The sequence below is a fragment of the Alosa pseudoharengus genome, unplaced genomic scaffold, assembly GCF_046254945.1.
Source record: "Alosa pseudoharengus isolate Yale_2024_CS ecotype anadromous, Long Island Sound unplaced genomic scaffold, YU_APseudo_1.1 YU_APseudo_1.1_scf_23, whole genome shotgun sequence".
Taxonomy (NCBI): Eukaryota; Metazoa; Chordata; class Actinopteri; order Clupeiformes; family Clupeidae; genus Alosa; species Alosa pseudoharengus.
The window spans coordinates 8,614,180-8,685,059 of record NW_027468685.1 but is presented as its reverse complement, the minus strand read 5'-3'; the positions used below and the strand labels follow the sequence as shown (position 1 = coordinate 8,685,059).

The 70,880-nt window shown below is 42.5% G+C and overlaps 6 protein-coding genes and 1 long non-coding RNA gene across 15 annotated transcripts in view; 3 read left to right on the top strand and 4 right to left on the bottom strand.

The window, feature by feature from the left end:
- Positions 1-6,805: 6,805 nt before the first annotated feature.
- LOC143140082 (uncharacterized) lies at positions 6,806-8,443 on the bottom strand. Its single transcript, XM_076300906.1, has 4 exons — positions 8,401-8,443; positions 8,211-8,266; positions 7,921-8,071; positions 6,806-7,719 (listed from the first exon to the last, which is right to left on the bottom strand). Exons 2-4 carry the CDS (start codon positions 8,248-8,250, stop codon positions 7,140-7,142), a joined length of 771 nt encoding a protein of 256 aa, XP_076157021.1. The 5' UTR covers positions 8,251-8,266; positions 8,401-8,443; the 3' UTR covers positions 6,806-7,139.
- A 4,587-nt stretch (positions 8,444-13,030) lies between these two features.
- On the top strand, positions 13,031-14,247 carry LOC143140081 (uncharacterized). The gene is made up of 3 exons (XM_076300905.1): positions 13,031-13,079; positions 13,237-13,387; positions 13,668-14,247. The coding sequence occupies exons 1-3, from the start codon at positions 13,040-13,042 to the stop codon at positions 14,245-14,247; spliced, it is 771 nt and encodes a 256-aa protein (XP_076157020.1). The 5' UTR covers positions 13,031-13,039.
- Positions 14,248-21,945: 7,698 nt separating this feature from the next.
- Positions 21,946-24,076, top strand: LOC143140410 (uncharacterized). The gene is made up of 4 exons (XM_076301286.1): positions 21,946-22,005; positions 22,148-22,298; positions 22,899-23,186; positions 23,588-24,076. The coding sequence occupies exons 1-4, from the start codon at positions 21,963-21,965 to the stop codon at positions 23,904-23,906; spliced, it is 801 nt and encodes a 266-aa protein (XP_076157401.1). The 5' UTR covers positions 21,946-21,962; the 3' UTR covers positions 23,907-24,076.
- Positions 24,077-25,331: 1,255 nt separating this feature from the next.
- On the top strand, positions 25,332-38,144 carry LOC143140411 (uncharacterized). The gene is made up of 4 exons (XR_012990652.1): positions 25,332-25,473; positions 26,723-26,943; positions 27,257-27,646; positions 27,815-38,144. It is a non-coding gene; the product is annotated as an uncharacterized LOC143140411 (long non-coding RNA).
- A 1,753-nt stretch (positions 38,145-39,897) lies between these two features.
- psmd4a (proteasome 26S subunit ubiquitin receptor, non-ATPase 4a) lies at positions 39,898-44,755 on the bottom strand. Its single transcript, XM_076301285.1, has 10 exons — positions 44,683-44,755; positions 43,639-43,779; positions 43,329-43,443; positions 42,899-42,985; positions 42,705-42,773; positions 42,181-42,396; positions 41,737-41,845; positions 41,354-41,479; positions 41,041-41,099; positions 39,898-40,515 (listed from the first exon to the last, which is right to left on the bottom strand). Exons 1-10 carry the CDS (start codon positions 44,706-44,708, stop codon positions 40,342-40,344), a joined length of 1,122 nt encoding a protein of 373 aa, XP_076157400.1. The 5' UTR covers positions 44,709-44,755; the 3' UTR covers positions 39,898-40,341.
- A 243-nt stretch (positions 44,756-44,998) lies between these two features.
- Positions 44,999-58,845, bottom strand: LOC143140407 (phosphatidylinositol 4-phosphate 5-kinase type-1 alpha-like). 9 transcript variants are annotated; one of them, XM_076301278.1, is made up of 15 exons: positions 58,557-58,845; positions 57,986-58,257; positions 56,648-56,670; positions 56,347-56,400; positions 54,710-54,840; positions 54,195-54,312; positions 52,479-52,631; positions 50,376-50,675; positions 49,616-49,794; positions 49,054-49,134; positions 48,839-48,887; positions 48,603-48,693; positions 48,099-48,341; positions 47,032-47,152; positions 45,000-46,338 (listed from the first exon to the last, which is right to left on the bottom strand). In XM_076301278.1, the coding sequence occupies exons 2-15, from the start codon at positions 58,044-58,046 to the stop codon at positions 46,161-46,163; spliced, it is 1,782 nt and encodes a 593-aa protein (XP_076157393.1). In that variant the 5' UTR covers positions 58,047-58,257; positions 58,557-58,845; the 3' UTR covers positions 45,000-46,160. The 9 variants fall into 9 exon arrangements, with proteins under 9 accessions (XP_076157395.1, XP_076157393.1, XP_076157396.1 ...); XM_076301280.1 differs by lacking the exon at positions 58,557-58,845 and having other exon boundaries at positions 44,999-46,338; positions 58,001-58,549; XM_076301281.1 differs by lacking the exon at positions 57,986-58,257.
- Positions 58,846-67,245: 8,400 nt separating this feature from the next.
- Positions 67,246-70,880, bottom strand: part of LOC143140406 (ceramide synthase 2-like) — a 17,108-nt gene continuing 13,473 nt past the window's right edge. The window contains exons 10-11 of the mRNA XM_076301275.1: positions 70,159-70,312; positions 67,246-69,918 (exon numbers count right to left, since the gene is read on the bottom strand). Of these exons, the coding sequence (XP_076157390.1) occupies positions 69,775-69,918; positions 70,159-70,312 (298 nt within the window). The 3' untranslated portion in view covers positions 67,246-69,774. The remainder of the gene's footprint in view (positions 69,919-70,158; positions 70,313-70,880) is intronic.

Sequence of the window (70,880 nt, the reverse complement as noted above, 5' to 3'; positions counted from 1 at the left end):
TAACCATGGGTCTTTGTCCAAGCATGTTTATCACATTTCTAGTTGATTAGAACAAAGTACCTAGTTTGTATAGACCATTTCAAGAGAGTTCCATTATCAGCATCATAGTTGGCCCCACAAGGCTTCCGTTTTAACATTCCATATGTTATCTTAAAGGTCCAGTATGTAGGAAATAATGGAAAATAAACTGTAACCATTCCAAAAATGATCACCATATGTTGTCAGAGAGTGAGGAAACACGATGAATTGAAGTAATGGCTTATTTGACAACATTACTCTAACCTGTGAAATCCCGTAAAACCCATGAAAAAAAATCAGTTACGGGGCGGAATCTCTTGGAATGTTCGTTTATGTTTTGAACGATTAATTCTAGAATAGCGTATTAATAATGGGATAGCACGTCCTCCTATTTGGGTTGCCAAATTAGCAAAGGCCAACTGTCAACAGCTGTCAGTTGTAGTCATGAACGCCTACAAGAGGCAGGCAAATTTCCAAAATTAAAACAAGAAACAAATTAAGTGGATGCGCATCGGAGGAGCTTCCTGAGATGGTGACGTCTTCGTCAAACTAAGAATATCAAGTCTGACACAGAGCTGGCCATATTTCTCCACAACAGTTAGCCTATGCTAAACTTCATCTGCATCGCTAACTTCAGCTAAATATGTTACGTTGGTTAGAGAGGTATTTTTTGTTTTCACTGTTTCCGTAATGTGTAGCTGGGTCATGGTTGGAGAAACGTTAAAGCAGCTGCAGGTCAACTAACGTTAGCTAAGTCTTCATTACATCTGGCAACCCAGAAGAGGCTCGCGTCTGGTAGTCTTGAGAACGTTCACCAGTGTTTTGATTTTGTCCTACAGAACGTTCGTTAACAATCCTACTAATCGCACCTTTAACGCAGAGGAAGTAGATTGGGAGCCAAATAGAACGTTCAAGCATTGTTTTTGTTTTTATTGTTAAAAGGGTCTATAGCCATTCCCTGACTTACAAATAGCAACACACTTTCTTTTCAATTACATTTATTGTATTCTCATGTCTTTCCAATGTTGAAAAATGACTAGGGGATTTAGCCTCTGTGTCACTTTATTTTCATACCTTTGTAAAAAAGAAAGTCATGAATTACTTCTGAAAGTTCACAGACAATCTGATTAACTTAAAGAAGTTGCAATTAGATAGGAAAATGCTTCTGTTACATTTTGTATATGAGATTTTTCTTGGGGTGCCAATAATTGTGAGCAACGTGTTTTTGTTAGAAAATATATATTTCTTTATGAGATTTTCATTTTTCTCAAAATAAATTTGGTTTCCTCCAAGGGTGGATTTTCCCTCTTTGTTTTCATCGTGAGATTATAATGAATTGGCAAAAGATTATTTTTTATACCTGTTTTTAGTCAACTTTGTTTCTCACACACACTGTACTCCTATACTTAGTTTAGAGGCCTCACTGCTAATTTGGGTTTGGCTGCTGCTAAATCACCACCTTACCCTGGAGCCAAACACCATTAGGCCTATGATGGCTTGTTTTTTAAGGGCTGCTAAGAAAGAGGGTTTTTACATCATCTCCTTGAATTAAAATAGAGAGAACAATGCAATTAAAAAAAATTTAAAATATAGTTTGTCATTATTTTAAAATTTTTAGAAATGGAAGCCTATATGACAATTAAATAAGTATAACTAAAAGATTCAACAGGGTAAGCTTCATAATTTCAGTACATATGAGCTACTCTGAGCTGTGACACATCATCAAATCTCATCTAAATATTATTCCCTCTGTATTTTACATGCTGGCATCCAATAAAAAAACATTCTCCTCCAAATCAGGAATGAGTGATAATTTGCTGTTAATGTTAAAACAGAGGCCACAGTGAAGTCTTTTGAACTAAAATGTAAATGTTTTTAAAATATATACAGTATATTGGGGCCTTTTAGCCTTTGTTTGACAGGGTAGCCAAGAAGATGGTGAGTAGATGAGTGAGTAGTCTAGTTCCAAATGATGACGTCATAACTATTCTAGTTCCAAATGCCACAGTGACTGGGCATAGTGAGAACGGTCAGAGGATCCACATTAAGCAAGGTGTGCAATCTTTCTTAACATTCAGTAACCCATTCAGTAATTGAGAAATCCAAGCAGCAAAGAAATGCTTAAAAAATAGATACATTGATGTAGTGTTACGGAGTAGGCCCAATGACAAGACTCAAACTCAAACTTAATTCTGTGTAAATATCTATTTAATGAGCAAGCCTTTGCATAGAGAGCTTTAAGGAATATTTGTTCTCATCAGCCAGGCTTGATACTGGATGAGTTTTCCTGTTTTCCTATTAGTTGTAGCCTACATAACGAAATGAATCAACTCCACCACACAAATGACAAAATACAGGTTGTCTCTTTTCCTACATTAACCATTCTACAAACAGGCCCAGTCTGCAAACAGGTTGGAGATCATAGTCAATAGGATTCAGGTCCAAAGTGTCTGAACAACAGAGAAAGTAAAATGTTGTAAGAGAGACCAGACTATTTCCCTTTGGCTGCAGGATTAAGAATCAGTACAATAAAAATATATAAAAAAAACTGTTTTTTTTTATTAATGCTGTAGCTAGTCTATGCTTCCATTTATTTATCTTATTTTATTTTATTTTTATTTAGTATTTCAGGAGATGTCTGATAACTTTCAGTGGACTGGAAAAGAGACATAATTTAATTCCCTTTCAACAGAGACTCCCAGAATGCGGAGACCTGGGTCTGCATGGACTGCGCAACCGACTCGATGAATGACTCGGACTTCTTCCGTATTGTCTCAGTGCTCTGCGTGAGCTGCCCATGGAAGTCCTGGACAAGTACTATTGCTTTCTTCTGGATGTCCTCAAAAGTGGCGTTAACTTGTTTCTGCACGTCTGTAGCGAAGGTTTCAGCCTGGGTGCCCAGTCCTTGGACCTTCTTCTCTACGTGCCTCTCCACCTGGGATGCGAAACGGCCACCCTCACGTTCGACTTTACGACCAAGGTCATGAAACACAGGGCCTGCCTTCTCCCCAAGGTCAGTGAAATATCGATCGATGGCATTCGCACTCTCTGAGACCTTGTCACTGAATAGAAGGAGATGGGAAAATGATTTAAGGTGGAGCAAGAATCATGGACACCTGTATGATGTGTTATAATTGCTTTATTTATAATTTGCTTTATTTTATTATTTAAAGTGTATTATTACTGACCTGTTTTATATCTTTACAGTTCCGACAGTTTAAATGATATGCATTTTTATATATGTAATATATATATATATATGTAACAGAGGTCGTAATTCGTCTGCTGCTCACGGCCCTCGAACCCGCCACCTCAAAACACACTGGCATGGGAGTCGAACGCTCTAACCACTGAGCTAAAAGCCCAGGCTTCCAACTCAGCGGTTAGAAGCATTCTTAGGGGTGTGAGGATCTACACGTGCAACTAGCATCTTATATATATATATAATTCACCACTGACCATGCATTTCAGATCGCCAAGATAGGGAAGTGTTTTAGGCGAATGACATCAGTATTTTTCAGAACAAACCCCACATAGCCTTTCAGTTACTAAACAATCACAATCTACTTTTCATATTAATTCATGTTGTTAAGATGTGGCCTGCTTGGGGTTGAGTGTTGTAATTTGCATGATGTCTGGATTATATTACTTACAAATGTATTGTCATAAGGACACATAGAGTGAAATTGAAACCTGGCAGTTTTCTTGTAGACAAAAACAAAATCAGTTTGCAGTGAGCCTTACCTGATTGCCTTGCCCAATGCAGTCTGTTGGATCAGTTCCAAGACGCCAGGGCCTTCAGTCACGTAATCATAATCTACCATATATTCTTCCCATACCGGCCCTAAACCTAGAGATTTGCTTTGACAAATGCCTTCAGCAAAAAATAAATAAATGTATTATCATCATGAGGAGTAGGTGTTGATTTAGCATTTGCAACAGAGAGTGGGTTACGTTGTCATAGAGCAATAGTCTGAGGATGAATTCTGATGGAATATTCGGTAACACTTTACGGAAAGGGTACATGAATTATCATGAATTCATGCATTAATTAATTCATGATTTATGTATTACTAATTCCTTAATATCTCATGAATCATCAGAAATTTACATGAGTTCATATTCTGTCATTTGTGACCTCATACATGAACAACACATCAACTAAAGCATTAAGTATGGTGGGCACATCATTATGATTTATGATTTATAAAGAATCATTTATTTTTCTGCCAAAAATGTGGTCATCACTACTCAAATTCTGATTTGAGCACACCTTGTGCAGTTCTCTATACACAAGCCATTGTTAACACTTTAGTTGAGGAGCCACAAACATGATGAACTCATGACCTATTAACCTTACATTCATGTAATCATGATGATCATGCTTAATAAACCATAAATTAAAATGACCCATCGTACCTAATGCTTTAGTTGATGTGTTGTTCATGCATGAGGTCATGAATGAGAGACTATAAACTTATGTCAATTCCTGATGATTCATAAGATATTAAGGAATGAAGTAATGCATAACTCATTAATTAATTCATGCATGAATTCATGATATTTCATGTACCCTTACCGTAAAGTGTTACCGAATATTCTAATTCTGCAGTAGCAGGAATTAAGAATAGTATGTTGACTAGCCGTACATGCTGAATGCAAAACTGAGCAGAATTAGGTCAGGTTTTGTGTGGGTCTGCGTACTGTGTTTTGCAAAGAACAAATAAAATGTCCTAAAAAGTCAATTCTATTTATTTATTTCAAGTCCGGTAGCAAGAATGTATAATCCAAACATGGAAGAAATGTATAGTCTAACAATGTGTAAAAGGTTTGTTTCCAATAGACCACTGGGTTATATAGGAGAAAGGAAATAATACATTCACAAACATTCTTCAATGTCCATAGAATTACTTTCTTACCTACAAAAAGGGTTAAGGCCAGGTAAGCCAACAGTCTCATGATTGCAATATCTGTAAAGGGGGTAAAGTAATCAGGACAAAGCCAATACTTTCTGCACAAATTTAGTAAAAAAAAATAAATGCACTGATACACTTACCAATGTTATATTAGTCCAAGATGAGTTTATGAGTGCACCAGTGAAGGGAAGTGAAATGGGGGAGGTTCTCTTCAGAAGGGGCTTTTGTAGCAGATAAAGCCAGGTCAAAGGTTTACCTTAGTGCAAGAGGATTTTTTTAAACTGTGTTGTTATGATCAAGTTAATCTGGTTAAATACACTTTTTTCTATCACTCAGATCTGAAAAAGGTATATTGTGTGTGTGTGTGTGTGGGGGGGGGGTTAAAACTGAGCAGATCAAGCATCAATCATCACATCCATATATAAAATTCATCAAGACAATACAGTAGTAAAAAAATAGCATCTATGCCATTTTTTCAGTGCCTGCTTAAAACCTCCTAAACTTCTGACCATCTTTAGATTTCTTGGCTTGTTGTATACAAAAAGGACTCCTTACCTAAATTGCTCTTAACTCTAGGGGGTATAAAAATCAGTACAGCTGCCCCTGGTGGAGTAGCTGTGAACATCCAATGTTAAAATAATTGATTAAATATTTGGGGACAGCCCTATGCACAGTCCTATGTACCATGCACAGGTGAATCTGAGAGACTCAGTCTTCTACTTTTAACCACCCAATAGTCTCAAAATGAGAAGTGTCAAGATGACATCTCATGGGGAGGTTCAAAATAATCCTTATAACCTTATTTTGAGCAGTCTGAAGCCTAGTTTCAGTTGCGTTAAGACACCATTGTACCATGAGCAGCATGGATAGTCAAAATAAGGCAGAATTACAGCGTTAGCATCGCTTTCTTGTCCAGAAACCTTGAGATTCTGGCCAAGAAATGTACTCTTTTATTTACCTTGCCAAGTGCCACTCCAGACAGGTGACCAGCACACAACCAAGGTAACTAACTGAGTCCTTTACAATAATCTCATTATCTCCAACTAAAACCTAAAAACCAGGGGATCTTTGCCGTTTTATCTTTTTTTTTTTTTTTTTTTTGTTAAATCCGTTTTATCTTTGACCCAAACAGTATGGCTTCCGTTTTCCCAAGATGAAGCAATAGCCTATTGTCTGACATCCACCTGCTGACATTCAATTGTTCTACACTGAGAGTTATTTCAACTATTTTCTTATCTTTATGTGAAACCAATAATGCATAATCATCTGCATATAAAAAAAAAGTTCACATGAATATACAGACTTAAGGTCATTTATATATAGAAGGAAAAAAGTGGACCCAAGACACACCCTTGAGGGGCCCCACAGTCTATGCATTGTGGTTGAGACATTGTTCCCTCAATATCCACCACCTGCTTCCTATCCTTCAGATAAGAACTCACCCATCTGACTGCTAAGTCATTAAAACCAATGGCTTTTAATTTGCCATGGTCAACGGTATCAAAGGCCTTCTGTAGGTCTAGCATGACCATACCACAAAAATGACCTTTCTTTACTTCCCTCCTGATGTAGTCGGTTAGATACAGTAAACGGATGTCAGTGGAGTGTGATTTACGAAAGCCAGACTGGAATTCATATAGATTGTGTGATACTAGATACTTAATCTGTGCGAAAATGATCCTTTCAATTTTCTTTGACAGACTACACAGAATAGAAACAGGTCTATAGTTTCCATGGTCTAGTTTACTCCCTTTCTTGTAAAGTGGAATCACTCTGGCAATCTTGAGATCATTGGGGAAATGTCCTTGTTCTATAAACATATCACCTTGCTCTTTAGAATATTAAGCAAGTATGAGAAAACAAAACTAGGGTATGATATAAATATTGTTTATTTAATTTAGTTTACATCAAACAACAATATGAAAAATAAATACTCTCAGTGAGTGCCATGTATCACAAATGGATAATGCACATACATATTTTCCTGTTTATAGCACATACACCCATTTAATTATGTCTTGAATTCTCATTATCCAAATCACTGACTTCCACAGTGAGAAAACATTTTATTCCATTCCATTCCAAGTTTGAGTGGACGAGCAATAAAGACATCTGATAGGTATAGTTGGTCAAATTTGAGCCAGTGAATCTCTTTTAGAATAAATTAACTGTTCATTGACAATGGTCAGATCTGGGAGACTGTTCTTACTGGCGGTTCTTGGTGAAGGATTCCCACAGAGTGCTGAGCTGGCTCTTCAGGTCCTGCGCTAAGGGATCCAGCTTCCCCTTCAGCTCCTCTGCGTAGGGAGCCACACTCTGCTGGAGCTCCTGGCTCTTCTGAACCAGCTGCATTTGGATGCTGTGGGCCAGGGGAGCGACGCTCTTCTGGAAGTCCTGCAGGTGCTGGTCCACCCTTTTCTTCAGCTCATCAGTATGGGGGCCCAGCTGGGACTGCAACTCAGCCAGGCTCTTCTCCAGGCTCCCCCTCAGCTCCTCAGTCTTCTGCTGCAGGGTGGCCTTCAGGGCCTCAGAGTCCAGGGCCTCAGCGTAGGGGGTCACATCCCTCTTCAGGTCCTCCACCTGCTGATGGAGGTCCAGTCTCAGCTCCTCAGTGTAGGGCTCCAGATGGGTCTTCATGGCGCTCAGGTCCTTCTCCACACGGGCCCTCAGCTGCTCGGCCTCATGGGATAGCTTCGCCAGCAGGTCCTGAGTCAGAGGTGTCACCTGACTGCTAATAGCTACAGTGTACTGGTCAACAGCACCAGCACTTTCAGCAATTCTGGCACTGCAGAGAGAAAGACACAACGTTTAAAGTAGCTCTTGAAAACAACATACTTTTGCTGAAACTCATTTGAATTAAGTGGATGTGATTGTGAACTTGCATTTGAACTGCATAGTGTAGACAAATGAAGTACACAGCTAAAAGTGCAATGTATTTAAAACAAACTAGGCCTAAGAGATAAAAGACATGACAGGTGTCACTCACTTTATTTCTTGGCCCAGTTCAGACTGCCTGATCTTCTGCAAGGCTTCCTCAGTAGTGAGTGTCGCCTTGGCAACATAATCCCAGAATGCATTTTTCACCATGTCCATATTGGGCATGGGTTGGTCCTGCCACATAAGGTTGGCATGGCAACCTGTAGAACAATATGGTTATGGTTATGGATATGCTTTTGTCCAATAAGCAATAGATTCATTATCTCATTTTAAGCTCACGAAAACACATATCAGTTGGTGTTATTTTATGTTTAAAAAACCTTAGAAAATCTACCTTACCAGAAACAACAGCAAATGCAACAATCAGGAAAGCCTTCATGATTCCTCCTTAGCTTCTAAAATGGTACCAAATGATATGTTCTGTTAGTAAAACAATTGCAGATGATTACATCATACACAGCAAAAGGCGTGCTAAAATGAAACAAATATTGTTGATTAGGCTAATATAACAGTGCATCTGGTCCCTTACCTGTAACAGTGAGCTTGTTCCCTAGGTTCTTTCTCAGAGTGAGCTGGAGTGAGTGCCCAGTAGCTGATACTAACGCAGTATATATGCATATCAGAGTACTATGATGAAGGCTGCAAAGTCCACGGTTGGATGCCCTTCTGTCAATGCATGTGGTGACACTGCTGTGTTATCAGAGCACAGTCCCCTTCTTTTATGGTCTGTCTAGTCACACATTCCACATCACAGGCATGTTTGCACTCTGGAGACAAAGGTGTCAGAGAATATTCAGGGGACAGTGACCTTCAAAAACCAGATGAATTAGCAGCCCATTGACAGCATTGTTATGATCTGAAGTAAAAGGCAAAAATGTAAGAAATGCCGTTAGTAGAGCTTCACATAGCCTATATGGGCCAGGCTGTGGTAGCGTAGCGGCTAAGGAGCTGCGCTAGCATGCAGTCAGAGAGGGTTGAAGCGGAGGTAATCAAGGATCTTTGATGCAGTAGCCTGAAAAATTGTGGGTTTGATACCCGGCTTCCGCTGTTGTGCCCTTGAGCAAGGCATTTACTGTAACCGCGAGTCACTTCAGGGACAATGGCCCTTGTAAAGTAATTGACATAGGCCTAATGTATGTAAGTCGCTTTGAACAAAAGTGTCTGCTAAATGAATGAATGTAATATACATGACATGAAATGAATGTATGTAATATGAGACAATATCTCTACATCATCCATCCATCATGGTTAAAGAACAAAAACACTGCTTGTGTGTTATACATTGTAAGATATTTCAGGGATTATCTGTCCATATTGGCATTGTAGCCCTCAACAATAATCTCATGGTAAACACAGGATTGAAATGATAAATGTAAGAATTATCTTTTATTGGGTCTTTTTTTGCAGTGATGTGATTATTAACTTTTGAGCTTTTTTTTATTCCTGAGAGCCAAAGTTTTGCAGTCTAACTTACCTTTCAGGAAACAGTGGACTGAGTTTTGCTATCGGTTATTCATGCTAAAACAAACAGCATATGATTCTATCGCTGAGTCTGTTAGGCGCAGCGCACTCATTCATTTTCATTATCTACGCAGTTTGCTTATCACAAACACAAAAGTCCACACTCATACAGGCATTTCATTCACTGAAAATGTCGGATATACAGTAGACTAGAGGGGAAGGGTCACATAGACATTCCTGCCCAGGTCATCAAACAGATAATCTATGGATTCTTTATGTGAGCAATGCTGTCTCACAACCACAGTAGGTGAAAGAGCAGCTGATAAGGAGAGGTATATTAAGTTCAGCATATGTGGCATATATGCTGTACTTTGCTATGCATTCAGCATATGCACATAATCACCCATAGCAGTGATCACATAGCAGTCATAAAAATACCTGTGCATTGACGTGGACATGTAAATGTGACACGTTGTGTGAATCACTCAACATATTGGCCTCTTTGGCTATGATGAGCTGTTTGCTATTGAGTAAATATGGGATGCTGTGATGTTGCGCTTTGGCCTGATAAAGCCTTAGAATTGAGATGCATTTCATCAGGTATATGTGTCGGACTACCCGAGGGCATAGAAATGATGGAAAGCAGCCCATCTCTAGCTGATAGGGTTAAAGGATGAACCCAAGAAAAGGATGAGCATTAGTCCCCTAAAATCACTGAAATAAAATCTGGTCCTCCTACCACTGGATGTTTAACTGATTAACTGGTCTGCACCACTCTGGACAGATACACCTCTCTCTCTGCATCACATCCAAATGCACATTTCTGCTAAGGTCCTTCAAATCCAAGGTCAGATCACCCCGTCAAAGCCTAGTCACATAACTGTGGATTCAGGTGAACTAGAAAGAAAACCTTGTCTGCAGCAACAGTTGACTGCTTTTAATTCCTTTGGGCACTGGGGTTAATAAACGGGTGCACTCATGGACAGATTTTGAGCCACTGTGAAAAAAACAGTGTGGTTCTTAAACACACTCCTTTGGGAGAAGGAATACATTTACAACCTATGCAACCCCTTCCTTGAGAACTTGATCTTCTATTGTCGCTACATTGATCATGTGTTTTTTTGCTTTAAAGGTACTGAACCCAGCCTTCTGGAGTTTCAAAAATATGTAAACTCTATTAATCCTAACATACGAATGACATTAGAATACAGTCAAAGAGAAATCTCATTTTTGGATTTATTAATTAGTAAAGAGGTAAATGGAGATTTGCACTCATCTATCTTCAGAAAAAACACAGATCGCAACACTGTCCTGAGAGCTGACAGCTTTCATTCACCACATCTGATAAATAACATTCCCTATGGCCAGTTCCTTCGTCTCAAGAGGATCTGTGACACACAAGATGACTTTCCATCTAAATCTGTGGAGATGACTAAACGTTTGGAGGAAAGGGGGTACAAGACAGAGGTTGTTCAACAGGCCCAAAGGAGGGCCAACCAATGTAATAGGAGTGACCTACTCATTAAAAGACGGAAACCCAAGACAGTTGTTTTAAAGTTGAAAAGAAAAAACATTGGCTACGTAAACTGAAAGGGAATCACAGATGTGAGAACTGCAACCATTGTGGTAATGTAGTAAACTTTTGTGCTACTTTTGTGGATGTGTTTTCCAGTAAAAGCTTTACTGTTAATGCCTTTGCCAACTGTAACACTACCTTTGTAGTCTATAGACTCGAGTGTGAGTGTGGCTGCTTCTACATCGGCAGGACGAAAAGAAGGCTGAAGGACAGAGTTGCAGAACATAAGTACGCCATAAGGACAAGAAATCCTGCTTACCCCATGGCGGTCCATTACCAGCAGGCAGGTCATCCCTCTGCGTCTTCCCTCAAAGTGATGGTGATCGAGGTTGTCCCCAAACCCGTGAGAGGTGGAGATCATCTAAGGACCCTTCTAAAAAGAGAAACTTTCTGGATCAGTAAACTTAAGGCAACCTCTTTCCCTGGCCTTAATGAGGAATGTGACTTTTCCCCCTTTTTATGAAGCATGGACATTTATTTGTGTACTTTTATTACTTTCTCAACTGAAAAGTAAAGAAAAATCCGCACACTCAAGTCTTTGCAAACAGGTTTTTACTCTTTGTACAAGCTTGCACAAAGAATAAAAACCTGTTTGCAAAGACTTGAGTGTGCGGATTTTTCTTTACTTTTCATTGAATTACTTGCTAATCCAGCACCTCAAACAGATGAGCGGTGATTTTTTTGACTTTTTTATTACTTTCTCAACTGAAATCTATTTCTCTCTCTCTCTCTCTCACACTTAGTGAGATGTCTCTTTGTTATTATTTTGTTAATTGTTTTTTTTGTTTTTTCAACCTACTTGTTGTTAGTCACATGGTGTGTGACAAATGGGAAGGCTCCACCCACTGAACACCTAAGGGTGTCCATTTTAAGCTTTGTTGTACTTCCTGTTTCCATGCCCTGATGAAGGCCAATATGGCCGCAACGCGTAGGCCCATGTGCTTTTAACCAGTTCTTGCCATGATGAATTAAAGGCTTTTTATACTTTTTCAACCTCAGAGTGCCTCTGCAAATTCTTTTTTCTTTGGATTCTCACTTCACCCGTCGCAGAAGAGCACCTGAGCAAGTAATTATCTGAAGTCTCCTGAGCGCCCTAAGCCCTTTGTGTCTCTTGAGCGCCCTAAGCCCTTTTGTGTCTTCACAGATGACACACAGTAGACATAACAAACAAATGAACAATTAATACAAAAAAAATAAGTACATGGAGTGGTCACTTAGCATTTAACATACAGCAGGATGTATTGCACACATTGAAGGCCATTGTCCAGTCCATGGTTCAGAGCAGGAGTGCCATCCACTGTAGTGATGTTGCGTCTCCGGCAGATTATCCCTGCAGCGCACATGCATAATAAACACAGTCCTCACGGGTTCATCTCAAGTCAGGCATCTTCAACATCTTGTGTTGCTCTAGTGTAATACTCTGCTATGGGCCCACAGGACTTGGGCTACATTTCCCACAGTCTACAGTTGTGTTGTTACAACTAACAGTCTATAGTTGTGCTGTTTCAGCTAACAAATCTTTTGCAAATAATCACCATAACAGTGTATTTTCTGACCCTACATGATGGTAATGATTCCACATTCAGAGGTACTAGAGAGTGTATTCCATTGCTGTAGCTAGCTCGGTAGCCTAAATGTTTTTCTATTGCTGTAAGATGCTCTGGATAGAAGTGTCTGCCAAATGAATGAACGTAAATGTAAGTGTAGTAAACTGAGGTTCTATCTGGGTGATTCAGAGGGCACTCGGGCGTGCTATGCCAGCTAAGGTAATGACAGCACTTGGGCGTGCTATGCCAGCTAAGGTAATGACAGCAGGGCATTTGGGCGTGCTATGCCAGCTAAGGTAATGATAGCAGAGCAACTCTGCACTGGACTTTGTCTTCCTCATCACGGCATGATGATCAGCTTATCATATATATACACAACCCTGAATTTCAGTCCAGACAGACGCTCATAAATTCCAACAGAGGCAAAAATCAAGCAGACTGACAAGGTATAGTATAGATGATCTACATGCACTTTCCTTTTCTATTTAATGTCCTTATTCTAATCAATTGTGGTATACATATTAGATAATTAATGAATAGATGTTTCTTGTTTTTTTGTTGTTGTTAGACGTGAAACAAGAGTCATGAAGGTCTTTCTGGTTCTTGCACTTGCTGTTTTCACAGGTAAGGGGGGGAAATCATTAAAGTAAAAAACACATTTGGGTAGATTCTTTAAAGACATGACAGTCTTTTTACATCTAAACCTGTTAACCCGTGAAATCTTTCTCCAAATTGTTACTTTTTAAACCACTTCACTCATAACTGCTACATTCTCCTTTAGGTTGCCATGCCAACCTCATGCAGCAAGACCAGCCACTGCCCACCATGGACAAGGTAAAAGATGCATTCTGGGAGTATGTTCTCAAGATGACATTCACCACTGAGGAAGTCTTGCAGAAGATCCGGCAGTCTGAACTAGGCCAGGAATTCAGGTGAGAGATCAAATTAAAGGTGGAATATGACATTTTGCATCTGATCTCAGAGTTCTGCAGTTATCATTAACATCTACTTCACGATTATGGTTTTGGTTATGGTAATTGACAGACGCTTTCGTCCAAAGCAATGTTAATTATTGGCGTTATTATTATTACACTTTAAATACAATACCTTATTTACAGTATGTTTTAAATGCTGTGTGATCTAGATCATTTAATTTTTTATTTTATCTTCTTCTTGCAACATACATTGAAATATTCTCCTCTCTCTCTGCAGTGCCAGAATTGCTGAAAGTGCTGGTGCTGTTGACCAGTACACTACAGCTGTTGGCGGTCAGGTGACACCTCTGACTCAGGACCTGCTGGCCAAGCTATCCCATGAGGCCGAGCAGCTGAGGGCCCGTGTGGAGAAGGACCTGAGCGCCATGAAGACCCATCTGGAGCCCTACACTGAGGAGCTGAGACTGGACCTCCATCAGCAGGTGGAGGACCTGAAGAGGGATGTGACCCCCTACGCTGAGGCCCTGGACTCTGAGGCCCTGAAGGCCACCCTGCAGCAGAAGACTGAGGAGCTGAGGGGGAGCCTGGAGAAGAGCCTGGCTGAGTTGCAGTCCCAGCTGGGCCCCCGTACTGATGAGCTGAAGAAAAGGGTGGACCAGCACCTGCAGGACTTCCAGAAGAGCGTCGCTCCCCTGGCCCACAGCATCCAAATGCAGCTGGTTCAGAAGAGCCAGGAGCTCCAGCAGAATGTGGCTCCCTACGCAGAGGAGCTGAAGGGGAAGCTGGATCCCTTAGCGCAGGACCTGAAGAGCCAGCTCAGCACTCTGTGGGAATCCTTCACCAAGAACCGCCAGTAGGAACAGTCTCCCAGAACTGACCACTGTCAGTGGATAAGAAAAGACAAGACATATTATTGAATGAATGTATATGGCAAAAAAGTGTGCAAAATATTTATATGCCTTATTCATCTGTGATAAAAGGTACTTATTCAGAGTATTTATTGTTCATATTTCTTCATAACATGAGCTAAAGTAAATAAACTGTATTTAATATTCATGTTGTTTTCTCATAAGAAACATTGATCAAACTAATTTATTATCTCACATCACATCAGACAACACAAGGTGTTATGCTATCCCCTGCAATCTGACTGTGGTGAAACATTGCAGTCAAAAGTTGTTAACGTCACAAAATCATGGCTTATCATTTAATAGCAATATCTTAAATCAAGTCCTGAACTAACTAGGAATAAGCTCCAGGCACTGCTTATATTAGATGTGCAAGATGTAACTAGATATTGGTGTTGGGGAAACAGAAATCTGATGGAGTAAGACCCCCCCCCCTTCATTTATTTTTTCCACCTATCTACTTCAAAATAAGTTACAAGTTTTTTGTTTGTTTTTTGTAGTTGTTGCAGTTCCCCACTGCATTACTGCCTGTGACTCTCACATGTCTTTAAAGTCATTGCCTTTTTACTGTAAGGGCCACTTGAAATGACCACTATTCTGCAAAGACTAGAATGAATGGCTATACATTTGTTATGGCTTATGTGTTCCTTACTTTTACTATGAGGTAACCTTCAATGTTTTAGTGACACTTGAATTTCCCCTGGGGATCAATAAAGTATCTATCTATCTATATATCTATCTACATGTTCATGTTTATTGATACCTATAGTATATATGTATGATGCTTTGCAGTAGAATGTGAACACAGGCAGTTGGAATTCTGCTCGCAGGAATTTGCTGACTCAGTAGTATAGACGAAGCAATGATCAACAGAAATATCAATAATACAAACAGAGAACCACCCAGCAAACACGGGCAGATGTACATTTCACAACTAAAAGGGCCCTAGAAAGGTCTGTGCACCTAAATGTAAGTCCACTGTCAAACATCCAAATCTTCTCCAAAAACAGCCAATTACATGGGGAAACTTTTTGAGCAATGCTGCTGGGCAACCGCATAGCCTGCTCACTGTGTTCTGATTGGACGATCATGATAATTTGCCTCCTGTTGATTACAACTGAAGTTCTTCAGAAGAAACATCTGTTCGAAAGGTTGCCTTGTAGGGGTGTAAAGGTAAACGTATTCGTAATGAAAGGTTGCCTTGTAGGGGTGTAAAGGTACACGTATTCGTAATGAAAGGTTGCCTTGTAGGGGTGTAAAGGTACACGTATTCGTAATGAATTGTTTAGGTACAGGACATTAAGTTCAATACAGATGTGTACCAGATGTACCAAATGCAGTATTTAACAGTACAGTAGACTTTTTTGCTTTTTTATGTTTAAAATTCGAGTTCCCACACAAACATATTAATTAGCGGACCCAATGTCAGTTTAGTTAATTAACATTAAAAAAAAAAAACATTTGACCCCTTTAAAAAAATACTATTCCCATTGATCATCAACAATGTTGTCAATGAATTTTAGGTTAGCAGTACCTACATGCATACAGTACTGAAAATTAACCAAATCGTTGTTTATTGAAATAGAGACCTTTAGCTCTAGACCCTCAGACCCACACATAAATGTGTAACCCCCAAGTGAGTGAGTGAGCGTGAAAGAATACCCTGAATGCAATACTCATCACCTTGGAGTGCTCTGGTGTATTAGGTCTTAGACTCTTAAGGTGTTACAATAAATGTGTTCCTCTGATCAATATCACTCACCCATTCCACACTGACTTGATCATAAATGCTCTTACGCAAAAGTGAACATTTGACCAGATGTAGTAGTATAGCTAGCTGAGCAGCTTTCCTATCTTCCAAGGAGACTTCTGGACTTTGTTTGCCACAAAAGCTCCTTATAAAGAGAACCTCCCTTGTTGCACTTTTCAGAGACTCTTCTTGGACATCACACTGAGTAAGTGTATCAAATGCACATTTTGGGTATTTGTGCAAAATGTGTTTTATTGTCCTGTTTGCTTAACTATTAATCCCTTTTTGCAGACTGAAGCTATGAAACAGTTGGCTCTTCTGGCCTTAACCCTGTTTGTGGGTAAGAATTGCATCATTGTTTGCTAAAAATATAAATGTAAATGTGAAATTCACCAACTTCATTGGGCTAGAATAGGGAAATGAAAACCGTTGTGATGATGGGATTCAGTAGCCTGGCGAGCCAGACCCACATTAAAATGTAGGGTCTGGGCACTCACCGTTCGCAGTGCTCAGTCCGAGGGGCGGGATAATCAGTTGTCTTTCAAATTCCCTCTGCACGCAATAGGACACAATAGGATATTTGTTTTCAAGTAGCAGGGAATTCAAGCCAAACCGTTGCAACTCTGCCATCAATCATTATGTTAAGCCCACCAAACGACTCTATACACGATTTCAATGTCCTGATTAAGTTTCGATTTCTGGAGCTTACAAGCCAACGGAGAGTTGCTAGACTAGCCCTGGCAGCAAATGTAATTTGCTAGGGGCGCGTCTAGATTTCTAGGCTAGGGATTCAGAGTCGTACATTGAAACAATCCTTTCACATGTTCCTGTGTATTATGTTGATATTCCCAATGTTTGCATTGTAGGCTACATCTCCACCAACCATCAAAAGTAAATGTTCCTAAAGTAACTGGTTGTGTTATTATCTGGAATAGCAGCCTACGGCGTAAGCACAAAACTGAGTTTTTAGTTTTTTTTAGAGTTTTTAGTATTATATCCTGCACTCAACTCAACAGCTCTGTTGAAAACACTTATGTCTCTACAACGGTCTTCATCTCTCTTCCCTACCACTGCATATACATGATCATTCTCTTCCAAGCGTTTCACTAAATGTGTCGGCTCTTTGACCTTCTCAGGGTGCCACTGCGAAAGCGACGCACTGAACAGGAAACCTCTCAAGATCCAACCTGAGCTCAGAAAAGACAATTTCTTGGATTACATCAGAAAGTCAGTGAATATCCATGAATCGACTCTCGAGAATCTTGGAAAAATAGACCTTGGACAAGAGATCAAGTAAGTCCAAATGACACTGACCAGCTTTCTATGAAATGGCTCTTGGAATCTCTTACATACAATTTTTTATTTACGTAGGGTAGTAATGGCAGGTAATAAAGTAAGCAAATTAAAGGTATTAGATATCCATAAACTTCTTTGAAGGTAGTCAAAATAGAAGCCAATAAGTGCCCAAAGATGTAGGCCTACTCCCTGTTGAATTTGTGCTGTTCAAAAACTGAATGACATAGATGAGTAATTCAGTAATGCTTTAATCAATTGTTGGCCAATCTACAGTCTACAATGTACAGCTATCTGTTAATTCCACAAACAAAAGATGAGTTCAGGTTATCCAGTAGTAGCTTGGATGTTTTAGAAAAGCAATAAGCCCCGAGAGGTCGTAGGTTACAATGATTTTGGAACAGCTAAGGGCGTTGTTTGGCACGACTCGCCTAAAACGCCTCTTAGCTGTTCTAAAATCAGTGTAACCTACAGACTCGAGTGGCTTATTGCTTTTCTAAAATGGTTACTACATACAGTATATCTGGCAAGATTTCATAAAATAAAGGCACAGTATGAGAAATGTAACAATCTATTCATAGATAATCATTCTTCTGCCAATAAATATATTTCCTCTATCTGAATGGTTGCCAAGCAACGTCGAGATGCAGCTACTTTAATTTTTGTATCAAGTTATGGTAGCGCAATATGTTACAACAGCATCGAATGTGATTCAGCCAATCATAATCAAGGACCAGAACTATCAATTTTGATACCCTTTTGAACACTTATTTTACACTCTGATCACAACATGGCACTGAGGTACAGATTGATTTGTTCATTTCTCTCTTTTTCTCTCTCCATCTCCCTCTCCAGCACAAAGGTGTCTCATACCGCTGGCGCAATCAATCAATACATTGAGACTCTGCACAGCCAGGTGACTCCTCTGACTCAGGACTTGCTGGCCAAGCTGTCCCAGGAGGCCGAGCAGCTGAGGGCCCGTGTGGAGAAGGACCTGGACGCCATGAAGACCCATCTGGGGCCGTACGCTGAGGAGATCAGGCTGGAGATGGAGCGGCAGATGGAGGAGATAAGGAGGGACACCAGACCCCACCGGGAGACGCTCCAGTCGGGGACGGTGAGGAGCACGCTGCTCGAGACGGCCGAGGAGATGAGGGGCGGACTGGAGAAGAGTGTCGCCGAGCTGCAGGCCCAGCTGGAGGCTGAGGCCGACGTCATGAAGCGTACGATGGACCGCTACCTGCAGGGCCTGAAGGAGAGCACCGTGCCTGTGGTGGAGAAGCTCAAAAGCCAGATGACCGAGGCAGGACAGACCCTCCAGCAGACCTTTGTTAGCTTTGGAACAGAGCTGGGAGAGAACCTGAAGAACCAATTCATTTCCTTCTGGCAGTCTCTCAACAAAAGTAGTTAATTCAGACTTCTGTAAAAGGGGGGCAGAGGTCCAAGTCAGTCAGGTCATATAAATGGCAAGAATAAAAGGTCATTCAAACGGTCTTTATACTAATTTGTGAAGTTCAATGGTTATGTGCAATGGTTCAATGGTTCGGTGCTTATGAACAAAATTAGCTTCAACATGTGATGCATTTGGCCTTGTAATTTCAGTTGATAAACTGTAGGTTTGTGGGGCGTCCTCTAGTGTTGAAAAGTAGTCTGTGTCAACTGTTTTAACATCATGTCATACAATGGGTACACAATAAATTACAGTTTTGAACTGTTTACACACATTTTCAAAACTCTGTGTCTATTTTTCAAAACACTACACACAAAACCCAAAATGGCAAATGCCTCAAATCTCCAGCAAAATTACACACAACATTCAAAATGTCATAAACACATCCCTAAAGCAAACATTTGCCTCACATTATAAACACTTGTGTCATAATATGACATTTTGGATACATCATGTACACTGTTACTCAAAATCTAAAGCTCCTCTGTCTTTCATGGGCTTTTGTATATTTCCTTAAGAGTGAAAGTCATCTACAGAGAGAAGTTGAAATACACAGTATATATGTAAGCAATATAGAAAACAAAAACAGTGATTTTTCCCAAATAATTTGCTGTTGTGAATTAAGTATTTTGTGTGCTGTTGTGAATACAGTATTTTACAGCCAACAAGAGAAAAAAAATGAAGCAAAATACAACCATGACCACCAGATGTACATGGACTGCTGAAAAAGCTGATTTTGCCAAAGACAGAAATTACTGTATTTCAAAAGAAAGTAAATTATTTTCCAAATAAAATGTATTACTGTGTGTGTGTGTGTATGTGTGTGTTGGGGGGGGGGGTCTTGTATGTAGAGGCCTATAGACCAATATCATTTTTATTTCAGTATCTGCATTGGTTCTGAACATTTCAACTGGAAATCCTCTAGGAACAGATTAAAAGGGTCTATATCTACAGTATTCATAGGACTAAGGAATGATTGGATGGTGTTCAGTAAAGTAATGAGTGTGAATAAGTGGCAAATGGCATTTTGATTTGTTGTGTTTGAAAAATGAAATCAAGTTACTGTTAGATTTTTGTGTGTGTTACTGTACTGTAGGTAGAGAATTGTTTTGCAAGATGTGTTTCAGGAAATTTAAAACTGAGTCACTGAGAATTACTGTATGGTTTTACAGATTTGGTGTGGGGTTATGGCGTTTGAAATACATGTTTAGAAAATTGTGTGACAAGCAAAGGTTTAGTGTGTAAGCAGCTGAAAATTGTTTTAATACAAATGCAAATTCAGTGGAAGAATAGTACACGCTAAAACAGAATGATGGAATACCTTACACGTTTTCTTACAAGTAAATTATATATTATGATGGAAGTAGTTATCTATTTTGTATTGTCTAGTTATAACCAGGTATACTGGTGGAGTCAAGATTTACGTAAGATGCAACTCCCATGGCTTTCACACACACACACACACACACACACACACACAGACACACACACACACACACACAGACACACATGCGCACGCATGCACACACACACACACAAAAATGATGTGATGGCCACACACACACACAGGCAGCGATGGTGGTGATGATGATGGTGATAATAATAATGCCTACATTACAAGAGGGGAACTAGTTCATGCTACGAAAACATCAACAATCAATAAAAAATTACGGACACATGATAAGACTACCAGACCAAACTCATTGTACTAGGTCAAAGTGCTCTTGCACATTAATACCAAAGAGCCATAACCTTGTCCTTCTGAACTTCCTGGTGCGCTGCTACTATGCCTATAAAGAGTGTTAGTGACAAAGAGTTTTATAAATGAAATACATTTACTGACATTTAATAGGGGGTATTTTGAAGGAGAAAAGGCACCAGATATGGAGAGTACTGTACATTTTTTAACAGTGTTTCCATTGTAGCCTGTGATATCGGTCTTTAACCCAAATAAGCATATACCCTCATGACATTTCCTATATCAAACACTGATAAATTGTGGATGTGTTATGCTCGTCAGCTCATGTGATAGAAATGTATTAGCCTGGGTGGACCAAGACGAACCGCAAATTTGACTTTGCATTGCAGGTTGGTCTGGAAAAGACCCCATTGAGGTCCTTATCCGAATCAAAACACAAGAATTTGTCTTGAATTTCCCCTTGGGGATCAATAAAGTATCTATCTATCTATTTGTATTTTCTCTGGTATTGAGTAAATAACTGCATTAAAAACCTTGGTTTACAAGAAAGATATGTTTGCTGCACTTCCGAAGCAATTTGGGAAAAATTTAAGCCACAAATGTAAAGTTTCATTTATCTGCTGGTCATGCCTGTGGAAGTAGTAGAACAGCAAGTTTCGGAAATGGGCATCACTGGGCTTCTGTCCAGATGGATCTGCAGCCGTGGCCTACAGGGGTCAGCCATGGCCTACTGGTTAGTGCTTCAGACTTGTAACCGGAGGGTTGCCACTTCGACACCCGACCAGTAGGCACGGCTGAAGTGCCCTTGAGCAAGGCACCTAACCCCTCACTGCTCCCCGAGCGCCGCTGTTGTTGCAGGCAGCTCACTGCGCCGGGATTAGTGTGTGCTTCACCTCACTGTGTGCTGAGTGTGTTTCACTAATTCACGATTGGAATAAATGCAGAGACCAAATTTCCCTCACGGGATTAAAAGAGTATATTTATACTTATACTTACTTATCTGCAGAGCAAATTCAAATTTTCTGAACAGTTTCGTCTGGGTCAACCCAGGCTAGAAGTGTATTCCACTTTAATCTAATAAACCAACACAAAGTCTTCCAAGTCAACCTCTGATTGGCACCATGTCCTTTTGGCACCAATATGATACAACGTGGAATCCAATGGAATGATTACGCTGCAATAAAGAAAACAAATGGGCTTCTTTTATGAGGACCTTCGGACAGAGGTCGTCATTCCATAGAGTGTTATTGGGACATATATGTGAGTTTCACTAGCTATAAATACCTCACGCCTTGACTCACTCTGCGCACCTCACGGCCAAAGACACCAAAGCAGGTACATCTCCACGCAGTTAACCTGTTTGAATTTCTACTATTCTAATTAAATAATATTACAATTTGTGATATTACGGAAATATGTAGTATTTCATGAAATTGTAAGCTCTCTCTCTCTCTCTCTCTCTGTAGATCACCATGAAGGTTGTAGCAGTGATTGTTGCTCTAACAGTCCTCTCCGGTAAGTTCAAATTCCTAGCATGACAGAAGTAGCTTACTACCTTTTCTACCTATCTTTTAACCTTCTCACATCTAGAGGTGTTTCACAAATCCACATAGCAGTTAGTTTCCTGTGATGCTGAGCTGAATGTGTTCCCTTGCAGGCTGCAATGGCTGGTACTTGGTACAGGACCAGCCAAAGGAGCCATGGGAGCTGGCTGTCGACCGCTTCTGGGAGTATGTGGCGGACATCAATACTAGAGCCGAGGAGTTGAAGAAGACCATCGAGAGCTCTCAGCTCAGCGACGACATGGAGTGAGTTTGATCTCTCTTATTGGTTCATCATTGGTGGTGGTTAGCGAGGTTCTGCCTTTACTGTAAACTAAAACATACTGTAAAGCAATTCTATATAAGCAATTCTATATAAATGCAATTTGTTGTTGTTATTACTTACTTATTTTTTATTTCCTTATTCATTTGACTGACACTTGTATCCATAGCGACTTACATATCAATTATTACAAGGGCGGGGTCAGCCCTATGTTCGCACATTTCTAGGTTAGGGTCAGGGTTAGGGTTAGGGAACATAGGCAGGCTCCCACAAGGGCCACTCTCCCCAGAGCAACTCGGGGTTAAGTGCCTTGCTCATGGGCACAACAGTGGCAGTTGGAAAATGAACCCACAGCCTTTCTGGCTACTGTAGACTAGCGCAGCTCCTCAGCCACGACACTACCACCGTCTACCTGTTGTGGGGCATGACGAACTATCTCTCCTTATATGAGTTACTATAGGAAACAGTCCTCTCTCTTTTCCGTATTACAAAAGTTTGTTATGTATTTGTTATGCTGTCAAAGACTCATCTTAATGAAGTTGTAAATGTGAATGTGGTGTGTGTGTGTGTGTTCTTGTGTCCAGCAAAATCATCAAGGACGTCATGGGAGACCTGAATATGTACCGAGATGACCTCCAAAACAAGCTGGGGCCCTTTGCCCAGGATGCGGCTGAAAAGCTGGGTCAAGACATGACACTGCTGGGCAACAAACTGCGCGACCACCTGAACGAGGCCAAAGGCAGGGCAGCAGAGTACACTGAGGAGCTGCAGAGCATGGCAGAGCAGAACGCCGACGAGGTGGCCAGCCGGATGAGGATCTACCTCCGCAAGCTGAAGAAACGCTTGGGCAAAGACACAGAGGAGATCCGCAAGTAAGCTTTTCTCTGGTGTCCTTGGCTTTGTACTGCAGTGCGGAATTCATCACATAAAATGGGAGATCTCGGAGTTTCCCCTCCGTTGGACTTTAACACTTTTGAACCTACCGGTGTTTTATGTTTTTATGGGAAGGAATTTGCCATTTAATATCCCATTCAATTAGTAACATTTTCTCTTCTTTATTTTTGTCTGTCTGTCTTTCTTTCTTTCTTCCTTTCAAAGCGCACAAGCCTTATGTTATGTACTTTTAGCCACACTAAAGCAATGTTTATTTCTGAAATCACTAAATCAGACAACTAAAACGCCTAATGCTTACAATTTATTATTACTATTTATTTATTAATCCTTAGCCTATTATTAACGGCTTACGCTTACTTTTTTTTTTTTTTCATTAAAGCAAAATGGACACCTATTTTGGTGAGCTGCAGTCTCGCACCAACGAGCATGTTGAATCTATGCGTGAGCGCCTGGAGCCCTACCTGAACGACCTTCTCCAGCGTGGACAGCAGAAGGCCGAATCTATCGGCCAGATGGTGAAGACCCAGGCTGAGGATTTGAGAGAGAAGCTGGAGGTCGTAGCCATCGACCTCAAGCAGCAGCTGGAGAAGACCTCCGAGAACCTGCGCTCCACCCTAGAGGCCAAGTGGGGCGAGCTGAGCACATGGTTCCAGCCATTTGCCACCGAGATTCAGGTCAACCTGAAATCCTTCATGTAGACGGAGAGGACACTTGACTCCCTTGATTGTCCTACTTGATTGGCTGACTGTGTGTGATTCTTCTTCATTAAAAAGCACTTTCCACACAGTGAAATTGTTATGAGGCTTGTTATTTCACATCCAAATGGTCATAAATAAAAATGTATAAGCCCAACACTGTGACAACCTCTCTGAAATAGTATTATAATACTGTAGGCTATATGCTTTTCCTGTTGGTTGTTTATCATGGCCCTGTGAATTTATATGTAGCCTACTGTCTGTGTATGAGGACTATCTTAGCCAGAGCACTGAAAGTTATAAGTGTCAAAGTTATTTTCAAAATAAAATAAATTATGGATAAACTAAACCAGTTTCTTCTCTTGACTGTTAAATTGTCCAGATTTGGCTTTTCAGAGGTTTATTGAATTAAACTGCAGGTAGGCTATAGGCCACCTGCCTTGTCACAGAATAATTGGCCTACATGAGCAGTCTTAATTATAAATTCAGTCAGTCTTCAAGTAGCCTACTTTTTGTTTTTACTTTAAGTTTTACTTTAGGACTAACAGGATACAAGGATACAAGGAAGTTTATTGTCACATGCATATAGTTACTGGAAGTAAGAAATGCAGTGAAATTATGTCTGGTGTCAGCCTATTTGTGCATTTATGGGGGGGGGGGGGGGGTAAAAAGTGCAGTAGAAGAGGGGTTTAGTAGATTAAGTGGCAAGGGCTGCATAAGAAAGGTGGGGGAGGATTGGGATTGGGGGGGGGGGCACCAACTAGGAGCACCCAAGAGCAACAGGGGCAAGGAAAAACTCCCTTACCAAGGAAGAAACCTTGGGCAGATCCACGGCTCAAGGGGCTAACCCAACTGCCAGGGGTCTTGGTGTGTGTGTTGGGGGGATGACAGGGGAGATGGGATAGTGTGCTGTGTAGCCTGTGGGGAGAAGGCAGTGTGCAATATGTGTGTTGGAGAAGCTTCCTCATGAGACAATGTGCTGTGTATTGGGGGGGGGGGGGGGGGGTTCTTCGCGGAAGCAACCGTCCTCCGCTTCGAGGTCCGCTTCGCGTCGGACAGTTCACGCCTCCGCGTCGTCCATTTATTTCTGATAATGGACACCTCGTCGGGCATTATCCCTTACATATATTGGCTAATAATATATAACGTAGGCATACGTGTGTGTGTGTGTGTGTGGTGGGGGGAGTGTTGTTGTTTTAAATGGAATGTGTAAGCCTTACAAAAACACAATATAGGCTACAGTTACAGCTTGAATGTGACTAGGATGACATACTCAAAACCATTTAATAAGGCAACAAACTGTTATTAGACACCAAAATATATCAATTGCAGCCCCCCCCCCCAGCACCAGCCTACTGCGTAAAAATACCTCATTTCCGGGTCTTCCGGATGTTGTGTTCGGATGTGTCTTCGAACGAGTTGTGTTAGTAGATACATTTATAATCACACGCGCTGTTTGTCATTCACAGTTGCAAACAGACAGGCAAGCTCTGCTTAATCTGTATATGAGAGCTCTCATCCTGGGAGGTTAGTATGTGACTCTCATGAGCCGTCCATCCCGTCTCGCATGGTGAGTAGCCTACACGAGTTGAGCAAGCAAGCAAGGGGGCGACCTGCAGAGTGCTTTAGCTTGGAAGCTGGCAAGTTTCTAAAGGGTTTCACCAGAAACGTTCAAGGGGGCAATTTGGTTGCATACTATAAAGCTTTAAGTTGGATGCAATTTCATACATGGTGCACCAACACTTCCGCTAAACAGCAGCTGCATTTTAAGATGATCAAACACATTTGTCTAATGATAATTTGGGTGGTGGTGGGCGACCCCGTGGGGACGAAACTAGAGTTCATTAGCCTACAACTGATCTGGGAACGGCTAAATGAAGGCTTAAAATGACTTGTCTAGGCTACGGACCTCACGAACCTCTCAAGAAACACCCTAACAGCGTGTGGCAATATATATATATTTGTCATTCGCGCAACTTTGTTGCAAAGATAACGGACATTGTTGCAGTACAGCAGCAAGTGTGATGCTCAAAGCAAGAGTAAGATTCTAAACGAGTCAAATTCAAGCTACTTTCCATCGAACCTGTCGCATATAGCCGTGAAAAGTAGCCTACTAGTACTCCACCCTGCTCCCTGTAGCTTAATGCTTCAATGTACTTAGAGGGAATGAGCCATAGTAATCACTGATTGTTTATTAATCTATGCCAGTGTTTCTCAAACGTTTTCATACCAAGGCCCACTTAACCAATTTAAAAAAATCACTGACCACCTACCAAAAAAAAAAAAGCAGACCTACTTCAACAGTATGTTACACAATATGCCTACTCACTGAACCATCTTGGTTATTGTCTTTGCACCTTGCTTATTGTATCATGAGGATTCATATGATTAAAACGCTTACATAGGCAGTGTTGCAGAACTGTTTGGATTTACATACAAGTTGGTTCAATATTGCAAACGACTCATCTATATTATATTTTACCACGTCTGCTCGCGGACCACTTGGGATAGCTTGCAGACCACCAGTGGTCCCCAGACCACACTTTGAGAAACACTGATCTATGCAAAGGTTACATGTTACATTTATAAATTCAGCAGTTTCCTAGGTATGTTCAATAACAATAAATTATTAAGTAGTCACAATCGTGACAAACTAGTTTTGTTATAAAAATGCATGACATTTTTGTATAATAGCTTATTTGTGAACATATCCATATTTTAATTCACACTTCACTACTCATTAAACATATCTTTCTACTTCTGATTTAATTGTAAAAGCTGTCAAATAGTTCAAACCTGTATAATTTCTTGGTTTACAGGTTACAGGTGTAAAGGAACCATGTCTGATGAAGGAGGGACCTGGAGCAGTGATGGAGGTCAAAGGTGGGATTCCGGTTTTACAGTCCTGGGGGAGGACGACTTGAAAAAGGACCTTCATAGAAGAGAAGAGTGGTCAGACATCTCTGATGATGAAAGTCCTGCTGTTTATGCCGATATCTCGCACTCAACAGCATACCATTACAATGCCATCCAGCCAAAGGTCTGACAACAATAATACTAATTTATCATTTTATTTATTTTCATAGGCAGTAGCCTAGGAGATGCCATTCTTAAATGTAGCTTTTTTTCCAGTGATCTGTTCATTGAGTTCATTCACTGTTCATTGAGTTCATTCACTGTTCATTCTGTACTCAGAGCTGTCTAAATGCACACCAAAGCTTGTGTTGGCTGTCACATCAGAAAATTCTGGGCATGGAAATCAAGCTCTGCACATTAAACTGTTAATAATTGTTATGATTTATAACCTTGATTAACAATTTACTGTTGTTGTTTTTACTGTTTTTGTGGTTTAGGGGACGGTGTGGGACAGCAGTTATTTGTCCCATGAATCATCTGTTGCTGTGCATGGAACACCAGCAGCTTTCAGTTTCCCATTTCATCAAGACGGTGTATTTTGGGGTCAGCAGCAGCAAGTGGTCTTACCTGAAGTTGCTTCAGGAAGCACTGAGTACCCAGTTGCGCCATATCCATCAGTATCATACCCATCGGCATTATATCCATCAGCCATTTACCAGATGATGGAAGAAAAGACTATGGCTTGTTCTTTGGATGAAGGAAGAAAGATAGAGGAAGAGGACAAGAAGAAAAGCAGAAACCTGTCCTTTATTGAACAGACAGTCGCTGCTGAAAGACACAAGGAGGACCCACCCAAGGACAGTTGTCATCTAGGCTCTGAACTCGAGGTAGGTCTCTTATAAATGGGTTATGACAGTGTTGTGCTCTGTTAGAATCTGAAAATAGACATTTACATTCTATTTACATTTATTGTGACAGTTTTACCCAAAGCGACCTAAAAGTGAGACAAGTGGAAGAAATGAAACAGTTGCTAATTGTGTACCTCTGTTCTGTAGGGAAAGGAACCAGTAATCAGCAGCTTGGCCAGTGGACCGTCATCAAACATCGAATCACTTGAAACAACTCCGAGTGGTCATTTGTCACTGGAAGAACCTCATGCACCACACTCATGCTCTTCAGGACAAAAACACAATTATTTAGATCCTGTGATGTTGCCAGAGTCTAAGGCTTCCATGTTTCATAGAGAGAGACAATGTGAGAGCACAGTAGAATCTGGGCATAGTGGTTCCACGACCTCAAGGGAACGAGGTGAGTCAGCTGTTACTGTTTTTGCCTCCACCTCGGAGTTCTCATTGGACAGCTGTCATAAAGGTGGAACCACAATTCCATCAGAATCCATTGCCTCACAGCAGTGTGAGGCAAACCCAGTGTGTAAAAACTCCAGTGAGCCATTAGCAAAAGAAATAGGAATATCTTCGCCTCTTGAATCACCTTCTAATGAATGTGACGAAAAGAGGGCGATCATGGCTGATCAGCACAGAGGAACATTAGAGGAACTAAGTCTTGATATATCTGATCAGGACGCCACTAATATTAACACCTCAGAGGTCATACAGCACCCGGCTTTGGCCGAAATTGACAACGTGAAGGATGGAGGTAGTACACAATTAGGTATGGGGCTCACTAGAATACTGAAAAAACAAAAACGGAAAGCAGGTCGGCCATTTAAGAAAAAGACCCTGTTAAAGATGTCAAAACTTCTAGAACTAGTTAAAGAATGTGAGAAAGACGCTAAAGATCCGCACGTAAACGAGGCTGCTGATGTTCCTCTAAAGCATTTGGTAAAGAGTGACATGCAAAGACCGAATGCCCCCCTCAACTCCCCAAATGATAAAAGCCTTCCATGTACTAGTTCTATTCCAAGTGAAGTGAAAGAATATATTCACAGCCTTAGTATATCTCCATTACCTAAAAGGCCCATTCAAGTCCCAAAAGCTCCTTCACTGATGTCTTTGATAGCTCTATCAGGAAATTCCAACCAATATGAAGATTGTATGGAACGTCCCAAAAAATGTGTACAGGCTACACAATGCAAAGGAAAATCACACAAGAAAGCATTGCGCAAACTGCAAAGAACTCAAGGGACGTCCGTTTTTAGTGTTCCCCAAGATCCCAAGTCGGTACCAGAAACTGTGCTGGCCCGGAAGACTCATCAGTCAGCATCTTACCGCCTAAAGAGCATCAGAAAAACACGAAAGAAAAAAATAGATATGAGTACAGAGAAGTGGTCCACCAGTAGCCAAAGCAACAGTGTTACATCACCACATAAACCAGTAAACCTGCCAATAGTAGGTGATGTTTCTGCCATAAAACAGTCATCAAAGCTATCGTCAAAAGCTGTCGTCAAAGCTAGTACACGTAGCAGCGCTAAGAAAAGCTCTAAAAAGCGGGATGGCAACATCAGTGAAAATATGGAATTGAGGCACACTCCCCTGATGCCCGCAAGAGTAGAACTGACAGAGAAACGGCGAAAAAAGATATCTGTAAAGTCAAGTAAGGCCGGTCCTCAGACACGTCTTCAACCAAACAGTGCTGCCCCACACATCATCTCCCCACAGAAAGATCATGAAAATACAATTGCAATGAAAAGGAAAATCAAAAACGACAATAAACAAAGCCGTGCTAAAAGTGCCACTCCAAAAGGAAAAAAGACTGTGAAGGGTTATGTGGCTGATATGCAGAATAAATCAGAATTGCTGTGTGAAGTCATGGATGCAAATGAGTTGCAAGCTGAAATGATTGATAATTCAGAGGGAGTTCCTATCGAAACTCAAACAAGTGTACAGAAAGATTTCAAGAGGAAAGAAAAGGCCAAGAGGAAAGGAACACCTAAAAGAAGTAACAACCCTAACAGAACACAGAACAACCCTGATGTCCAACCATCTATGACAGATGAAACTGTGCTCCCTGAAACACTCTCTGAAAGTTCTCTGAAACCCTTTAAAAAAGCACCAAAGCGAAATGCTAAGACAGCTTCTAAAAAGATGCCAGCTATTGAGGAGAAAGGACAAAACAACATGGGACAGATAGAACCTAATGGCTTACCACTTGAAAAAGATGCCGTGTGTAGCAAGGAAGATCTGAGTGTTTACATTTCACAACCTCCACTGAGAGAAAAGAAGGCAAGAAAGAGGAAAGCCACAGAGGATGGAGAAAATGGACGTCAAAATCAAAATAACTGCAGTGTTGATCAAGTACCCAACTCATCCAGAGCCACATTAAATGAATCCGACCATTGTAGTACACAACCAAAATCAGCCAAACGGTGGTCTAACATTGAGCCTACACCAAAAACGCATCGATACCGTCACCCCAAAAAGGAAACAAAAAATGTCCTGGGAGCTTCACAGCCAGTTTTGACTGAAAATGTTTTATTACACACTGACTCTGAAAAGCTCACGAGTCAGGTACCTGAAAACAGTTCGCTTAAACGGATGAAGTCACATAAGAAAAGGGTATCTGATTTAAAAGAAGACGGCAAGTTGCCAGAGGTCAACATGAATACAACCTTACATGGCAAATGTATTGTGTCATCACCTAAATCTCCACAAACCCCAAAAGGCAGCAGCTTCAAAAAGAAAGTCAGAGTTCCCAAGGTACAGCCTGCTTCTCAGGACAATTCATTGGATATGAGTACTGAAACATCCCTCCTCAAGACCAGTACCCCAGCAAAAGTTAAGAAGGGAGAGATGACTGTGCCCAAAAAGGAACAAGTTCAGTTGTCAATTGTAAATCGCAGTTTTGACTTTACAGAGGAAGAGTTTCATGTTCCTGTTATAAAAGTAACATCCAGGAAAGATGTTCCACTTGAAGTGACAACACCCAAACAAAGTTGTGGGAAAATGTCAAAAAGAAATTCTGAGAGAGTAAAAAGAGCAAGAACTGGTGCAACTAAAAGCGAAACATCTCAGGAACCCAATGAATTTATCAGCACCAAAACCTTTTCAGAACTGCCTGAAATAAAACCAGAACCTCTTGCTATGCCACTTTCCGCCACTAAACCTGTGAAAAAAACAAACAAACAAAAAACACCAAAATCATCTTTGGAACAGTTAGTGGTAGGGCACAGTGATTCACAGACACTGAGAGAAAACAGCAGTGGTAATAAGGTTGATGAGAAAGTTGATGGTAAATGCACAGAGATTAAAATAGAACAGGCAGAATTTGCATTGTCAGCAGTAGACATGGGACATCCTGCAGGTTTACAGCAGAGCTCGATGCAAACAACAGATTATGTGGCAATGTTGAAACGAAAACCTGGCCGGCCGTTCAAGAAAAAGACTCTGTTAAGAATGGCTAAAATTCTTGAAATAGTTCAGGAAACCGAGTCTAGTTCTACGGATAATGGTGGCATCACAAATTATGTTGAGGGAGTACTCTCCAAAAAACAGCATCAGCCACGAGTGGAAAGGGAAAAGGTCAAAGCCTTAGTCACTCCTACAAGAAGGTCACTTCGAACAGTTCTTCCTGTCAAGTCTGAGAGCAGCCTCCATCCTTTGTCAAAAATCTCCATGGACACTGATCATGAAGAAAATACTGACACATCTTGTTCAAGTACTTTTAATAGACTGTCCTCACCTGATAAATGCTTCACTAATACAATAGCCTTAGATTCCAATGATACAACAGTGCATGATACTGATCAACAAGATCCTCAGAAAGTGACTGAAGTTGAGAGCACAGCTGTAAGGGCTCTGAAAAAAAGGAAGAAAAGAAAAGTGTTCAATCCTAAGAAAAAGAAGATGAGATGGAGAAAGCTCTGTCAACAGTTGGCTAATGTTACTGCCACACAAGAAGCAGCCCTTTTATCAAATAATCAGGATGGTGCCTGTGTCTCTACTAATAACATAGATGTTTCATGTAAGGTATCTTCTCTCCCTTTGTCATGTCAAGAGGAAGAACTAGAGCATGCCATTTTGCACAAATCAAACACATCAAAGACAGAATCTGGAACACCGCTTCAGACTCTCAAAACCCCTTTAAGTGGTTCCAAATTAAAAACACAGAAGAAGGAAAGACAGGGTAGGCAAGGGATGAAAACCTGTTCAGGGGAGGATGCTGGTGTCTCGTTGGAGCTTTCAGCTTTGCCACCCACCCAGGACAGAGATGATGCTGAACTCCATGGACAGTCCTCACCTGATAAATGCTTCACTAATACATTAGCTGTAGACTCCAATGATACATCAGTGGATTACACTGATCAACAAGATCCTCAGAAAGTGACTGAAGTTGAGAGCACAGCTGTAAGGGCTCTGAAGAAAAGGAAGAAAAGAAAAGTGTTCAATCTTAAGAAAAAGAAGATGAGATGGAGAAAGCTCTGTCAACAGTTGGCTAATGTTACTGCCACACAAGAAGCAGCCATTTTATCAAATAAGGATGGTGCCTGTGTCTCTACTAATAACATAGATGTTTCATGTAAGGTATCTTCTCTCCCTTTGTCATGTAAAGAGGAAAAAGTAGAGCATGCCATTTTGCACAAACCAAACACATCAAAGACAGAATCTGGAACACAGCTTCAGACTCTCAAAACCATTTTAACTGGTTCCGAATTAAACACTTCAACACAGAAGAAGAAGAAAGAAAGAAGTGATAGGCAAGGGGTGAAAACAGGTTCAGGGGAAGATGCTGGTGTCTCGTTGGAGCTTTCAGCTTTGCCACCCAACCAAGAGAAGGATGATCTTGAACTCCATGCAGTGGAGTCTTTAACCAAAGTGAAAAGGAACACTGGTCATACCCGCAAAAAGAAGACCCCTATGAAAAAGTCTAAATTGATGGCAGTTGTGCAGACAGTATCTGAACTTACAAAATCTCAACCTAAAGCAAAAAGCTTGGATTGTTCTAAAAATGTCACAAAAGTAAAGGTAGAAGAATGTGTGCAATCAGTTTCAGTTACACATGCATCTAACTTAAGGAGGTCTTCACGCAGGTTGTGTTCAGCTTCACTCCCTACAGGTGGCCAGGGATCATATCAACCCACACAGAACCCTGATGAGGAAACGCAGTCCTCTAAGTCATTTGTTTTGGAAGCCAAAACTCAGATGCTGGGAGACATATCCCTAAATGAGAGCAAAGTGAAAGATGACCCTACTCTTGAAAAACAGCATGATGATGTAACACCCCCCTCTTCAAATGTTCAGCAACCAGCCCCGATGCTTGGAAGGTTAAAACGAAGGAAAACAAGAAAGGGACGGAAGCGAAAACTCAGTTCTAGAACCTCTGGAGTGGTGGAATCTGATGAAGTCACAGACACAACAGTTAATTCAGATTCTTTCCTCACAGTTGCCCTCAACACTTCTGAATGCCAAAGTACATCTGTTGAACATGAAAATACTTTGGTGAAAGATGATGACCCTTCTCTTGAAAAACAGCTTGATGACGTAACACCCCCCTCTTCAGATGTTCAGCAACAAGTCCCAATGCCTGGAAAGTTAAAACAAAGGAAAACAAGGAAGGGACAGAAGCGAAAACTCAGTTCTAGAACCTCTGGAGTGGTGGAATCTGATGAGGTCACAGACACAACAGTTAATTCAGATGCTTCCCTCACAGTTGCCCTCAACACCTCTGAATGCCAAAGTACATCTGTTGAACATGAAAATACTTTGGTGAAAAATGATGACCCTCCTCTTGAAAAACAGTATGTTGATGTAACACTTCCCTCTTCAAATGTTCAGCAACCAGTACAAAGTACATCTGTTGAACATGAAAATACTTTGAAGAAAAGTAAAATTATGATGGAGAAGCTAGTGAAGGGGGAAATGGAGGTACTTGTCAGACCTAAAATGGAAATAGAGATGGAGAAGGGAGCACAGAAAACCTTGTTAGAATTGTCAGGAAGTCAACCATCTGATGCAGATTCAGAAAAGGTTGATGTTGGCACGCACAGAAAACACATGATCACATCAGATTTGAAGAATCATACTCCACCAGAATCTAGAATAATAGTGAGAAGATCTGGCCGAGCCTCTAAAATTGCTTCACTTTTTTACCGCAGTGAAGAATATACATCTGCAGTTAGTGAAACCACCTCATTTCCTAATGAAGGCAGTCAAGATATTCGAACCCCAGAGAAAACACGTCAGCCCTCTAAAACAATCCCAGCTGTCTCTACAGAAGAACAAGTGGTGACTGCCATTTCTTCTGACACTGTTGAAATAACAACTGGCTGTTTAGTCTCTGACAAAGATTGTAAACCTGACCTAGAACCAAGCACAGCTCTAGATGGTGAAGCTCATGCTCAAGCTTCAAGTGCACCTGTGGGTAAAACCGCAGAAATAGAACACCTAATAGTAAAACGGAAAAGGCGTCGTGGAAAATCAAAGGGGTGGGGCAACAGAAGGCAGGCAAAAGGAAAAGGAACTCCAAATGTTGCCCAAGCGAATGAACAGCCTGTTGTCCAAAATGTAAAGGTAACTGCAGTTGAAGAAAAAAAGAACACAGCACACAGCAGTCAGTCACATGACTCTGAGCCTCATGCTGAGGTATTGTTTGCATCAGAACTTCTTGAAAAGGATTCTGAAGAGGAATCTCCGCAAACTGATGGAGGAAATGTTGTAATGACTAGTAATGTAATGGCTCACTCCAGCTGTCAGACATCACTCTCCCTTGATATGCTTTTCCAGTCTCCACCAGATGTTCAGAAAGTTGATGGATGCACACAGTATTCTGAGGAAGAATGTGGAGAGGAAAGAATAATGTCCAAGTTCCCAGCAGGTTGGAATGAGAGGAAGCAATCTGGCAAAATGGCAAAAACATCCATTAAGTGCAGGTTCTGTGGACGTTCTTTTCGCCACATTTCTGCATATACTGTTCACCAGCGGCTTCACACAGGTGAACAGCCCTATCAGTGTAAACACTGTGGGAAGAGATTTGCCCAAGTTTCAAAATTAAAATCCCACAAGAGTGTGCATAAAGTACCAGGATTCATACAGTGTCCTTGCTGTAGCCAACGATTCTCCAAGAAAGAACAACTTATCGTCCATTTTCAAGTTCACCTCTCCAATGTAGATCACATCACCTCAAATAAGAGAAGTAGCCAGGCATCCCCCTGTAAACCTACCACTAATTCACCGGGTGGTGTATTCAACTGCCCTGTATGTGGCAAAGAGTTCCTCAGCAAGCAAAAGTTGCACATTCATAAGTGCACTCACAAAGGAGAGAGCCTGTCTTGTAAAGACTGTGGGAAGACCTTCAGTAAACAAACTAGCCTCAGTGCCCATGAAAGAGTCCACTGGCCCCTTAAGCCTTACGCCTGTTCTGTATGTGGAAAAGGTTTCAGTAAACTGCAGGCACTGAAGGCTCATTCTCTTGAGCACACGGGAGAGACCCCTTTCTTCTGTTCTCATTGTGGCTACGCTTGCAGTGATCTGCAGACGCTGAGGGCACACCAGACCTCTAGGATTTGCTCTACAAAGAAGCAAGACGACATCGAGGGCTTCTTGGTCCAGATGGGAGTGGATGGTCAGGTGAACACACCAAGCCTTTTCAAATGCCACGTGTGCAAGAAACTTCTTAACCACTGGTGCCAGTACACCCTCCATCTGCAAACACACACTAAGGCTCACTCATATTTATGCGATATGTGCGGCCAGAGTTATGACAGGGACTCGGACGTAAGGGTTCACTGCAGGGATTGCTGCAAGTCTAGTGGTGAGGAGAAGGCCTGCTCTGGACCCTTGACTGACATTTGGATTAGCCAAGAAACAGAAGAGGCTCCTCTGCTTTCTCAGGAGCCGGATTCCCCAGAACATATGGATGAGCAGACATTGATTTCCCCACATAAATCTCCAGTCCATCCACACCCGCTGGGTGAGAACCTTCCCCAAAGTAAAAACCCAGATCAGATCTCATCTTCTCCAGACCCAGATCCTCCCAGTCCTTGCAACTCTCGGCCACCTTCTCCTACTCCTTCTGATGTTAGTATCTTATCCTCACATCCATCCCTTGACTGCTATGTTGTGTCCTCTATTCATGCCCGTACAAGGACTTCACACAAGCATTTTGAGTGTCAACACTGTGGGAAGACATTTAGGTTGCATAGTATTTTACGTGCCCACTTGCAGACACACTTATCTGGCAACAAGTATGCTTGTGGGCTCTGTGGTCGTGTTTTTCAAAGGTGGCACAAGTTGTGGTTGCATCAACGACATCATCAAAAGAAGGGCAAATCCTTCTTATGCTCAGAGTGCAAAGTGCAGTTTCACTTCCTGGGTTTGTACAGGGAGCATTTACGGGAACATGCGGAGCAGAGACCTTATGCCTGTCCACTGTGTCCAGAAACATTCCTCAGCGAAGAAAGACTCAACACTCACCAGTGCGAGAATCACAGGCCCCGTCGAACACTGAGATGCGAGGTCTGTGGAAAGGGCTTCTCCAGTTTGAGAAACTGGGTTAAACACAGTCTGCTTCACAACGGGCGCAGTTCCCACAGCTGCCTCCTGTGCTACCAGTCATTCACCAACAACCGTGCCCTGCAGATCCACTTGAAGATGCACAACAATGACCTCAGATTCCCGACGTCTGAAATCCCGTCTGAGCCTCTTCTGTTTCCACATCAGTGCTGGCACTGTAATGCCAGTTTCTCCTCTGGAGAGCTGCTCTATGCCCATCAGATATGCCACGCTGTGGGGGGGAAGCCTCCAGCTAGGCCAAAGGGTGCTCCTACTGGCCAAAGAACCACCAATGATGTCTCAAGGACACTGCCTCAGCCCACTGTTCCGGGATCATCTTCTGTTCCAGTGCCAACTGTGGAAGAACAAGCTCCTGTTCCAGAGATCACTGACGAAAGCCTGTTTCACTATGCCCATCCTGACAGCCTCTATGTGGTACCGGACGCCTCACCACCACCACCATTACCACGTCATAACTTCTTTTCACGGTCTGGTGGCCATTCTTCATCCCAAGCCTCAAACCTCAGCTCATCACAGCAGGTTATTGTCCTGGATGAGGATTCCCTCCAAGACGCTGCAGACACTAGCCAAAATGCTCCCAGCACCAGTCAAACTATTCCTGACTCCAGTCCAAATGCCGACATAAATCTACCTCAAACCAGCAGCCAACAAAGCATTGCCCCATCGTTGTCAGGGACAACCTCATCCCCCATCCCGGTAGGCTCTTCTACTAGTCATCCTCGGGATGAACCAACTCTGAGCCTCCAGGTCAAACACACACTCCCTCCCAGACATGACATGTCCAAAGACACAGTCAAACGTTTCTCAATCACTGTACAACTACACGACACCAGGGGTTTTGAATGTGCTGACTGCAATATATCCCTTTCCAGTGTCACACAACTTCATAAACATTACCTAAAACATGCTAAAGGGGTGCTGACAAAAGTTTGCGTTTAAACGGTTGCCTTTGTATACTTTTAGATACTGTATTATTTGCATTAAGTTGATGTTTTGATTTCATTGTAGTGCCTAGAAAAGACTTGTTTTCCAAATACCTCAGGTAGCTTACCAGTACCTATCACACTTTATAGTTAAGTTGATGTGTGTCTTGATAAAGAATGTCTTTTTAAATGAGTCCTTTACAATATGATGATGGATGATAAATGTTTCAGTCTCATTTAACTGCCCACCAGTATAATGCTTCATAGTGTTTCCCCTTTCCTTTGAATACTGTTTTTGATTGTTGTCCAATACGCGGGAATCATTGGGTGAACTGGAAAAGTCAAACTGTAAAATTGCATTTTTGTACTGTAAAACTACAAAGCAGTTGAAGAAATAAGATGAATAGACACTTTACATGTTTTATCAGTGAATTCAAATGTGTCTTCATAACCTGTCTACACTGTATTAACTCCTGCCACAAGCATGTCTCCTTTTTAAATGTTTTATTTAGACTTTGTGCCTTTACAAATATTTGAGAAATCAGAAAAAAATCTATCCATCCATCATTGCCTCCCATTGAGGGTACTGCAATTGCAGCAGATTTCGGATGCATAAAGGTTGTATCATGGTTCATATTTACATTTGAGAAGTTTGAAATGAATGGGAGCCTGTTGACTTTTAACATAGATTTCATTCTTACAAGCTGCATTGATAGGGCCTTTTTCTTATTGTATACATACAGTTATGTAGAATTAACATTTTCTGAAATCACTGCTTTTCTTTTTTAATACACACATATGTGAAGCATGTTGGCTCCAGTGAGCAAATGAATGTAGAAGAGGACGGTGCAATGGGAACATTGCATTTGGTTATCTGATCTGACTTCAACAGACCCGCAGATACACAGCCACAGTGTTACACATATTTGCCTACTACAGATCTGTTTGTCAAAATACAATTCATTTTTTTTATCATGCCGTCTCTTTCTGTCTCCTTAAATAAATATTTTATAAATAAAGTGTAAAGTAGTAAGTATTTTGTTATATTTGACAAGATTCCTGGCAGCTTTCACTTCCGAAGTCCCACACTATTATGGCCTTCTGAGGTTCTATCATGCAGAATAGCCTATAAGAAAGAGTACCAATTGTACATACACATTGGTAACATCCCCAAAAGAAATGTGTGGCATTTAGTAGCCTTTATAGACTTAAATGTCTTGACAGTTCTTCAGATATGAAGAATAGCAGATACTAGTATAATTGGCTGATTGATTCCCTCCCTCACTCTCTACCGTAAATTGGTGTGTGGTGACCTTTCTGTGATGTTGGTGGTGGCTGTAGTGACCCAGTCCCCCCCCCCCCCCAAAACGGCAAAAAACAAAAGTATGTAAATGTAACATGTTGCCAAGAGCGCCACCACATCTCACTTCCTATGTGATAATCCACTGTTTTCACTTTCTCCGACATTTCCTATTTTTACATATTCCATTCATGTATGTTGTTTAACTAATATTCAGGAGATTATACAGAATGATTCTTTTTAGGAGTGAGGGTCTGCAGTTGTCAGCAGCCAGACCAATTGTTACCCTGTCTCCCTGCTGTCTTACTGAAGCTCATGGGTAAGTAGCTGCTGGAAGTGGTATTGGTGGCAATGTTCCCCCTGGCCAAAATAATTATAAAATCCCAATGCCCCAGTATAGTGGCGGGGACACTGTGCTCTAGGAGATGCAGTCTTTCGGATCATACATTAAGCAGAGCGCCTGAAAGAGTAGGGGGTTCCCCGGTGTCCTGGCTAAATTCCCAACCCCCTAATCATCCCCTAGAGCAGCGGTTCCCAAACTTTTCCCCCCGCGTACCACCGCCTATTCCGACTCGGCTCGCGTATCCCCACCATCCGACACATAAACACATAAAAACGTAACGCATTCTATAACTATTTATTCATGAATTAATTACAAAAGATCTAAAATGTTCATTTTACACCTGTCCGCCATAGCCCTTTTCAGCTCCACAGTTACCACAGTTTGGGAATCCCTGCCCTAGAGTAATTGGCTCATTTATTCATTCCCTTGCTCTCCACCTCACCTATTGTGTGGTGAGGGTTCTGGTGGATAATGGCTGCCGTGCATCACCCAGGTGGGTGTCACACAGACCTCTGAAGTTCGCCTTCAAAAAATCCATCTTTGCTATCCGGTATCTGGTATAAAATAACATGGGGATTTTGAATTATTGCATCTGTTAAACTCTCACAGGGGTGAAGAAGTCTGAAATGCAGACGTTTTGCTCAACACACTTTTGTCCTCTGCCTTCGAGTGGGTACTGATCTGTGGTACCTTAAGACAGCAAACTTCGATTTTTGCTACCCCAGAGCAAACTTCCAATGCAACTTGCCATAGGTAGTTGACTTCAATTAACACCCGGATCTCCTTATATGGGCAAATATCTTTTTTGTAGGCGAACTTCAGAGGTCTATTGGTGGTGGTTAATGAGTCTAACCCTTCACTGTGAAGTGCCTTGGGTGCCTTGAAAAGTGCTACATAAATGCAATGAGCTGTAGGGCTTCATTCTCCTAACAAAGCAATGCCATAGGGCTCTTGTTGTAGGTTTACCACTTACTCTGAGTTAACTAACCCAGGTTTGTCACTAAACCACGTACTTGGAAACCCCCCCCCCCAGAAGTACATAACACTGAGTAAACAATGAGTTTCTTTTTTTTTTCGCACCCTGAAGGGAGAAAACAATGTAACCTTCAGTCCAACTCCACTTTATTTGCAATAGAAAAAAAATCAAAACAAAATAAAAACAATAACAGTTTAGGCTAGACTACACTTTAGGTATATCAGATGCATAAGCAACATCAGCTTCGTAGCAAGAGAGATAGGAAAATGAATGGATTGTTTTCTTTTTATATTAATGTTTTTTTGTATTTTATTATTTATTATTATTGTAGGTCACCACACAGTCATCCCCCTGTTCTTCTTTTGTAGTTTCTATTCATCCGGCCGTGAGTCTGGTTATTTATCGATCTGTCCGTTTCTGGATACTGTTGTGGGTTTGGTTTAGTCTGTATATTAACACACTTGTCTTTGCTTTGTCGGTCTTGTCCCCATTGTCCCCCGTCTGGTCAGATGTTCCTCCCCGTCCCTGTTGAAATAGTCTGTGGGTCAGCCGCCATTTTGATTCCTCCATCTCTCATTTCTTCTTCTCATCTTTCTTGCCCTCGGGAGGTTTGGAGCCGCCGGTCTGTGAGGCCAGTGAGCCCATGGCGTTGCGGATGGCCTCGTTGTTGGGATCCACTCCGGGCAGGTTCTCCAGGACGCTCTGGAGGAACTCGGGGTCCTGCATCACATCGTAGTCCTCCTCCTCCTGTAGAAGAGTCCCCAGGTTAGGAGTACAAGCGCAGCTCATACAGTGTGTCTAAACGATTAACCAAAACTATTAAACAGGCAAACAAGGCTCCAGCTGTGGCGTGACTGGCTGGGACACCAGCACCGTACGCCGGCGACCCGGGTTCAATTCCCACCCTGTGGTGCTTTCCGGATCCCACCCCGACTCTCTCTCCCACTCGCTTTCTGTCATTCTCCACTGTCCTCTCTCATTAAAAAAAGGCATAAAAACCCCAAAAATATACAAAATACAAAAATATAATATAATCTGTGATATGTTATTACAAACAAAAAGCCTTGACACTTGTGTAAAAATGCAGTAAAATAACAGGTGACGACGGCAGTACATTGTAAACATTATCTGGTAAATGTGAGCTGTTTGAAACTTCACTGTGTTGCAGAGCCCGAGAGCGGAGATTGCTGACATTAAGTAAGTCAACATGACCTGCAGACTGCACATAAACGGAACTGGAGAGGGCAAATGGATTGTGTTTCAGTGCTGTACCTTAGTGGTCTCCGTGGTGTCCATAGGTCCACTTGTGTCCATAGCGGACTCGCCAAACTCTGTTTAAAGACGACATGTTTAGGAGGGTTTTACTTGGCAGGATCACAGAAATATGTGGAGATGGTTGTTAGGTTATAACGCATGTTGGTGTCTGTGTGTGTGTGTCTCTCCTCTTAATACAGGCTACATCTGCACCAGTGAAGGTGAGTAAGTGTGAACAGACAAATGTGTGTGTGTGTGTGTCTAGAGAAAGATTTAATGAATGCTAATTGTATTTTGAGAGCGAGCATGTGTGTGTGAGACAGACACACACCTCCCCCAGCCAGGGACATCTGCATGGCATAGGCAATCTGCTCCTCCTCCGTCATGCTGCTGAAGTCTGGCATAGCCGCTACTCCTGACTCAGGCTGGGACATCTTCAGTAGGGCCTCCTCGGACTCTATATATACACACACACACAAAACACAAACACACACACACAAATCAGAAATCGGAGTAACCCAAGCACAAGGGGAAGGGGAAGGGAGCAGCGGTCTTTAGAACCCGGGTGCATACACACCAGAATTTTTAGAACAGTAGAACAGAAGAACAGTATTCTTACAGAGGTCTGTCTGTACAGGGAGTCTGTGTGTGTGTGCAATGTAGAGGACGGTGAGAAAATGGAGCCTGTGGGGCCGGCGCTGCGTGTTGTCTTACCGTCTGCGGTGGGGGTGGGCATGCCTACTTCAGCTGCTGATGCTGCAGCTACTCTGCGAGCCTCCTCCTCCTGCCGCTGCCTTTGCTCCTCCATAGACACGCGCAGAGCCTGGGGACAGAGAGGGGGAGAGGCAACGATCATTAGCATGCACCAAAACTAACACACACACACACAAGGCTGTACACACACACACACAAGGCTGTACACACACACACACACACACACACACACACACACACACACACACACACTGCAATGGGCATTACGACAATGGAGAACACACACACACACGAGAACACACACACACACAGTTTGTACAATGCAATGGGCATTACGACAATGGAGATTCTTTCCACTGCTCTGAAGGTGGACAGAAAACGAGCACTTCTTTTTTTTTCTCTCTCTCTCTTTTCCTCTGACCTTCTGACCCCTGTAACACTTACCAGGGCCAGCTCGGGGTCGGCACTGGGGTCCACCCCAAACTCGAAGTCGCTGGCGCCCAAGCCCATCATGGTGCCGCCCTCGCCAGCAAGGATGGGGGAGGAGAGCAGGGCGTCGGCCAGGCTGGGGCCCGGGGGGACCGTCACCAGGTGAGAGCCGGTGCCCTCCTTCCCATTCAGCGTGTTGATGAACGCCGTCAGCTTCTCCGTGTTCACCTCCTGAGAGACAGGGGGCGACGGAGAGCATACAGGAGCTAAACCAGACACTTATAAGATCTCCAACTTGTCTTGGGCATAGTCTTTAGGCATGTCCTAAAACATACAGGAGCTAAACCAGACACATCACATATCTAACTTGTTTTGGGCATAGTCTTTAGTCATCTCCTAAAACTGGCAGAAGATGAAGTACTAGCAGTGTGAAGGATGTAATAATTCCAAAACAGCAGTAATTCAGACACATTCATTGTAGAACTTTTAAGTTTAGTTAAGGAATATTTCTTAGTGACTATAAGCAAGTCATCTCTCACCTCCTCCCCAAAGTTCACGATATCCACATTGACCTTCTCTTTTTTCAAACGCTTTGCCAGTTTGACAAGCTAAAAAGGGTTAATAAAAATAAATAAAGGTTGAGGTTGTAGGTAAAGATGTACCTTATCAATAAGAAGCTACAGTATATACAACAGGGTGAAACAAAGAAAAGAAAACAAGATGAAGTCCTCACATCTTTCTCACTGTCCTCCACGGGGCTGCCCACGAAAGCGATGATCCTCATCTTGTGGTTTTTCCCCTGTCTGTGCTTCAAGGCCAGCTGGATACAGCCAGAAACAGACAATCAGTTACACAAGGATCGACTTTGTGCGTCTGACTGTGTGTGCAAAATTATTATGCATTTTAAAAAAAAACTACACATTGCATGAATGCTACTAACAAAACCCTAACTGTGACATTAGTGTGTTCATTTGAAAAAAAAAAAAAAATATCATGAATTTGAATTAACTTGTGATTCTTGTGTTTTGTGCCTCTGTGATCCCCATACATGATACAGTGCAACAAGATGAGCACAAAAAAACTAAATAAGAAAAAAAATGGATGATGAACAGGCACAAATACTGCTTCAAAAAAAAAAAAAAAAAAAAAAAGTGTGAACTTACATGGGCCACTCTGATGCCAGTGCTAAAGCAAATATCCCCTCTCGGCTGGACAGCGTGCAGTTTGGAGAGGATGCGTCCTGTGTCTGGGGTGAGGGTGGTCAGCACCTCACAGTTGCTGGACAGAGAAATATGAGAGAGCGCAGTTAATTAATGATACCCTATCTAACTACGTTGTCTGTCTAAACAAGGGAAGAACATGTAGAAACTCACTCAACAATTATCAATCAAATTAATTTAGATTTCCCCCAGTAGAACATCAAGGCTGTGCATATTCCCGAATCCAACATATAATTAATCCGAGAAAACTTACTTAGCCATTGTGATGAGTCCCACATTGTTCTCTGGGTTGCTGCGGGTCTTGGAGTGGCAAACGATGTTGACGGCATCCTGTTGGGCCTGCAGTCTCGTGGGCAGGAAGTCTCCATTTCTCATGTATTCACTGTTGTCCACACTACACAAAATATGCCCACTGTTATTCCTGATTGACAAGCTGGGGGCAGCTATTAATGGGATCAGCTATGGGTGGAATTTGCTTTTATTACTACTACCATTAAAGCATTTCCATGTCTGTCTAACTCATGACAACGCCGTTGACAACGTTTCTCTTCATGTTACAATGGGTTATGGTTATGGGATTTGGCAGACGCAAGCACGACATGGTTATTGTATTGTCGGCTAGCCGCTAGCGAGACTTCTGAACCAACCAGCTACATCTAATGTAACCAGGCTAAGTTCCCCCTAACTTCCACTTACTTAACATGACTTTGGACAAAGTCGTTTTCAAATGTCTTCAGTACCTGACCCTAATCTAACGTCGCTAAATCTGTCACAACACAAAGCGTCACAACTGTCACTTGTGTTGCAAAGTTGGCAAGCTAGCATGGCTAACTAACATAGCCAATTCCAACGAACAAAGTGGATAATGTAGACTTGCCCTACTGCTGGGGCCCATTGACAGAAACGATATTTACAGTAACGTTACCATTTAGCCTACTGATGAAGATAATGCATATTATGGAGAGTGTTGCACTTCCATTATATGTTCATGATGACTCTGATTAAAGAAGCTTTCAGTTATGCATTATCGTTACGTGAATCCAGTATTTTAGAAAGCTATAGATAGATAGCATTCGTTAACGTTAGATGATTAACTTAGCTGTCCAGCTAGCTAGCATAATAGCTTGCTAATGACTCAGGAAAACGCCGTGTATGACAATCGGCCTGTTGTGTCGCTTATAAGACTTAAAAACGAACCTATACAGGCATGCTTTAACCGTATTTTATCACATTTCCAGGGTGTTCTGCGGAATAACAAACAACTTAACGAAAATAAAGAAATTAGTTTGTTCCTTACCAGACCATAGTACTTTCAAGCCCCATCTTGAAAACTTCTCGTTGATCACTGAGGAACGTAGCCGTTGATTGGTCAACACACATTCTACGTAAACAGTGGGACTTCTTCTACAACCTAAAAATATTTCCTTGTACGCATAACATTTTCTATGTCGCCACCGTGTGGTAAACACAACACACAAGCGCATCCCGAGAATCAAATCTGATCGTCGAGTGCTTTACTTTCAATCAAGAAAATGACTTGATGCTTGTAATTCATTAATCAAAGGATGGTAACACGTAAATGCTTATTACCAAAGGTTCCCTGGTTTATGATATCATTTATAGAGCTTTTTAAAATATTTTGTTAAGTCTTAACATGCTTTTTGCTACCTTGTGCAAAGAAAAGGTCTACATTATTTTCAAAAGTACACCATTGTATTAAAGATCACATTACAAACATATACGACTGGTCATGCAATAATGTCACATTTTTATAAATACATTTTTCTCATGACTGCCTTGTAAACTCCAATAAGTCCCAGTCCAGCGAATAGAAAGCCCCACCTGAGTCCATACTGCAGACTTGATTTGGCAACATATTAGGCTACGCCAATGAAAGTCCATTAGCAGTTTCCTTGGCTCCTCTTGAGTGTCAGATCAGGATCAGAATCTTTTTTTTTTTTGCTGAAAGATGTAGTGTGTGTCTTGGCTTATCTCTTAGGCTCACAGGCGGCCTGCGTTTGGATTTTATGTCACACTGTGGTTTTGATGATACAGACGTAGGTAAGGTGTTCTGTCTCATTGTGTTGACGTGCAGCAGAGGCAGCAGCAGAAGGGCTTTTCAAAGGCTTAATGCTGGTCAGAAACGCCAAATTCACACATTTTCTTTTAAAAAAAAAGTCCTCCTGAAACGGTTACCTCACTATCATGGCTATCTCTTTCTAAAAGTAAAACATTTACTTGAAGGTCAAACTCCAATTACACCAGTAGACTAAACATCAAAACAAAAAAATTACAAAACAACACAAAAAAATATTGACGACAGCATTAGGAGTATTTCATAATAACGAGATGCAACAGACTAAAAAGGTCTGATGCACAATGCTGCCCCCTAGTGGCAGTGATTCCGCCATGACATTTCTTTAGCACAGACCAGGTACTTTTGAGGTTACTGCTCTGACCTTTCAATCTGGCCTCTTGGGAAAACAATCCAAAAACAGCGCCTGGCATTTCCTTATTTCTGCAAATATGCACCACCATACTTTTTTTTCCAGACTATGTGGAATACCAGTTTCAAAGTCCACACAGGCATTTTGGCCCCTGTCAAACACACTGCTTTGAACAGGGCCCTCCTTGCAGGTAATGTCACTTTAGATGTGGAGGCGCAGAGAGAGAGAGAGTTTCTTTCAGAGTTTCTTGTTCCTGAAAAAGGTGGATACATCATGGCGTCATTCTTTCATTCCTCCCAAACCAGGAATCAAACACCACGGAACACCTTCAGCTGGCCCTTGGCTCACCCTCACCCTGCGATTGGACAGGGAGGTTGGACACATCCTCGGTTGCCATGGTGTTCTTTGCTCTCTTGGAACCTGTTGCAACTCTACAAGAGAGACAGAAAGGGAGAGGGACAGTTGCAGACTGACCAGCTGAATCTCTGGTTGGGAGAGACAAAACTCTGGTGGGGGTGAGGGTGAGTGAAAGTGAGAGATAGAGAAGGGAACATCTGTGAGGATATGTGCTGAGAATTTGCAAATTTGATCAACTTGAGATCAACTTGAGGTCTAAATGCCAAACTGACTCAATGTTGTTCAGTCTGTGCACACACACACATGTGCTTTGCAAACAAGAGACACGCTGTTCCTGCTTAAGTCCACCACCACTTGGAGCCTTGACACACACGCACACACACTCACATACACACCCACACACACGCACACGCATACACGCACGCACACACACACACACACACACACACACACACATACACACACACACACACCCATACACTCATACTCACACACAACACAGGGATGCATTTATGTGTACAGATAAAGTATGTGTACACACAGACACGGGCAAACACACACTTTTATGTATACAGATACAGTATCTGTACACACACACACACACAGACTCAAACACACACACCCACACACATCCACACAGACTCAAACACACCCACCCACACACACAGACTCAAACACACCCACCCACACACCAACCCACACAGACACACACACACACACACACACACACACACATCCACACAGACTCAAACACACCCACACACACAGACTCAAACACACCCACCCACACACACAGACTCAAACACACACACACACACACACACACACACACACATGCTCACTGGACAGGCTCCAGGCTCTCCTCCAGTGCAAGGGGCGCGGTGGTGGTGGCACAGCTGGTGCTGGTGATGTTATCTTGGGCTGGGGTCCTTAGGAGCAGGTCCGGGCAGGCCGCCTGCATGCCTGAGGAGGGGAAAAAGGGGAGGTTTGTGGTCATAAAGAGGACAAACAGAACACACACACACACACACACACACACACACACACACACACACACACACACACACACACACACACACACACACACACACAAAAATATCTCGTTTTTACTTAACCTCATACTAGATTAGTAAAAAAAAAAAAAAACACTGAAAAATGAACCCATGACTTTGACTTGAATGTGAAATGTTGTAGATAAATAGATAGATAGATACTTTATTGATCCCCAAGGGGAAATTCAAGATGTTGTGATGGTGATATATTAATATGGGTATATTATATTTATATAATGATCATATCAATTAATACATAATACCAGCATCATATCTCATGAGTCATTCATGATAACCGCGGCATGTTATTTACCAAAAAGCACTTCCCCATTCCAAGCACAGAGTGGACTGCCAATTCCCACTGCATATATAAAATGATTCCTTATTAATGAAATAATTTACCTACTGCTCTTTGTTCTAGCAATAGTCTCTAATAAAATGTACCTTACCGGTTTACCTTGTTTCCAACTAATTAATTCTTACAGTTGTGGTTTGTATATGTTAATGGCTATTTTTATTATTCTGTTAAATTTGATTTAGTCTATTACTATTAAGTCATTTACTGTTACTATTTATTTTTATATAGTCCATTGCTATTTAGTCTTTTTATTTAAGCTACATGATTTTACTTTAAATTGTTCATTTAAATCTGTATGTAATGTTTATTGATGTCTTTGCAAGTCTATTTGGACAAAAGCGTCTGCTAAGAACCATAAACAAACACAACTTGATAGATAGATAGATAGATAGATAGATAGATAGATAGATAGATAGATACTTTATTGATCCCTAGGGGAAATTCAAAGTAAACTTGCATCTATGCCCTGGCAATCTAATAGCAGGGGCAGCATTCTTACCACTGCCTCGGTCAGTGCCCTTGCTGGGGGCCGAGGGGATGCCTGAGGGGCCTCCCATGGGGTCCGGGGTCTGGCCAGAGGCCTGCGGGCGCTCCTGGCTCTGGGCCCTGTCAGGTGGCTGGGCTGGTGGGGGCGGCTGAGGGTTGGACTGGCTGGGCGGCGCACGGACGGCAGTGGACGCCGCGTTGGCTCGCCGCAGGGTCTGCGGACCGGCGCGACTCCTCCGAGAGGGTGAGGTTTTCACTGTAGAGGAAAAAACGTGGGAGGAGAAGAGATGAGGAGGGGAAGAGAGAAGAGAGAAGTGAGAGGCGGACGGACAAAAAACGGTACATTTTAAGTAAATTTAACAGGAAAGTTTGGATCACCAAGAGACAATGAAAGTGAAAGTAGGGCAGTTGAAAGTTTCAAAAATTGATCGTGAGAAGTGTCTGTGTTAAGAGGAAGTAGACACAGATGGACATGTCATGCAGAAAAACCCAAATGACATGAGCCTTGGGCACATACATTCTCGTGGAATCCTCTTAAAGACTGCGCTGCACATGAACCTCTGGAAGCGGTCGGCATAAAAACCTGGCCTGTGTACCGACACCGTATCCTGCAGTCAAAAGACAAGACACTTGACACCACATATCTGTGGAAGTAATTTAGTGCAATTTACGACTGTGTGTCTATGTGCTTGTAGCGCAGCAATGGTGTGTTTGTGTGCGTGTGGGGGTAGTTATCACTTGATCCTGTCTCACCCCGTCATGGACGAGAGCCTTCCAAGAATGTTCCAGCTTCTTCACGAATCTAAACACAGATAAAAAATAAATGTATGACTTGTCCAAATTCACACATCTTTAAAAAGACAACCAACACACAGACACACAAACACAAACACACAAACACTGAAAAGGCAGAAGACATTTCTCGACTAAAATGATAAGAACATAAAAGACATTTTGAGCACACCTACCTGTATGACTGCAGGATGTCAATTATTCCAACGAAGAGTAGCACCCTTTCCCCTTTGGAATGCGCAGGAATACCACCCATGCTGAAGAAATAAACAAACAAACAAACAAACAAAACAATACAATACAATCAACAAACAATACAACAGAAACCTTCTTTCACCAAATTCCTATCAGGCAGAAAAATCTCTGCCCAGATGACGATCTGTTGTCGCTCAGATTCCTGCCAAAGTAACCATACCAGACAGACGGAAAGAGTCATTCCAGGTAAACAGACAACAATAGCCCTCATCCCAGGTAATCAAACAATGCAGCAACACTGACGAGAGTCGTTCCAGGTAAACAGACAACAATAGCCCTCATCCCAGGTAATCAAACAATGCAGCAACACTGACGAGAGTCGTTCCAGGTAAACAGTCAACAATAGCCCTCATCCCAGGTAATCAAACAATGCAGCAACACTGACGAGTCGTTCCAGGTAAACAGTCAACAATAGCCCTCATCCCGGGTGATCAAACAATGCAGCAACACTGACGAGAGTCGTTCCAGGTAAACAGCACTCACTGGTTGTGTCCCTGGTCTGAGCACTGGATGGCCTCGAGGGCTGTGCAGTAGAGCGGCTTCTGGCCCTGTGCTCTTTTCTGTTCGGGCACCGCCGCGGGCACCTCGTCGCCCCTGCCCTGCTCCAGCCGGTGGATGCCCACCAGCAGGCTGTAGTCCATGATCTTGAAGCTCTGCAGCAGCTGGCGAGGGAGGGGGGAAGGGCAGAGCCGCATGGGGCGGGGGGTGGGGGGGGGAGGAAATAGACAGAAATAGAAGAAGGCGTGTGGGGGTTTATTATCGAGATGCACACAGGCCAGGGGATTGCACCACTCACACTTTCACTTTCGCCATGAGTTGCACATCAAATGACACTAGTCACAGTGTTGCACCTGTTGCTCTGAAGTATATCATCATCTAATTCTCTAACCTTCTCTCTCCTTTCACACATGCATAGAAACACACACAGACATACAGACACACAGACACACACACACACACACACACACCACTGTATGTATTATACATTTCCACAGCTATGAGACTACTGCACACCATAGCAGTAGCTTCATGACAGCACAGGTCCAGAGTTCTATAAATTATATCTTGAGTTTTCCTCCTTCCTGTCCTAAACCACCCTCCCCAGAATAGACACTAGTTATTGATAAACAGACACAACCACATTCAGGCACTCTTCTTTACTCTCTTAATTTAACCCGATCTCTCTCTCTCTTTTTCTGTCTTTCTCTCTCTCTCTTTCTCTCACTCTCTCTCTCTCTCTCACCAGGCAGTCTCTCTGGATGGTCTTGCAGAGGGCGTTGTAGTGGTCAGCGTCCAGTAGGAGCCCCTCGGAAAGGTCCTGACGGAAGTCCAGGTCCTTGAAGGTGGGCGAGAATTTGGCACGCTCGCGCGACGACGCTTGGCGCTTATACGTGGAGCCCTTCAGGTCGAACTTGAGGTGCATGGGGATGGCACGGGGCAGCAGGTTGTTCATGACCACTAGTCGGATGTTCTTGCCATCCGCCTGGATGCAATAGAGTCCGTAGAACTTGGGGAGGAGGGTATGTCTGTTCTGGTTCAGGTTCTATAAAGAGAGATGATTCTGTTCACAAATGTATAAGAATGATAGGCTCTCTTACCGTACATACTAGAGGCCGACCGATAGACCGAAAGACCAATACCGATTTCGATATTTAAGGATTTACAAAAACGATAAACGATAAATCGGACAATATTAATTTTTAACAAACACAATGTTGTGAGTTGTGTTTAAATAGGCATACCTATCTGGTATCCTAATAAAAGGCTCTTACACAATAACATAATAATTAATAATAGTGTCAGATCTTTAGCCATATCCACGCCTCAAGCGTGGCTCAAATCGCGCCGCAACCGCGACTCAGTTAGAAAATAGAGGGGAGGCCTATTTTTTCTTTTTTCCGCTTCTTACGAGCGGCTGTGTGTAGAAATATATTGAAAAGAGAAAAATTGACATTTGATAGTTATAATTTCTGTTTAAAAGGACAGACCCCCAATTTCTCCTTATAGGCCTATTCCTATTGGGGGGGGGGGGGTACTTACAGTAAACAGCAGCCACACTAGCTCCATCATACCCGAGTCTCAAGCGTCGCACGAACCACGCTGCAAACGCAACCCAGCTAGAGAAGAGAAGGGATGCCTACTTTTTTCCGTTTCATGCAAGCGGTTCTGTGTAGAAACTGAAAACCAGTTGATGGTCATAATTTGGTTTTAAAAGGGGAAGTGGAGACAACATGTACTATAAAGTAGCAGAAATAGGGTGACCACCATCCCCATCCAGACTCTGAAAAGGAGGACAAGCTGCGTGTGTGTGTGTGGGGGGGGGGCATAACAGCATTAAACAGTGTGATACTTTTGAAAGAAAAACTGCATAATGTAAGATAAAGTCTATACTCATATATGAGGTTTTCATTTTGCTGCTCTGCTGTTGCCAAACGTTCTGCGATCGAAGTTCAACCATGTTTAACTTTGATCGTGACGTGCTGTAAATGACAGCTATTTTGTTTTGAGCCCAGTGGCAAGCACAACACAGATCTTTGGGCCATTCCCTCAACCCAGCGCAACCTAGCAGCGAGTGCAGTACATGTCGCTTCCAATCTGTAAGCCCCTTATGTGCAACTGCAGAGAACACATTATTTTTATCATCGCTATTTTGTTCCATTTGCAGTGGAGCACTTGTATTATCCATACAAGCATTGTTTGCTGTGGAGTATTTGTATCATCGCTACTTACGCAGGTTTTCCGAAGTGTTTACAACTTAGTGTTAACTAATAATTGTTGCAGACTGGACTACGAACAAAATATTAGTGCATTCCTGGATCTACATCCTTATGCATGCTTCCTGCCAGGACTTTTACGGGCTTTTCCCAAATCACGGAAGAAACGTCGACGCAGCGGTATAGTAGCAGATAATCAGGCAAGTCTTATTTAAATAAACTCCTGGTGCACTTACAAACTTTCTAATGCCTCGTTATTGGACTAAAGGTCATAGTTGTACTACTGAAGAAGTTTTGTACCATTCAGGGCATTATTAGTGGGGTAATTTACGAGATAAAAGTTGGTTCCATCACGACTGCAGAACGTCATTAGTTTCTGACAGCGCTACTCGACCAGGGTTCAACCAAGGGAAAAAAGGTTCTGGGAGGGTGTTTGGCTTGGGGTCATGGTGCAAAGGACCCTAGGGTGAAATTACTCCGAAACATCGCTTTAAAAAGCATTATTTTGTATGCAAAACAAATTGCACTTATCCCAGTATATAAAAACTATACACTTATCCACACGGGTAGAAATACACAGGCATGCTCACACACACGCATACACACAAACACAAACACAAACAATCCCATACCAGGAAGTATCCAGGCAGGAGTTTCTGCAGGAATTCTGCCTCCTTATGCTGCACAGTTTTGATGATGAACTCGTCGTCACTGGAGACGTAGAAGAGGGAGCCACTGGCTCCTGAGCTGGACAACTCAATCAGGGGCTCATTACAGAGGGAGTACTGCACACACACACACACACACACACACACACAGACAACATGTCACTATACAGTACAAATAGAGCTTAAACATACACACAGACACAAACACACACACAGTAATTACACAAGGTGTGCTGTAATTACAGGGACACACACACACACACACACACATAACAAACGGGAGCCTGAAGAAGCATGCTCCTTTTACAAAGGTTCAGAGGTTTTTGTTATTGTTTGAGAGGAAGGAAACTACCGTTAGGCAACAGATCCTTGAGAAACCACTTTTAGGCCTTTTCACACAGAGATTACGCTAAATTTGCGGGAAGAGACGTCTTTTTGCCGCAATGTGTGTCTGAAAATGAGGTGAAAATTTGCCGGCCTGCTGATCTGTTCACATGATGCGGCATTTTGGAGAGCCAGGAGGCAGGATTAGCTAGCAAATTAAAATGTGACGTGCAATAGGGGGCGTGTAGAGTGATAGTCGTAGGCCTTATTATGCGTGCGTGGGCCTTCAGATACAGCAGGTGTGTGATTTCCAAAACCATGGCGGGAGAACCGACTGCACTTTGGTTAGTTTGCATTTGTAGTACCCTGCTTTGCTGTTGCTTAGAATGTTAGATTTTTGCGATCGATGATTCTTGCGATCGATGTCTTCAGACAATAAAAAGTAATTTGGAAGGGAAATAGAAGAGAAGAGTTGCCCCATGCGTTGGCCGTGATTGCCCTTTGAAAATCAGAGGTTCACAGGCTACTGTGGCCTTGGTCAGTGGCGCCGCCAGCCGTAATCCTGTACGCACTGTGCATAAAATTTTTCAACGCTTTATTCATGAAATCATTCAATATTACAACAATAAAAATAGCTTGTGTAGGCTACTGTCTTAATTGAAACATGCTTCGTGCACAAATGATAGCCTAGGGCAAAGAGAATGGACATCTCGACATAAGGATACATTAGAAGATGATGATTGGTGTAAACTTTGTCACACGACGTGAAGCAGTTCTGGATCTTAAAAACGCAACGTTCCATTCAGTCATAAATCATTCAAGCTTAGTGCTAGTCATGAAAAGAAAACAGCAGCTTAATATTTTTCAGGTGTTTAACAATAGGCGCACTGTTAGCAGTTATGCCGAAGGCAGTGAGATTATTACGCATTGCATCCTACAGTCACTCTGTTTGGAACATTGCAGTTTGGGTTGATAAGATTCAGTTAATGCGAGTATAGATCGTCTTAAAGTTTGGGACAACCAAACAGCAGTGTAGGCAAAGCAAATCCTAATTGTTAGGTTACCATGATTTTATAACAGGCCAAATACAAAATAAATGTTACAAATATCGCCTAGATATCTGTAAGCATTACAATCAGAGGATATACATATAGGGCAGACAGACGCTCGAGTTCATGCTTTGTTTTATCGCTGGATTTTAGGATAGCCTATTATGGCAACCGATTGCATTGCCACAACCGATTGCATTGCCACATAGGAGCCAATTATAGTAGAGAGACAAGACTTCCTCTGAAATGTCATAATGAAGTACTTTGCTCAGACATGGAGAAAAGGATGAAGACTATGGAGGAGTACCATGTAGTCATCTGGGCGAATGCCATACATATCCCTGAAGTAGCGAAAGGCGATGGGGGCATAAGTCTTAAACCGGAAGTCCACGTAGTGGTGAGCAGGGGTCAAATTGGTGCCTTCACTAGAAGAGGGAGGCAGAGAGAAAGAAAGAAAGAGTGAGAGAGGGAAAGAGAAAGAGAAAGTCAGAGAAAGAGAGAAAAGGGTATATAGTAGACAGAGATAAAAGGAGGGAAAGACAGTAGAAAGACGAAAGGGAAATCATTACAGAATAGGCTGAAGTGAAATTACAGACTGGTATTTCAATTATTATGCAACACAATGATACTGATACTGTATCAGTTCCCATGCGCGCACACACACACACACACACACACACACACACACACACACACACACACACACACACACACGTACGCACGCACGCATGCAAGCACGCACACAAACACCGACACACACACACACACATGTACGCACGCATGCATGCAGGCACGCACGCAAACACACACACAAAGACACACCTGGGAAAGATGATGCTTTCCACCACCTCAAAGTCCTGCATGAGCACGTCCCTCTCCGGCTTCTGGGTCAGGCTGCCTACCGTGTGGGCAATGCCCAGCTGGATGGCACCCCTCAGGGCTGAGGACGGCGTCTGGCCGGGTGGAGGAGTAGGAGGAGGTGGACGAGACGGGAGGGGAGGAGGTGGTGGAGGAGAGGGAGATGGAGAAGGTGAAAGAAAGGGAGATGGAGGTGGAGGAGAGGTGGAGAGTGAGGAGGTGGAGAGGGAGATGGATGCAGAGGTGGAGGAGGAGGTGGACAAGAGGGGAGGGGAGGAGAGGTGGAGGGGGAGATAGAGGTGGAGTGGAGGTGGAGGGGAGGATAGGTGGAGGGGGAGATGGAGGTGGAGGGGAGGATAGGTGGAGGGGGAGATGGAGGTGGAGGAGGTGGTAGAGATGGAGGTGGGGGAGAGGAGAGGCAATTTACCCAAAAGAAAAGAGGAAGAAAGGCACACTAATCGCTTCCAGTCTTTCATTTCAGTGCAAACACTTGACTGACGTCTCAACACTACTGTGTATTCCTCAGAGGTAGTATCGAAACATCAGTCAAGTGTTTGCACTGAAATAGAAGACTGCAAGCGATCAGTGTGCTCCAGCTCCCGTTCTTCATCTTAAAGTCTGCTGTCCTACTGAGAAGCACCTGACTGCGCAGTTTCCTAAGGATGATGCATGGAATGCCCTACTGTAATGAGATTTTCTTCTTTGTTAAAAATGTTTTCAGGTCTCTGATTGGCCAACATCACCATCGGTTTGATTGACATCTTCTGGACAGCCTTTAATAGCATATGAACTAATAGCGCATAATTCAAAATACTTTCAGCTACGTGTGGACATAGCCTATCAGTGAACTAGATCAGAGGATTCTTTTTATTCCACCGTCCCACTGTGACCAGTGAGTAAGTCCTTGTGACTGTAGCGTACACTCATATTCATTGGGGTATGATATACTGTATATTTTCTGTGGACTTAATTGGTAAAATGATGTCTTGTCTCCACCGTGGGATAGTGAGAAACGTAATTTCGATCTCTTTGTATGTCTTGGCATGTGAAGAAATTGACAATAAAGCAGAATTGACAATAAAGCAGACTTTGACTTTGGACATTCCCCAAAGGACTTTAAAATGTGCCTTGTGGGTGTTTTCCTCCTCTAAAATGCACGAGGGGATGTATATCAGTGTATCAAGCAAAAGGCTTAGGGATACGAACTTTTGGCAAATTTGGGATTTGCTCTGCAGGTCCGTCTGGCCAAGAGGCCATTGAAGCCCATTTTCAATGTACCTAAAACCCGGGGCGCACAAGTACAATCGCTAATCCGGCATGTACGTGTATTTCTTCAGAATTGAGTACACAACAACATTTAATACCTTTGTTTACTAGATTGCTGCAACAATTTGGTTAAATGCACCAATTTAAGTTTCATTTTACTGCTAGTTACGCCCCCTGCTGGAAGTCGTAAGTCAATGAACTTCGTCCAGGCCCACTCTCTATTCCAATTGAGAAGGTCTGCATGCTAACCAGGCTACTAAAGGCTTAAACTCACTTTCCTTTTCACCCAGACTGCATGGTTTCCTGCTTTTCTCGCTCACACAATGAGCACTAACCTTTTTATAGGTGGTCTCTCCTGTTTGGTCGATGCCTCTATGGCCAATGGTTTTCTTCACAACATGAAGGGGGAAAAAGCGATCACACACACACACACACACACACACACACACACACACACACACACACACACACACACACACACACACACACACACACACACACACACACACACACACACACACACAAACCAGACAGACAGACAAGCAAATACAAGTAAGATGTGAAAATGTTAATTCAAATGACTGATTTTTTTGGCTAAGCTTAACAGAGAAGTCGCCACAAACCAGACTGGCTCACCATTTTTCCAGGGCCACTGGGATCTGGAAGTAAACAAGAGAAACAGATGTGATTACTTTTCCTGATATCAGTGTAAGAATGCAGACTCTACAAGGCAACTTAACACAGTCTTCATACCTGAGTCAGGTTGAAAAGACAGACAGAAAAGAGACGGTATGTAAAACTGAAAGACAGAAAGAAAGAGATGGAAGGAAAGAAAGAAAGAAAGAAAGAGGAAGAGAAAAAGAAAGTGTGTGCGGCTGTGGTTAGTTCAGCAGGACAGCCAACCACCCAATCTCACACTGCAGTATACAGCCAGCCATTAATAAATCATCTTAAATAATTAAAAAAAACTCACATTTCAAACTGGCCTGCAAAACTCATCACGAAAACAAAAAATGGCTACCCTTCAACCCAGCGTGCAGAGTGGGGAAAAAAGTGTCTCACACTTTAAAATTAACAGCTTTCAGCTGAATGTGAAACCAAACCCTTCAAAGCTGACATTATTTTCCTATTCATCTCTATAACTATGATGGTGTGTCACAGCAGACACTATACACCACAGATTATAGAGCGGAGCGTGTAGCGCTCTAGAATCTTTGCTATACGCCATCCTGCATTTCAGGAAAGAGTGGAATGCCAGTGCTGAGAGGCTGCATTTCTGGGTCATTGAGCTGGAAAAACATGCGAAAACTATTATGATCGCCTAGTTTTCATGCTTGCCCAGCAGTTTTTTCAGTTTCCTCAGTTCCTTCAGAGAACAATTCAGAAACTCAAACTGCAACCAGATTTAATCGGCAGCGCTCGGTGATGCACACCTGAAACTATGCACAAACACTAGTGTGTCACCACAATCCTGAGCATACGTGCACAATGCACACGCAACACACACACACACACACACACACACACACACACACACACACACACACACAAACAAGCAAACAAAACAAACACACACACACACACAAAATGCAACACCAGCTTTGTTTCAGTTCAGTTTCTGAAGAGAGAAGCATATTGATTTCTGAAGAGAAGCTCACAAATGCGCGCGCACACACACACACACACACACAGTTAAAGCAAAGCAAACATATCAGTGCCCACAACAAATGACACACACTTTTTACTATTAGTGTCAAAACAACCCAAAGATGGCCACAATACAGAACACAGTCCTGGCTACCTCTCCGAGGAAATATCCTCCTCCAGAATGCTGTGTGCAGGGCTACTACAAGGTGAACACCAAGGTAAAGGTGGATAGAGCAAATGCGTGTTGGAGGGAGGGAGAGAGGGAAGGGAGAGAGAGACATTAAAATCTAAACACATAACAACATTCTAAAAGTAGGTTCCATTTACCGTCAGTGAGCTCACCTGTTGAGCCCGTCAGTGCCTGGGGAACAGGATCGGCGGTGGCCATAGCCCTTCTATCTGTCAGCTTAAGTTCTTACTCGGCTCAACACCGCTCACACGGTAGACTAACTGTAGCCTACACTACGTTTCTTGAAGTTAGCTGAACCGCTGCATGAACTTTTGGCTGCTGGCTTGGAACCCAAAACTCTCCAGCTAGCTATCTGTAACCCTCCACTCAGACCGGCGAGTCAGCAGGAACGTTTGTGTCATCATATCCCCTGTTCCCCGTCAAGACAAGACAACTGATCAGACACAGGCGGAACTTTATGTGAAAAACGGAGTGGAGAGCTTAGTCAGCTTGTGATAATCGTGTTACAGATCTTACAAACTCATACCCAACTTAAGACATGGCTATAACGTCAGCCACTGCAATGTAGCCTACAGGATTTGTTGACAAACTTGATTTAAAAGGCTACTTAACGATACAGTAAGCTAACAAAAAGATTTCTTAGCATTAAACATCAATTATAGCCAAAACAGATGGACGTCAAAGCCCGTTCAAATGCCAGTTGCTTACCCGGTGGAAAAAAAAAAAAAAAAAAAAACTGGTCTTGTTATTAGACTGAATAACTCCAAGCAAAGTTCATTCGTTTGTGTCTATGCTGCTGTCAAAAACGATATGGTCGTGTTGAGTTGAGCTCAACAAGAAAATGTATTTAAACGAGGCGCCGAAGGATAGGCTTGCTATTAATTCCCGTCAATATCTTCCTTCTCACATTGTCAAAAGCAAATTGTGTGAAGACTTAGCTAGAATAGTTACTGAACGGCATTCCTAAGAGACCGGGACCGCTCCCTTCCAATTTCACTCTCTCGTGGCTTTTCTCCAGCAAGCGAGCGAGTGAGCCGCCTTCTAGAAGCACATAGCCAGGAGGATGTAAAGATTATAGCGCCACCTAGCGAGACTACTCTGTATCGTATGTCTTGTCTAGTCTGAGCAGATCTTTAAAGTGTGTATCCTAGCCCAGTGTTTTTCAACCTTTTTTGTGCCACGGCACACTTTTGACACTTAAAATGTCCCACGGCACACTAACATCCTGTGTGAAGAAAAAATAAACATAGGCCTACCATAGCCTAAAATTTCAAATAATACACAGATATGGCCTTATTATGGCTTCTATACAAGACCTGCTCAATAAAACAAGCACACTCTGTTTCATTTGTAGGTGACTATATCTAATTTAATTGTTGTTATGAACTGGATATGTGATGATTCTGTGAATACTGGATATGGGGCCCCCGTTGTTCAATGCCTGCATACCACAAATAGTGCAATCATACAATCAATGAGAGCATGTGGTTATAAATTCTTTGATGCAACAGTTGCTTTTCTGGACCAGTGAGTGACATTTGGGTAATTTTCTGCGGCACACCTGATGATCTCTCACGGCACACTAGTGTGCCCCGGCACAGTGGTTGAAAAACACTGGCCTAGCCTATTAAATGGTGCACAAAAATAGGTATTGATTACTATTTCAAAATAGCAGACATTGATGAATTTTATAAGAATGACAGGAAACTCACTCACAGAGCAATGAGAATCACTATTTTGAAGATGTTTATTTTATTGTAACAAATGGGACATTTTTGGAGCATTGTGTACCTGAGAGGAAGTTCATGACTGAACAAGTCCTGTGTCCATAACTCTGTATTACACCTCATAATCTAACAGCACTTCTGACATATCCAGGTTTACGCAAGTCCAGTGAGATTACTGTCCATTAAAGCATTTCGTCACAGGGATCACTACGAAACAAAACCCCTTGATGTCACCCCTTATAAATGCCTTAGTTTTGACCTTAAACCCCTTCTATAATTAAGTAGGGTTTAAGTAAAATGCATAGATTAAGGTTGATTAACCCTTAAAGGAGTACCGTCACACTGGTGTGACGGGAATGTTGGGAAATTAACATTCTAAAGAATATCTGGGTTCATTGAATTCAACATAGAATTTTAGAACCTTCAATTGTTGCGGAACTTAGAATGTTCAAAAACCTACACCTTTAAGGAGAATTACTGAAGATTACTGAATTTACCTCTTTCTTTCGATTTCCCCTTAATTTCCCCGCTTAATCAAGGAATCCCTGAATTAACACCTTAAAATAAAATTAAGATTAAGTGTCCTTAATTAATCACAACAAATAAAGGGAACCCCTGACTTGACACCTTACATGTAGATTAAGGGGTCACACCTTAAAATGGCATTGTTTTACAAATTAATAAAAAGGCCTGTTTTACAAATTAAAGACCACTTAATAAGTGGTTTTGTTATGCTTTCAGGGGAATTTGATGTAAATTTGAGTACATCACCTTTCGTAGTGGATGTAATTGCTCTCCTTTCTTGCCTATGGAATTTGACCTCAAACAAACAGTCCTGAGAAAACAAAAGCATGGACAACTGGTGTTCTGTGTTTAACTTGGTTTGAGTTCAGAGGGAACTCATCCCCCACCACACATGGCATGACTAACCAATGACTACAAGTCAAGTCAACAGTTCCAAGTAGCCAACTGGTCAGGTGATTTGCTCTTCCTGGTAAGTGGAGGTAGAAATGGCACCATAGGGATCAACCACGGTCTGGGCACAGCGCACTATGGTGGCCAACAGGAACACACAGAGCAGGAGGAGGAAGAAGAGTGCGAAGCCGAGGTCCACGTCGACCTCCAAGCTGGTCAGAAGCGGCGGGGGCGGTGGCTGGTCCATCTGGGCTTTTCTAGGGACTGTCACACACGGGAGGAAGACAGAGGACCATCTCACAAGACGCAGCTCAACCTTTGTGTGGGAAATACAATCTCGGCTGAGAGGCCGGGAGCGGAGGCTTTACATGGGCTAGACTGCCATGCTGACATCAGCACTAGGACCAGCAAGAGTCGACTCTCCAGGTGCTCCTCGACTCAGTCATCATAGTGGAGGGAGGGTGGCGCTAGTGAAGGCACTGTGCTGTACACTGACCTCATGATGTTCCAGTCCAAATGGCCTCCTGAAGAGAGAGGAAGCAGACAGACAGACAGACAGGATAAGCCTGATGAGTATTGCTCCCATACAACACAAAAACAAAACAAACACAACACAAAAGAAAGCGATACAACATCTCTTTCATACATCCGTACAGTAGGCCTATTGGCTATTTCACAGAATCATTAAACCTTATTGATTTAGCTAAAACAAAATAAGTCATCTCCAGCTGCTGAGTACAAAATGCAGGAACTAGATCTGTGTTTCAAGCCATACTTGACGTATATGTAACATTTTCATTTTCAAACAAGCATCTACCAGTAAATGTAGAGCCTCCAGCAACATTATACAGTGAAAGAAAAAGTTCTTTCAGTGTATAATGTAACACAGGTGGGATGTGGTATTTAAGGTTAGGCTATTATTGAAGAGTAAACAAACTGGTTTTCTCTGAGCACTGATCCTCCTTTGGCAAACAGTTTGTGAAAAAGAGGTTGACATGCATGATTGATGGAACTATATACATACTTGTAATTAAATGAATGTGCATCAGTTTAGCTCCGACGCATTAGATCTTTGAAACCCATTCTTCACCCCATGAGGTGTAACTCTTGCAATAGCAATGGCAATGGTAATATTATTTATCTCTATAAATAAATTAGTACATTATGGACATCTTCTCAGGGGCACAGTCACGTAGATATATATATGCTCGCGTATGAAATGCAGATACAGTATTTTTCACAGCAGAGTATTATGCAAAGCCTGATGAAAGAGAACTCACCCTGTCTCCTGAGTGTGGCAATGTGTCCACTCCTTCACAGTCTCACTTTTGTTTTGTTTTCTCCTTCTCCTCTCACTCTCTGCCTCCACAACTCTTCTTCACTCACCTTGTGTCTGTTGTCACAAGGAAACCCAGGAAACCCAGTCCTGTTGCCTGACCACTGCCAAAACTCTCTGGTTCATCTGAAGAGTCTCTCTGCCTGCCGTGGTGTTGCATCATTTTACTTTTCTCCTCTCCTCCTTCTGTTTCGGCCCCACCACTGTCCTCTTCTTCACTCAAGAGGATGAATCCATTTCACAGATATCCCTTCAGTGCTCACACACACACACACGCACACATACACCCCCCCCCCCCCCCCCCCCCGCCCACACACACACACACATACACACACACACACACACACACACACACACACACACAGACACGCACAAACACACACACTCACTCTCTCTCTCTCTCTCTCTTTCTCACACACACACACTCACACACACACACACACACACACACACACACACACACACACACACACACACACACACACACACACACACACACACACACACACACACACACACACACACACACACACACACACACACACACACACACACACACAAGTTGTAGCAGAGGCCCCTTTGGCATTGGTTCCCTTAATGAATACTTTAGCGGGGAGTTGAATGACGCTGAGCACAGTTTCACATGTGAATGAAACACCCGGGCCTTTTGTTTTCCTGTCTCAGAGGCTTTGAGCCTAATCACCCACGGTGCGTGCCGTGCGGGTAACCCAATCAGACCCGCTTCACCCCACGCCCGCCTAATGAGCGAGGGAAAGCTCACCAATGCGCATACCGCACAGGCATCGTGTGATGGACGATGAAGGGAGCATAGGCCAAACAGTCAGAGACAGAGAGGGAGAGAGAGAGAGGGGGAGAGGGAGAGAAAGAGAGGGAAAGATGACCCGCCCTCAGAATGCAAAAGGAGCACCTCCATAGGAAACTGACTCCGCGCTAGTTTTAAAATGGACAGGTTGGCGTGCATCAGGGCAGCCAGCACAGGGGAACGCTCGCTCACGGGGGCCAAAAGGGCGAGTGAGTAAAGTGATCGGGAGCTCAGGCAATTGACATCGTCGGCCTGTGGTACAGCAGGGCTCGACAGCGGGAGAAAGAGGAGGAGGAGGAGGAGGAGGGTGGAGGACAGGGGAGAGATTTATTTTGAGGGAAGACAAAGGAGGGAGGCACACTTGCTGTGGGAAACGTTCTGAATTATTAATTATTACTGCCTGTCAATCAGCTGGTGTGTAAAGGGTATGTAAATTAACACTACATTGTTTACACAAACAAACACACAAACAAACAACAAACACAGGGAAAGTTCATGTTTGTTCTACTGACTGGCATTAATTACATAGTTGGATGGCATGCATTAAATTCACCGGCATTATATTGGTACACTCTGTAATACAGACATGTGATGACACAAGATGACACCAGAGATAGAGGTCTAGCATTACAAAACCCTTCAGAGCAAAGACTCATAGGGAACTTGTAAAACAGTATTTCATTTCACAGTAGACAGACCCACCAGGTGTAGATTTTTTGAATACTTGTAATTAGCTAATTCACTCAGCGAGGAAACAATGGAAATTGGTTTCAAAACCAATTGGTTCAGTCGTAGGCCAGCAAATGAGCAAGCATGGTCTAAATGTATTCACCTATTCCTGTCGTGCCTGCCAAGCACAAGCTGATGGCATGGTTGATAGTGATGCACACAATGTAAATGAAGCACTTCTCATTTGCAACATAATTCTCCGTTATAGATACAGTAATTTCCTGTGTATTAGCCGCATTGTGTATAAACCGCAGAACAGTGATTTAAGCAAGTAAAAAAACAAAACAAATAAATACCATATTAACTGTCCTCATGAATTAACCTCATAGCTAAAGAAATTTAGCAAAATCAATGTATAAACCGTGGCTAATAGTTGGGAAATTACGGTACTATTTTGATCATGAACTCATTTTTTCCCCATGTTCGTTGTCATTCAATGAGACATTCTCAAGAATCTTTGATTGAAGGCAGCATGAAGGATATGTCCATTGCCTTCAAAATTCGGTACAGTATCTTAGAAGACAGAATTTTATACAAACATTTGATTCGGACATGCATCGGTTCCTTGCCACCACCAAATGCGAATCTTAGGAGGCAAGATTTTATTCCACACAGCCATTGGCGGATGAATATTTTCTGTTTCTGAGATCTTTTTCTCATACATCCAGTTGATCTCTAGAAAAGAGAAAAGAACGTGACCCTGTAGTTGGATAGCATGAGGTAAGTGAAGAAGGCGGTGATGGAGGAAGGTTGGCACAGCGGCTGTTTCCTGAGATGAGAGCCAGTGCAGAGCGACAGAGGTGGGGCTGCGTTCACAAACATCAGGTTTTCCAACTTCTCCCAAAGACTGACCACTGCCCCTAAACAATTACTGCAATGCTCATGCATGGCGCCTCATGTGCATGGGCGCTCTCGAACGTGCCATGGATCTCGGTGGCACAGGGCTGACCTCTCGTGACCTCTTGACATCTAACGATTGGCCTGTCAGAGAAAAGGGAGAGTGACACAAGGCCATTAGCATAAGGTCAGTTCAGCAGAGGAGAGTGTGTCATGTCAGGGTCAGGAGAAGGTTTAGAGAGAGATAATGGCATTCTTAAAGCAACACAATGTAAGAATGGGTATTTACACCTTGGCACCAATTCCCAATGTTATGGGGACACCTTCAGTTTAATTTTTCAATATTGAAAAATGATGTTAAAGGGTACCCAGTGAATGATGTTAAAGGGGTACCATTGAATGATGTTAAAGGGGTACCCAGTGAATGATGTTACAGTTTTTTTCCAATTGCTAACACACTAAAATGACATGCAAAGCACAATTATTTAAACTGTTACACATAGAGCAAATCCTCTTCTCAAGTCTCCAAAACTCTTAAACACATTTTCTGCTTTACCAGAGACTTTCTAATCAGAAGACATAGCACTCAAAAAATCCTCCATAGAAATGCATGGGCTTAGTTTGTAACACCAATATGGCAGTTGTCTACGCATATCACACCCCGGCCCTTCCGCGGCAAAACGTTGACATGTGAATACATTGAGCCAATCATGTGCTGTGCTCGCCGCTGGAGCAAGATTGCAGTAGATTGGTGTCGTGAAGCATTTCTGCCGAGATGGATGCCCGATGAGTGCCCAAAAAGCGTTGCCATATGGCCGCCGAGTGGAGGGACTTGCCTAAAAGGACTTTGGCTTTACACACATTTTTCAATTCAAAATGGCACTTTTCACATGCAGTCAACACGGTTCTCTGCAAAAGACACAACAATCTGACATAAAGTCACATATTTGCCATTCCAAAACACTGCCATCCAAAATGAGACTACATGAGCTAATTGGCCAACATATGTGCCACCTGGCCAAACACCTCAATGGTTAATTGTTACCACTTCAATCAGGAAGTAAGCAGTATGAAAAGACCACAGGTGAGCACCCTTTTTTTACGACAACAATGGAAGATGTTGCAGAGAGAAAGAGGGAGGGGGAGAATGAGAGGGGGAGGAAGAGATAGAGCTGGTAGAGGAGTTCATGGCCAAAGAAGACAACATTTTTCTGCAATATTCTTTTTTTAGTTTACTGTTTTTGTGAGCATATTTTTGTTCACTCCATGTAAATATATCTGCTGTGCATATGTTGCACTGACTTGGTAAAAAAATACAAAATAATTGCATGCATGTGTACTGTATATGCAAACATTTCTGTGCATGTCAACAATCTGAAGAATATTCTACAATTTGTTTTAGTATTATGGCAAAGCATAAAGATGAGAGTGCTTTTCATTATGCCCAACAGTGTGTAGTTGGCTAGACAAAAATCTGGTAATTTGAATGAAGTGTGTGCCATTTGGTGCAAAAATTTGATTTGGATGATTTGGTTGCAGTGCTTCATTTTGCTAGCCTGACGTTGTCATACCACAGATTGTTAAGGCGGAGCTCCATCGCTGATTGGCCTGGCATTTTTCTTGTTTGATGAAAATGGTTATGAACTAAGGTCTTCCAGACGAGGGCAATGTCTCAAACCGCCTACTTGCACACTTCAAATACTTAGTTTAAGTTTATAGTGCAAGTAATGATACAATACTAACAATTGAAAAGTGGGAACAACACAAGTAAGAGCTCAGTGCACACTAGCAGTTTGAGACACAGGCTTGATCTCCCTGAAAGAAGATATAGGTGGGCGGGGCCTGAAACACTAGTAAACACAGAGAAGCTGCGCCCACAGGCTGTCAAAACTGAGCCATAATGGCGCACGTCATGACACAAGCCTGCCAGTCCAGTCTGGGGTTTCGTCATGTGAACCGCGCGTGACCAGCAGAGGTCTTATGCTTAATTCTGACATGACACAAGAGCCGGGCCAGTCGTCCACCTGCCTGTGAGCTTGTCAGGCAGGTGTAAGGTTAAACCACCCAGCAGGAGTTGGATGGCTTTCAGGATATCAGTCAGATAGATGTGTGTGTGTGTGTGTGTGTGTGTGTGAGTGTGTGTGTGTGAGAGAGAGATGGAGTGTGTGTGTACAGTATGTGTGTGTGAGAGAGAAAGAGACTGAGAGAGAAAGATAGACATGGAGTGTGTATGCGTGTGTATGAGAGATGGAATATGTGTGTGTGTGTCTGAACTTGCTAGCATTATATCAGCCAAAAGCATGATTACCGAACGTCCCCTCCTTCTTCGGGCAGGTGAGAATCTGTTAACCCTGCACTCCATCTATAAGTGGCAATCACTGAGTTTGGGTTACCTCTTAAGTGCATGCATTTTGAATGGAGGATTAACACTGAGAATGTAACTTTAAACCAAGATTAGACTCATTCACCTCCACACACAAACAAACTCAGTTGGTTTATTGCAAAGTACACACACACAGACACACACACTCACTCAAAACAGGCCCAATTGGTTTTTCAGCAACAGCACTCTTCCGGACTGAAGTAATTAATGTCCAAACGCAACACACAGTCTCTCATTAGAATGTTTTGAAACCGCACGGAACACAGATGTTGCCATGGAAATCACAGATGCTAGGACTAATCTTAATTTGATCATCTGAGCCTGTGACTGCCTGGGCACTGGCAGCTGCAGATGTAAACACAGACACGGGGTAGGTGATTAACTCAGAGTTCAGAGGTCACGGTCAGAGGTCACTGACTCCTGCAGTACATGAAGGAAAACGGTTTTCCATATTCTGAATATGGACCGATTTGAAGTTTACAGCACTGTTGCATCATCTACAGTGTATCCATTTGCTATTTGCAGAAAATTGTTGCTCTTCATAGACATATAAAATTAGAGATACTTGATTTTAATAAATAACTTCAGGAAAAATCCCCCCCCCCCCCCCCCCCCCACACACACACAAAGAAAGCACCAACAACACCTTCTCATTATCCACAAGAATCTTTATATCTTATCATTGTGACAATACAAAATACAACATAAAAACACTGCCTTTAGGACCTGGCGACCAGGTCGGGGGCCATGGAGTTTAGAGTTCAGCAGCAGCACACAGACACACTGATGGTTGAGCATTCTTCAGAGTGTGAGATGAACATGCCTGAAATGGAATGGACAGAGAAAAGGTCCTAGTGTGTGTGTGTGAGAGAGTGTGTGACTGTGTGACTGTGTGTGTGTGTGTGTGTGTGTGTGTGTGTGTGTGTGTGTGTGAGAAGACAGAAAATGGAGGGATGAACACATAATAATGAAAGCGCGCGCGAGAGAGAGGCGGCATACTTTAAACTTTATCAATATTTTCAAAAGATAAGGCACTTCTACAGGTGAGACGTGAAACATAAACATAAACATACATATTTATATTTAAACTCTCCTTTAAACAGTTTTCAAGAAGGCAACAAAATTAACAAAATAAAAATAAAATGCCGACATTTGGCAGGGACTCATTGAGACTGACAATACAAATCATGATGCTCTCTGTTGCGGCGTAAGCATGAACTGCATGCAAACAGTCTACTTTGATTCTACAATGAAATAAACAGGTTTTAGTTGCAGCATTGAAGGAAGTGTTTGGGTCAAAAAACCCACTGGCTTCTCTCCCAGTCACTAATGCCAGAAAAAGGCAGAGACCATTTTGAGGGCGTACAGTGTATATCGTAGAGAGGAGACATAATAATACTGAGGTATTCAGACTTAGATTGGCACAACCAAACAAAGCCATTCTAAACTGGTATATTACAATACAATCATGCCAACTCAATACAAGAGCATAAGGAAGGAATTTGATTTTGATTCACCGGATCAGTTAGTATTAACCGATCTGTTAGCGATTACTGATATCTCTGGATGCTGGATTTGGAAGAACATAAAAAAAAAAAACTAAAATTCAAACAAAAAAAAACTAAAATTGGATTTTAAAACTGAAACCTAAAATGGTATGTAGTGGATGTGCACATTGCTTGTGGGACCGACAAAAATAGAAATTATTATCTTTTTAAGACACATTTAAAACAGGACATTTTCTTCGCTGCCTAACAATAATTTTAAATAAATGTTCATAAAGATGATTACACATATCATGGGCGGACTTGGATCTAAACAAAAAAAAAATGGCAGCGACCACTGTGGTCTCTGATTCTCAAAAATGCAGGGAAAAACAAACAAACAGAAAAACTATTAACAGTAGAGGCAGTGAATCGATTCATTTTGGTGACTTAGCTACAGGATGCCCCAGCCAACGGGGGCATCGTCATGGCAACACCCACAGTGGCGCTGACCCTGGCGTGTGCTCCAGCAGCGGCGCACACGCCAGGACAGCGAGAGAGAAGAGTGTAGGCACATGAGGGGGGTGGAGGGTGAGGGGTCAAAGGTCATCTCTATTGAGAAGCTGAGGGGGTGGAGAAGGGCGCGTTCAAAGACAAGGACACTATTCAGAGCGTCAGGGCCACCATGTGAAAGGCACGGCTTCAGACGAGTGACAAGACCAAGCACGGGCCTCACTCTACCCCCCCTCCCCCCCATCTTGCTCACACACTCACACTCTCTCTCTCTTTCTTCAGATGAGTGACGAGATCAACCACGGGCCTCACTCTACCCCCCCCCCATCTTGCTCACACACTCACACTCTCTCTCTCTCTCTCTCTCTTCAGATGAGTGACGAGATCAACCACAGGCCTCACTCTACCACCCCCCCCATCTCTCTCTCTCTCACACACACACACACTCACTCTCGCTTCAGACGAGTGATGAGACCAACCACAGGCCTCCCTCTACCCCCATCTCTCTCTCACTCATAAACACACACACATTCGCAAACACACTCTCATGCACACAAACGCTCATTATAAACCAGGGCTTCAGTGACGTTAGCAGTGGGAGTGGTAGTGGCCCACTTTGAGGACAGTGGCTTGCGCAGACTACAGACACCATGTGTAGCACACTACCCACACATGACAAAACTGGCAGTGTGCACACACACACACACACACACACACACACACACGCACACGCACACGCACACGCGCCACAACCAAGTAGTGTGCTCTATGGAGGGAATGACAGGAGTGTTAGTGTCACAAGCGTATTTTAGGGAGTTCTTCAAAATAGTGTTTAAGTACGTACGACAGTACGGGTATTAACCTGTGTCTGTGAGTGTGTGTATGTGTATGTGTGCGTGTGAGTGTGTGTGTGTGCGCTTCACGGAGTGCCTCTGTGTTGTTTGAGTGTGTGTGTGTGTGTGTGTATCAGGGAGTGCCTCTATGTGGTTTGAGAGTGTGTGTGTGTGTGTGTGTCTGTGTGTGTGGAGCATTGCTATCCATATAAGCATGAATGAGTTACTTCTCTCTGCGTCCCTCCTTATAGTCTCTTGGTCTGGTCAGTATGAGGAGGAGGAGGAGGAGAGAACCAGAATAGACAGAAAAGACTCTCCCTCTCTCCTCCCTCCGGACCCTCTCAGGTCAGTCCATCTTGCGGTGGTTGTTGTTGAGTACCGAGTGGCCATTCTGGACCGGTCCGTTCTTCGTCTTCCCATCCTTCTCCTCTTCCTCGTCTTCCGATTCGTCCGTCTCATCTTTGTCACTCCTCTCGTCTTCCACAATGTCCTGATGGATTGAAGAAAACGGAGGATGAGTTGAATAGGTGGAAGGAGAGAGGGAAGAAAAGAGGAAGAAAGGAAAATGAAACAGGAGAGATTCCGTTGATTAGCTCTCTAACATTCTAAACAAGGTCTGCTCATATTTAGTACTTCCTTAATTGCACATGCATCCATAAACAAAGCTTATCTGCACCAATGGGGAGAGCATTTGGACACAAGGGTGTTTTTAATTGGCCCAGACACTCACGTTTCCGGGCAGGAACTTGATGGCCATACGCAGAATGAGGCCGAACCAGAAGACGTGCAGACCCTGCAATACCATGAGCAGGCCGTTGAAGAAGTAGTAGCCAAAGAAGGTGGGGTACAGGGACAAGGGGTACACCATAGTGGCGTGCATTATCCTGTGACCAAGAAACACAAGGCACTGGGTTAGTAGCAGCAGTAGTGATAGTTTCAGTATAATGCCATATCAGCATCTGTGGCTGTTATCATGAAAGACATAATAAAAGTATACCATTTAGAGATGGTAAGATATAATAAAACTATATAATTTAGAGATGACAACAAACATAGAAATAGAATTACATAGATAAAACAAATCATTTTTCATATCTACATTTGATCCAACAAAATCCAGAACTTCCTTTTTTACTTTGAGAATAAATGTGCTGTCTCCTGGTGTTCAGAGCAACTGAGTTGGATATGGTTCAGTGACTAGCCCATAGGAGCCGGGTTATGTAAGGTCACACTGTACTACAATATATTAACACTGCAGAAACTATTAAGACGATATTAATATTGCAAACTTCAAAGCTGAGTTCAGTTACAGTGCACTCAGTAAAAATGCCCTATCCATTAACTTGATGTTGTATCTAAGCTAATAAATACATACATAATTGATAGTAAAAAGGCTATGCAATATTGATTAGGGAAGAATTAATGGGCTGTATTGCTTTCACCTTGGGTTTC

Coding starts and splice junctions, on each gene's coding strand:
- LOC143140082 (XM_076300906.1), bottom strand. CDS start 8,250: ATGAAGGCTTTCCTGATTGTTGCATTTGCTGTTGTTTCTG. Junction 8,072..8,210: donor TGCATTTGCTGTTGTTTCTG/GTAAGGTAGATT, acceptor ATTGTTCTACAG/GTTGCCATGCCAACCTTATG. Junction 7,720..7,920: donor GAACTGGGCCAAGAAATAAA/GTGAGTGACACC, acceptor TTCTCTCTGCAG/TGCCAGAATTGCTGAAAGTG.
- LOC143140081 (XM_076300905.1), top strand. CDS start 13,040: ATGAAGGTCTTTCTGGTTCTTGCACTTGCTGTTTTCACAG. Junction 13,080..13,236: donor TGCACTTGCTGTTTTCACAG/GTAAGGGGGGGA, acceptor ATTCTCCTTTAG/GTTGCCATGCCAACCTCATG. Junction 13,388..13,667: donor GAACTAGGCCAGGAATTCAG/GTGAGAGATCAA, acceptor CTCTCTCTGCAG/TGCCAGAATTGCTGAAAGTG.
- LOC143140410 (XM_076301286.1), top strand. CDS start 21,963: ATGAAGGTTGTAGCAGTGATTGTTGCTCTAACAGTCCTCTCCG. Junction 22,006..22,147: donor TGCTCTAACAGTCCTCTCCG/GTAAGTTCAAAT, acceptor GTTCCCTTGCAG/GCTGCAATGGCTGGTACTTG. Junction 23,187..23,587: donor GACACAGAGGAGATCCGCAA/GTAAGCTTTTCT, acceptor TTTTCATTAAAG/CAAAATGGACACCTATTTTG.
- psmd4a (XM_076301285.1), bottom strand. CDS start 44,708: ATGGGGCTTGAAAGTACTATGGTCTG. Junction 43,444..43,638: donor GGACTCATCACAATGGCTAA/GTAAGTTTTCTC, acceptor TTCTCTGTCCAG/CAACTGTGAGGTGCTGACCA. Junction 42,986..43,328: donor CTGGCATCAGAGTGGCCCAT/GTAAGTTCACAC, acceptor GGCTGTATCCAG/CTGGCCTTGAAGCACAGACA.
- LOC143140407 (XM_076301278.1), bottom strand. CDS start 58,046: ATGGCCACCGCCGATCCTGTTCCCCAGGCACTGACGGGCTCAACAGGT. Junction 52,632..54,194: donor TTCGCCCAGATGACTACATG/GTACTCCTCCAT, acceptor GTGTGTGTGCAG/TACTCCCTCTGTAATGAGCC. Junction 47,153..48,098: donor GGGCACTGACCGAGGCAGTG/GTAAGAATGCTG, acceptor TCCCCTCCTCAG/GCATGCAGGCGGCCTGCCCG.